The sequence below is a fragment of the Linepithema humile genome, chromosome 1, assembly GCF_040581485.1.
Source record: "Linepithema humile isolate Giens D197 chromosome 1, Lhum_UNIL_v1.0, whole genome shotgun sequence".
Lineage (NCBI taxonomy): Eukaryota > Metazoa > Arthropoda > Insecta > Hymenoptera > Formicidae > Linepithema > Linepithema humile.
The window spans coordinates 21,497,502-21,558,449 of NC_090128.1; the positions used below are offsets into that span (position 1 = coordinate 21,497,502).

General features: G+C 27.6%; 2 protein-coding genes across 27 annotated transcripts; both read right to left on the reverse strand.

The window, feature by feature from the left end:
- Window positions 1-2,108: 2,108 nt before the first annotated feature.
- LOC105670205 (uncharacterized) lies at window positions 2,109-37,140 on the reverse strand. 21 transcript variants are annotated; one of them, XR_010890467.1, is made up of 22 exons: window positions 37,037-37,118; window positions 36,163-36,244; window positions 35,548-35,737; window positions 34,804-34,957; window positions 24,642-27,315; window positions 24,281-24,462; window positions 23,781-23,862; window positions 23,170-23,356; window positions 22,460-22,643; window positions 21,504-21,626; window positions 20,609-20,690; window positions 20,028-20,199; window positions 19,409-19,529; window positions 15,601-15,817; window positions 14,636-14,717; window positions 14,015-14,215; window positions 12,755-12,845; window positions 9,006-9,256; window positions 7,208-7,289; window positions 5,789-5,945; window positions 5,184-5,274; window positions 2,109-4,063 (listed from the first exon to the last, which is right to left on the reverse strand). XR_010890467.1 is itself a non-coding variant. In XM_067356012.1 (5 exons), exons 1-5 carry the CDS (start codon window positions 37,112-37,114, stop codon window positions 33,482-33,484), a joined length of 543 nt encoding a protein of 180 aa, XP_067212113.1. In that variant the 5' UTR covers window positions 37,115-37,140; the 3' UTR covers window positions 31,871-33,481. The 21 variants fall into 21 exon arrangements, 1 of the variants encoding a protein (XP_067212113.1); XR_010890471.1 differs by having other exon boundaries at window positions 20,588-20,690; XR_010890461.1 differs by lacking the exons at window positions 21,504-21,626; window positions 34,804-34,957; window positions 35,548-35,737; window positions 36,163-36,244; window positions 37,037-37,118 and adding exons at window positions 28,602-28,818; window positions 29,343-29,535; window positions 29,962-30,076; window positions 30,494-30,557; window positions 30,855-31,670.
- Window positions 37,141-38,098: 958 nt separating this feature from the next.
- LOC105670204 (uncharacterized) lies at window positions 38,099-49,052 on the reverse strand. Of its 6 annotated transcripts, none has more exons than XM_012363598.2 (10): window positions 48,892-49,009; window positions 48,473-48,556; window positions 47,915-47,989; window positions 47,320-47,487; window positions 46,378-46,455; window positions 42,594-42,976; window positions 41,729-41,810; window positions 41,113-41,305; window positions 40,370-40,589; window positions 38,099-39,546 (listed from the first exon to the last, which is right to left on the reverse strand). In XM_012363598.2, exons 6-10 carry the CDS (start codon window positions 42,669-42,671, stop codon window positions 39,499-39,501), a joined length of 621 nt encoding a protein of 206 aa, XP_012219021.1. In that variant the 5' UTR covers window positions 42,672-42,976; window positions 46,378-46,455; window positions 47,320-47,487; window positions 47,915-47,989; window positions 48,473-48,556; window positions 48,892-49,009; the 3' UTR covers window positions 38,099-39,498. The 6 variants fall into 6 exon arrangements, with proteins under 6 accessions (XP_012219021.1, XP_012219019.1, XP_012219020.1 ...); XM_012363596.2 differs by having other exon boundaries at window positions 47,312-47,487; XM_012363597.2 differs by having other exon boundaries at window positions 47,304-47,487.
- Between the last annotated feature and the right edge of the window lie 11,896 nt (window positions 49,053-60,948).

Sequence of the window (60,948 nt, forward strand, 5' to 3'; positions counted from 1 at the left end):
AATGCTGCTGTCTTATGAGCCACACATTTTAATTACGCGTATATAATTTTATTTACAAGAGTTTACTTGAAAATAGAATAAAATTTTTTACGTTATTGATTTTAATTAAACAAGTTTTGTTTTCTATTGAATTCTAAGGTTTTTCGCTGCATATTGATTATTCTTTTTATGCGCGGGTTTTTGTCCGACTCTTTTTCGACTTTACGCAGCTCTTTCTATGTACGCGGGTGTTCCGTTTAACGATGACGTTGCGTCGAATGGTCGGATATAAAAGTGCAGCCCTTCTTGTACGTGACCGCCGGCCTTTTATGGCGCTCATAGTTATAGCGCACATACGTACATACACATACATTGCAGTGAAATCTTGTATAGCGAGTCTGTAGCACCGAGTTTTGTGGCCGGTCTTTACGTAGTTTTCCGACGTGGCACAGCAAATGCAAGGAAGCAACGTGCAGGAAGCCAGGAGTCCGTGGAGAGTAGTGAAAAAGGAGGAATCTGGGGATGTGCCGGAGATGATGCACTAACCGAGAGGCCATAACCGCGAGTGTGCGTCGGCCGATCTCTCGCTCGGTTTACGACGCGATTTAATACCGCGCTCCGCTGGTGCTCGTCGATCCCGATTAATCGCGATACGTCTGACGCTGTCAAAACGCTGCCGGCTGCTCGAGGAAGTAAAAGAGTATCACGTATCGTATCATATTTTACATTTCTCTATGTAAACGCACAAGCGTGTGCTCAATGTGAACATTCCTTGTGTGTTGGAACTAATGTGATAAGTTATGATATCATGTTAATATAATCTGGTTCTTATTCGAAGAGTGCTTTTTTAAATTAACAAAGAATCAAATCGCTAGAAAAACTTTTTAGTGATATTCTCAATTTTTCTCAACAATTTTGCAAATATTTTAAAGCAAAATGTTAGCTCCGTGATTACAATTGCATCTTATAATTAACTAAAAACTGCCTTGATAACATTCTAAGCATTGCGGACGTCAGCGTACGAGTATACGAACGTCTATAGTTTAATGACGTGTGCAATGGTGCACTGCGTTGAGAAGCTAATCTACATAGTGACGTATTGTGCATTCTCGACAAATGCTAATTAATGTAGAACATTAGAGGTACTCGGGCTGGTATTTTGAAAATCCATCATTTTTAGCCACAAGAGAAGACCATTGGTGTAACTTTATTATAAATATGATATTCTATTGTGTCAGAAAGCAGACGTGTTGTAAAAATTAATCATACAATATAATATATTTTTTCTGCTCTCTCGGCCGTGAATTTGGCACATCCCCAATGTATGTCCAAGACTAATAACCGAGCTGATTTTACACGATTACATAAAAATTACGTGATGAATTATTTTATACATTTTATTTGTGGAAATTTATTGTCGTTCTCTTGAAGAAGTTTACAGACGCTTTGCACTATTGCTGAATATTATCCAAAATTTGAAGCGCATAAAACTCTGTTTCGCTGGTTGCAATAAATCTGTATTATTTTACATCCGTGTAGGATCAACGTTATTACGTACATCAACGTTAGTATATTAATGATCCGTGATAGATGAATCATAGAAACAAGTAAATGGAGTCGGATGATTACATTGTACGATCATGCTTAACAATAACCATAATATGATGGAACAGAAAAAAACAAAAGTGTGGTACTACTTGCTTTCACATTATTGTTATATATATTGGTTTGCATCGAATGTAATAAAGTAACAAAGAATTAGAACAACACTCTAAACTATAAACAATAAACACTTTTGTATGTGTATTTATAATAGTGTTCTAATGAACGCATGTACTTCGTGCGTTTTTAAACCATTTTTTCAAAAGATGATTCTTTAATAAATATGTCATTACATATGTAGTCATACATTCTTAAATTAGTTGTTGACAATATTATTTAATCGTAATTGTTTTTAATTTTTATTTTTTTACTTTATAATTTTATAGAAAGAATATATTCAATATTATAATTTTAACTTTTACTTTATATTTATGAATATTTAACAGTGTAAAAAGAGATCGAAATGAAGTGCATTGCTATGATTTAGAATTAAATTCGTGAGATTTTTAAATAAAATAGTCTGTGGGTTTAAACTTAAATAAAAACATTTATTACACTATACGCTCCGCAAAAAATATATAATAGCTGAATACATGAATAGCTGCTGATATTAACGCCTACGTACATATATTTATATAATTTATATATATATAGTGTATATTGTATATATATTTATATGTATGTATATATGTATATATATGTATATATATGTGTGTATATATATTTATATGTATATATATACAATATATGCATTATCTGTTACACATATAATATGCTATAATATGCTATTATATGTCATACATAGTTATATTTCTTTATATTACACATTCTTATATGTTTTTCTATTTTTATTTTTTTTTAAATTTTATTATATACAAAATGTTTTGAAAATAATTCCAGTTTTTTTAATCTTATTAATAGGCACGTTCCATAATAGAAGCTTACAATTTTTATAACAACATGAATTTAATAATAAATATTTTTGATTGAAGTAAATTTCGAGTTCTAATTTAATAAATCTTTATTAAGTTTTACTTAACAAAATTCAAGATTTATTTGTATTAGAAGTATTTGAACTTAGTAATATAATAAAAATATTTATTACTAAATCTTTTGTTTCTATTTATATAGATGTTACTTACAATTTTAGTAATTATTAACAATTTTAGTACGCATTAATCTTGTTTTAGTCTAATCATAAGATCTTTTAAAGTGTTTCATATTTTTGTATAAAAATTATGAATATATTTACATTTTTATGAAACATGGCCATAAAATTAAAAAAAACCGTAAAGCAAACAAGTAAAAAAATAGAAATAAATATATGCTTGTTTTAAAAATTGGAGTCAGCGTTGTTTATAACAAAGATTAATTTTTAAATTAGTTACAAAATGATTACTGATTACAAAAATTAACTTATGTGTGAGAAAGCTACTTAACATCTTTCATTTAATATTACGAAATTTTTTTTCCACAATTAGTATTATTAATTACTAAGCATTATATTTTAAAAAGTATAGGAATATTGAAAAATAATGCCAAATTTAATATTTTGTCATGTTGTATTTTGTCATGTTTAATTAATTATGTTAGTGAGTTATTTTGTAAAATATATAATAATAGTAAAAATTAATAAAATATTGAAATTAATTTTAATTATTAAATTATTAAATTATTAATTTAATTTTTTAATACTTATTTAATTTTAATAATTAGTTAACAATTAAAACTGTAATACGTTAATAAAAAACATTAATTTTGACATTATTTTTTTCGAAATCTACAAAAGTTTTGGCCATTTTAATAATAGTTAAATTGTCACGCTAATATAATATAGTAATCTAGTATATTTAATAATACTAATAATAGAGAGATAAAAAGTTTTATCCTGATGTCAATATTAATAATGTTGAGTAATCGGTGTTAGATTCATACAATTTGTATTGTTTTACACATAATTTTGGGCGCAAATTATTACAACGAAGCCATTGTCTAGATTGATTTAGATTCTCAGTCAAATTAAATATAGCTTTCCGTTCATTTTCGGAGTGTCACAAACTCGCATGCAAAGCAACTATTCGATACACACACCTTTCTGTTTATAAATTCTAATAATTCAAATAAATGAAATTATGCATTTTAAAGGAACATTAAAAAAACGTCAGCAAATTAGAAAACAGTTTCTAAAATTCCTTTATTTGAATTTTCTTCTGCGTTTTCTGTATTTTTTTATTTGAATTTTCTTCTGCGTTTTCTGTATTTCTTCCATTTGAATTTTCTTCTGTGTTTTTGTATTTCTTGCATTTGAATTTTTTTCTGCGTTTTCTGTACTTTTTCCATTTGAATTTTCTTATGCGTTTCTTGTACTTCTTCCATTTAAATTTTCTTGTGCGTTTCTTGCACTTTTTTCATTTGAATTTTCTTCTGCGTTTTCTGCACTTCTTTCATTTGAATTTTCTTCTGCGTTTTTATTATTCTCATTCTGTAGAAAATAAATTGATTGTAATTTTGGAAACAGTATCTCTTTTTGTTTAGAAATTTAGATGATGTATTGATGATATAATAAATTCTTTATGCGCATATGTATGTACTAAAATGTACTAATGTATTTATTTATTCTATGACCAACTTGTTCTATAAAATATACCAGAGAAGTTTATAATTGTTGGCATCTTTAATATCTTGGACACCGTGAAAATTATAAAATAATTTTTTTAATCTTTTGTCTGTGGCTTCTTGAATCTATACGTATACATATAGTATATATTGCATATAATATAATTTACATTACATTTATATATGTATATACATATACATATATATATATATATATATACGTATACACACACACACGCACGCGCGCGCGCGCGCACGTGATTATCTCGATAACTATAATAATTTAGGTATACAAAAAAATGTTTGCAACAGAAGTTGTTTGGTCTAAGCGCGCCGCAGTCAAAAGATTAAGAAATGTATGACTGACTAATATTTTATCTTATAACGTAATCGATTTTTAAGCTTATGTAATTATTTCCGAGATTCGAGATTCAACTTTGATTTCTTAAAGTGCATGCTACATGTTTATATTTATTTTATCTGATAGCGACTTTTTAAACAAATATAATTATGTATTTGTATCTCATTTGGTGCACTAATTGCTAGCTCCTAGTGAACTTTGTTGCCATTTTTTATAAAGGAGTATCATATATCAAATTGTTCTTTAAAACACTGCGCGACTTCAAACGACTGCGCGACTTATCACAACTTATCTACTGCTAGTTTTTAATATGAAATATTTTTATTCTAATTATTTTTTAGTAACCGTAAATAATTTGTATAATAAATTATTATATTTAGTTTAAACACTATTAGAAAATATATGTAAATAATAGAACTTTATTGAAAAAATCGCGAATTTTAGCGTTATCTCAAATATGATTTTTAAATCTCAAAACTTTATCAATGAAAAAAAAAATAAACTGCATTATATAAAATAAAATATCTTTTACTGTATAATAGTTTATAAAATATTAAAGATGTTAATAGTTATTGCACTATTCTGTGTATTCCGTCAGGTATATTTCATTGCACATTTTACTTACATTGTCCCTTCTAAATGCGTCTAAATTCGAATTCCTAGGAAGGACATCATCTTCGTAAATACCTTCGACTATATCGTCCTCAAACATTATTCTAAATTCGTTTAAAATAATTTCTAATTACTTTCACTTTATAATGGAGTGTAAGAAATTTTTTATATTTACAAGTATACATGATTTGTCAACCTCAAAAATATGTGATGTGATAAAGTTTTTGAATAGGTAACACAATAAAGGACTATTAGTTTTGTCATTGGGGAAAAAAGCTAAAAGGTATTTACAATTCACTTCGAAAACGTTAATATAGGTTTGTGAACGTGTTAATAAGGAGTTAATTCTTAGAAATATTACTAAGCTTATCATGTTTCATCTTTAATTTAAAAATTATTTGTATTTATAGCAATAGTAATCATTATTTAGTTTTCTAATTTAAGAGAATTATTTAGCGGCAAATTTACACAAGAGGAAGTTAATATTACTTTTAATCTTTTTCTTTTCAAATAAAGTTTTAAATAATTTATGAACTGCTAATATAATTGTTACGGAAGTAAATTATACTGATATAATTATTTGTACACAGATATCAAGAAAAATCAGCTTACACGTACTGAAACAAACAATTAATAATTGTGATAACTATTAGGTACACTCCAACACATCTCCAAAACCTAATGTTTAACATTATGGTTATAATCTTCTCATTAAAATTTTCATCATCGTGTGTTTTATTTTGTTCACTGTTTAACATATTTAACTCCATATAAACTGAAAAAATAAATCTGATTGATAACAAATTATATCTATAATTAATAAATTACATTTGTCAAAAAATTCCTTCTGAATTAATGTTGGAAGTGATACAAGTTTACTGTTAAGAAGAAAGTTTTTTTGCTTGATATAAAAAGTCATATTATTTTAACGAAATGAACTAAATTGTAAAAATGTATTTTTCTTATGTTTCTTTTTAGTTAAATCTATTAATGTTTTAGTATTAGTGAATCAGTAGTAATGAATAACTTGTAAAGAAAAGTAAGCAATTAACAAGTTGATTTTTTGAATAAAAACGCAGAAAATAATTCAGCAAAGATGTAGACATTATAAGTTTAAAATATGTGACAGAAGAAAATAATTAATGTATAATTTGTTTATACAGAGTGATTCAAAACAATCTACTGTCCTTGCGGTGTCATATTCTTGAGCGAATTCTGAAACGATTTTTCCTTTTACAAAATTTTGTCCGAAGCTTAGTTTTCGAGTTATAATTGAAAATAGTTTGCTACTTACGAGTCTGATACAACGGGCAGGCAGGGACGTGCAATGCGTCATGCGACGATAGTAAACACTTGACAGTCTCATTATTATATTTACGTTGCGCGTCCCTGCCTGCCCGTTGTACCGGACTCGTAAGTTGCTACTTATTTTCAAGTATAACTCGAGAACTAAGCTTCGGACAAAATTTTGTAAAAGGAAAAATCGTTTTAGAATTTACTCAAGAATTTGACATTTTAAGAACAGTAGATTGTTTTGAATCACCCTGTATATGATGTAAACCAGCGCTCGGAATTAGTTGCACATTTCGGGCCGATTTCCGAGACAACGCCTCCTGTTCCCCCACTACCGCTCGGCCGCTGGCGGCCGAGCCGCCGATAGCTCTGGCTCAGGAGCGTTTTATATTAGAAATAGGCTGGATTGTTTAGGCATCTTTTGGGAAATTGTAACATTTTCTTCACTACATAAATAATGTTTATTTTTATTAATACATAATATATATATATTTAATTATTAATGAAAATAAACATTATTTATGTAGCAAAGAAAATATTACTATTTTCTGAGAGGTGCCTCAACAACCCAGCCTATTTCTTATATAAAACGCTCCTGCGCCAGAGCTATCGGCGGCTCGACCGCTAGCGGTCGAGCGGTAGTGGGGGAACAGGAGGCGTCGTCTCGGGAATCGGCCCGAAATGTGCAACTAATTCCGAGCGCTGATGTAAACACACACACAACACACACAATCATGTCATTACCATAAATTAAAAATATATAGATGATAGTCGACGCTATTTGCCGTATATTATTCATTGTGAGATTTTCTATGGTTTTTTCCTTCTAAAAAATAAAATTTTAGGTTACAATTTTGTTTCTTTTTTTATTTATACTTAAAGTTATCATTATCACAATATTTTTTTTATTTTGAAATCCATGATGTAAAAAGTTTGTGCAAAATAGTAAAAGAGATTGATTTTCGTTTCATTGCAAGTAAGAAATTAGAATAGCGCCGAATTGCGTTCAAAAGGAATGTAGTAAAATATTTATAATACATGTATACAGGGTGTCCGACAATTGTTGAATCACCTCTCGGGTGTAGGTAGAGCGGTTTAAACCGAATAGAAAAGTCCTCTATCATTTTGCGATTTTTGCAATAATTAATAGGGAATTAGTTAAAAAATATCGGCCAATTCGCGCAAGTTTAAGTGCGCAGCGAGAAGAGACCCGTGGCGGTACAGTCCACTGTTATTTGGTTACTAGGCACACGATGAAGCGTTGGGAGGAGCGCTCTACAATTGATAACGGCCACATACGAGCGGTGCTGAACGCTAGATCCTTGCGTCCTAGCGACCACGTAACAGTGGGCTGTCTCTTCTCGCTGCGCGCTTAGACTTGCGGAAATTGGCTGATCTTCTTTAATTAATTTCTCATTAATTATTGTCAAAATCGCAAAACGGTAGAGGACTTTTCTACTCGGTTTAACCCGCTCTATCTACACCCGAGAGGTGATTCAGCAATTGTCGGACACCCTGTATATGTATATTAGTAAAAAAATCGCCACTCGCAGATGTTAAATATTTTAATTAACAATTTTTAATTTTTTTATATTATAGTCAATGTATTAAAGTTAATAATTTAATGACATGATAAATATGGAGTATATTTATATACAGGGTGTTTCATAATGTCCGTGCCAACGCTCGTGTGCGAATAGAGTGCGGTAATCTGAATAGAAAAGTCCTTTACTGTTTTGCAATTTTCGCAATAGTAATTGAGATATTAATTAAAAGGGATTGACGAATAATCGCGCGTTGCGCGTAGCTAGATCGTGGGCTGTACACTCTAAACGTGACAACAACGAGGATCGCATGGCAACGAAAAATAACACGTAGCGAGAGCAGGAGTGATATGCGTTGTTATTTTTTGTTGCCATGCGATTCTCATTGCTGTCACGCCTAGAGCGTACAGCCTACGATCTAGCCGCGATCAACGCGCGATTATTCGTCAATCCCTTTTAATTAATATCTCAATTACTATTGCAAAAATTGCAAAACGGTAAAGGACTTTTCTATTCAGTTTACCGCACTCTATCCGTACACGAGCGTTGGCACGGACATTATAAAACACCCTGTATATGCTACACTTATGAGTCATATCTAATATTGTACACACAATTTAACAGTACATCTACTCTCTAACAAGAAATAACTAGTTTTATCACAGATTTTATTAATAATAATTTGTCAAATCTTATTGCGATATACAAAGTAACATGATATTAATATTACTTAATTTGAAATAATATATGATAATATTCATATAAATGATTATTGATGTCGATACCGCGATACAGAAGCACAAAATTCTAAAGTAATTCGACAAAATATTTTGTTTTGTTAACAATAATTTTAATATAAATTTATCAAATAGCAATAAAATGTACATATATGATAATAGATATGGTAAATTCTCAATGCTATACTTAATACCAAAATTTTATTTAACCGATCTAATATAAAAATGATTAATATTACAATATCACTTTGTTGAGCTTACCAATTTGAAACTTCCTAACGTCTGCGTTTTCAGAACGACACTATGACAATGAAGCAATCGGGTTATTAAATGTACATAAGTTCTCGACTTCGATGTGCTCATTCGCATGAATCTTATTGGCTTTGTCCACAAATATGTTTATCCTTACACGTCCGTGATTCTCATTGTGTGTATCATATCATTAACTCTTATATGCTGTCCTTGACAAGAATCTTGAAATAAATTTCGACGAATCTATTTCTTTCAGTTATCTGCAGATTTTTTGTAATAAAAGATTATAAAGTATAACACACAAAAGGATTTTCGTCCATCTGTAATTAGATTTTGCATATAACGTTGCTGCGTTTGCTATCGATATTTTTATACTGATTGTTATTGACTTACACAAAAGAAAATATTACTTTAATTTAAGATAAGCTTATAAAATATTTAGTTTATATCACCAATTTTTCAAATAGTAAAATTTTTTGGATTTGATAATAATAATAATTAGTGAATTATTAAAAAAGTTTTAGTTTTTTGTTTATCATAAGATTAGTTAAAAATTTCCCAAATTTATTTAGTACTATTAAAATATTTGTACTATGACAATCTATAAAAGTTTAGTCCACAATGTTGAACTTTTACATGATTTCTATATAGAAAAGTATTGTATTTCGAATATATTATGAAGTGATTAAAGCAATATGGTAATTTGAAACAGATAAATATTTATAAAATTAACTAAAAATATAAAAATTTAAAACTATTAACAATTAAGATTGTCACAGTAATTTATTGTTTTTAATAAATGCTACAATGCTATATACAATAATCTCTTACTGGAAAATTTTTTTTTTTTTTTTTTTTTTTTTTAATGTGTATCATCTTATAGTTTTTTTCTTATATTTATGAACTTAAATTTGTAAAAAGAGATCGAAATGAAGTGCATTACTGTGGTCTAGAACCTAAATCTATAACAAAATTCTTAATTAAAATGGTCAGTATGTTTGAACTTAAATAAAAGCTTTTATTGTACAGTGCGCCCCATACACACAAATTACTGAAATAACAAGCGATAATTTATAACGTAAATATAAGTAGCAATTAAAAATACATAATGCATGAATAACTGCTTAAGGCCTAAAGACTAAGTATAAGTATATACTTATAATACATTTATATATTTGTATAAATTTATATATATATGTAAGTATATATAAAATTTATATATATATATATCTTTCTATTTCTATTTTTTTATGTTTTATGTATAATATATGAAATTTTTTGCATAGAGTAATTCCAGCACTTATAATCTCATTAACAGGCACGTTCCATAATAAAATTTTACAATTTTTGTAAGCATGATATTAATAACTTTTAATAGTTACTTAATAAATTTTTTTATAGAAATAAATTTAAAATCCTAATTTAATAAATCTATTATTTTAATAAAATAAAATTCTAGATTTATTTGTATTAGAATTATTTGAATTTAGTTACATAATAAAAATATTTTTTGCTGAATTTTTTGTATTTATTTACATAGATGTTACTTACAATTTTAGTAGTTATTAATAATTTTAATATGCATTAATATTGTTTTAGTCTACTTACGAGAACTTTTAAATTGTTTTATAGTTTTATATAAAAATTATGGATTTATTCACATTTTTATGAAATATAGCCAAAAAACGGTAAAACAAAAAAAATAGAAATAAATATATGCTTATTTTAAAAATTGGAGTCAACATTGTTTTTAACGAAGATTAATGTTTAAATACGTTGCAAACTGATATCTGATTACAAAAGTTGACTTATGTGTGAGAAAGTTACTTAACATCTTTTATTTAATATTACGAAAATATTTTTTTTCCACAATTAGTATTATCGATTACTAGGTATTATATTTTTTAAAGTATAGCAATATCGAAAAATAATGCCAAATTTAATATTTTGTCATGTTGTATTTCGTCATGTTTCATTAATTATGTTAGTGAGTTATTTTGTAAAATATATAATAATAGTAAAAATTAATAAAATATTGAAATTAATTTTAATTATTAAATTATTAAATTATTAATTTAATTTTTTAATACTTATTTAATTTTAATAATTAGTTAACAATTAAAACTTTAATACGTTAATGAAAAACATAAATTTTGACACTATTTTTTTCGAAATCTACAAAAGTTGTGGATATTTTAGTAATAGTTAAATTGTCACACTAATATAATATAATAATCTAATATATTTAATAATACTAATGATAGAGAGATAAAAAGTTTTATTTTGATGTCGATATTGATGTTGAATAATCGATGTTAAATTCATGCAGTTTGTATTGTTTTACACACAATGGGGCGCAAAATATTACGAAGTCATTGTCCAGATTGATTTAGATTTTCAGTCAAATTAAATATAGCTTTCCGTTCATTTTTTCGGAGTGTTACAAATAAATGAAATTATGCATTTTGAAGTAACATTAAGAAAATGTCAACAAATTATACAGTAGTTTCTAAATGAGTTTTTATATTTGAATTTTCTTCTGCATTTTTTGTAGTTTTATTATTCTCATTCTGCAAAATTTTGTAAACATAAATTAATTGTAATTTTGGAAACAATATCTTTTTGTTTAGGAATTCACATGATATATTGATGATATAGTGAATTCTTTATGCGCATATGTACTAAAATAATGTATTTACTTATTCTTTGATCAAATTGTTCTATAAAATATAAATCTAGTATAATTTATATCTAGTATAAAATCTAGTATAACATATACTAGAGAAGTCAATAATTGTTGACATTTTTAATATCTTGGATATAATTAATAGTTCCACCTACTGCACACAACTTTCAGTTGAAACGCGCTGCAGTTAAAGGGTTAAGATGGCTTTAATGGCTGATTGAAACTTATTCTATAACGCAATCGATTTTTAAGTCCATGTGATTATTTGCGAGGTTCGATATTCAGTATTGCTTTCTCAGAGTACTCTACATGTTTATATTTATTATCTGATAACGACTTTTGAAACAAATATAATGATTATATTTGAAACAAATATAATGATGTACACCATTCGGTGCACAAATTGCAAGCTCTTAATAAATTAGTTGACGTTTTTTATAAAGATGTTTTTATATCACATTAACTTGCTATTTTCCAAAACACTACGAAGGATTGACTTATTTATTAATACTATAGTATAAATATATATACTATACTATAATAACATGATAAAATTATAATTTTATCATGTTTTTCTTTCAACATATCTTAAACTAATTCAATTTTTTTATGTTTAACTTTGTATAAATTTTTTATATATGTATATGTATAATGAAAGGTATTTTGACAAAGTATTTTTAATAGGCATTAGTGTCTTTCCAAATAAATTTTGATTTTATAAAGATTGCTATTGTTTTATGTTTGTTTTTATTATAAACTATTTTTATTTTATTTTTATACGAACTATTTTTTAATTTTTGTAACTTTAAACAATTTTGTATTATAAGCTATTATATTTAGTTTCAAAGCCGCTAAACAATATACATAAATGATAGCATCTTATTAAAAAAAAAACAAAAATAAATTTTAAGTTTTGGAAATGATTTAATTGACTAAAAATTAAATTGCATTATATAATGGACCATTTTTTATTTTATAATAGTGTTTTAGAAGTCAAAGATGTTAATAGTTATTGGATTATCTTATATAAATCTTATATATCCGCGTATATTCTACTGCATATTTTACTTACATTACGTCTAAATACGATGATGGAATGCAGCACGTTTTCATGGTGTCGTCTGTGCTGAGTAGAGGTGATTATCGCTATACTATCTTTGCACCTAAAATAACATCTACGATTAAAATTATTGCTAATTATTCTTATTTTAATCAAGCGTGAAAAATCGTTTATACAGGGTATTCGTAAAGATTGTGGCCAATTTTATAAATATAATGTGTAAAATAGAGTTTGGTAGGTGAATAAAGTTTCTATGAATCTATGTCCGAAATTGCATTGTTAAAAAATTATAAAGATTTACGTTGAATTTACGATTACGAGTAGAATTGTTTGGTAATTATTCAGATTAGGTTATACCGATTAAGTTAACTGTGATTCTTCTGTCTGTGAGACATGCTGTGGGGTAGGATTTTTAGCATGTAAATTCCCATAAGAACCACATATAGGGAACGGCACTGGTTGTAGAGATGTAATAAATTAAATTTACGCATGTATTGTATAGGTACTTAATTACCGAAGGAAAATTTAATTTGTTCTGTATCTACAACCAAATATTGTTCCCCACAAGGTCCGTGCGGGGATTTACTCAGAAAAACTTCTACACTATATCTCAATAGCAGAAAAATTGGTGAAGTGTAACCTAATTTGAATAATTTCCAAACAATTTTGCTCGTGAGTCTTCGAAAGCTTATAACTTTTTATTAAATCATTTTTGGATATAAGTTATATAAACTTTATATAATATAAACTTTTTTCATTTATTCTCCCTTTCCCATGAACGCATGTATGTTTGTCCCAACTTTTATGAACACCCTATATATGTATTAATCTCGAAAATACTGTGATGTGACAATTTTTTGAATAAATAGCACAGAAAAGGATTGTATATTAGCTTTGTTATTGAGAGAAAAAGCCAATAGGCATTTACAATTTGCTATGAATTTGCGCATTTTAGAAACGTTAATATAATTTTGTGAACATGTAAAAAAGGAGTTAATTTTTAGAAATGCTAAATTTACTGTTTATAATTTATAATTATAAAGTTATTTTTTTTATATCAATAATTGTTACTTAGTACTTTAATTTAATAAAATTGATTAGAAGCAATATTACATAATAAGTTAATATTGCTTTGCCAAAATTTTTATTTATTTATTTATTTTTTTTTTGATGAAGTTTTAAGTTATATATGTATTGCTTATATAATTGCTAAAGAAGGAAAATATAATGTAATATTATTTGCATAATAGATATTAAGAAAAATCAACTTACCCCATCGCACATACTGGACATATTATTGAAAAACAAAACGGGCTATAAATATGAAAAGAAAAATTTCAAGCATGATTTTGAGAGTTATTTTAGTTTCTAGAGGAAAATCTTCATGTTTTTGTATAGATTTTGATATAGGATACACATTATTTTCATCTTCTGTTTTATCTTCACTGTTTGATGTATATTGCATTATAATACCTGCAAAATAAATCTAATTAATAATCAGTTATTATAACTAATACATTGAGTTTGTTAATAATACATATTTGTTTTGAATTAAAGTTGAAAGTGATAAAAGTGATATTTACTATTAGGGAGAACCTTTTCTTTGCTAGATATAAAAAGTCATATTATTTTAACGAAATAAGCTTTTAAATTGTTGGAATATATATTTTATGTTTTTTTTTAGTTAAGTTCATTATTGTTTAAAGTCGGTATTAGTGAATAACTTAGAAAAAAAGTAATTAACAAATTTATTTTTTGAATAAAATCGCAGAAAATAACTCAGCAAAGATGTAGACATTATAAGTTCTCAATATGTGACGTAAGACAATAATTAATGAATAATTTGTTTATGTGATGTAAATACACACACAACACACACAATTATATTATTACCAGAAATTAAGCACATAATGATGACAGTCCATAATATTTGCTTTATAGCACGCATTGTGAGATGCTATATGACTCTTTACTTCTAAAAATTATAAAGTCAATGTTATAATTTTTTAAAATTTATTTTTCCTTATTTATATTTAAGGATATCACTATTACGATGTTTTTTTGATTGTTTGAAATTAGTAATGTCAGTATTTTAAATTTTTGCAAAATAATGAAAGAGGTTGAATTTCGTTTTATCGCAAGTAAGAAATTAGAATAGTACCGAATTAAGTGCAAAAGGAAAAATAAAGTACTTATAATATATGTATTAGTGGCCATATAAAATCGTGTGGCCACTTACAGATGTTATATATTCTAATTAGTAATTTTTATTTTATCTACCACATTAAATTTTGCGCATTGAAATTAATTATTCAATGACATGATAAATATGGAGTACTTTATATATTTATTTTATATATTCATATATTTGCTACACTTATTGCTTGTGTGCTTATGAATTACACATATGAACATATTTATATATTTATACTTTTATATATTTATATATTTGCAACACTTATGAGCCATAATTAATATTGTGCACACAATTTAACAGTACATCTATTCTCTAAGAAAAAGTAATTAGTTCTATCACTGATCTTATTAATAATAGTTTGTCAAATCTTATTGCGATACACAAAGTAACATAACATTAATATTACTTAATTTGAAGTAATATATGGTAATTGTCGCGTAAATGATTATTGATGTCGACACCGCGATAGAGAAGCACAAAATTCTAAAGTATTTCGACAGAATATTTTGTTATATTGGCAATAATTGCAATATAAATTTATCAAATAGCATTAAAATATATACAGCTATGGTAATTTCTCAACGTTCATTAATTCCAAAACTTTATATAACCGATTTAATATAAAATAATTAACATTACGATATCACTTTGTTAGTCTTACCAATTCGAAACTTTCGAGCGTCTGCGTTTTCTGAACGACACGGTAACATTGAGAAGCAATCGGCTTATTAAATACACACAAGTAGTCCTCGACTTTGATGTGTCTATGCGCATGAATCGTATTGGTTTCGTCCATGAATATGTTTATCTTTAGACGTTCGTGATTCTCATTGTGTGATTTTCATTGTATCTCATCATTAAGATATATGCTCTCTTTCCTGAAAAGAAGGAAATTTTGAAATAAATTTCGACGAATCTGCCCTGGTAGAAATTCACTCTGGGCCTTATTATGGCCCCGACTAGCTCGTCAGTCAGCAATTCGGGCGTGATACTGGCGAATTAGTCGGAGCCACACACGAAATCCTCATAAATGGTTGTGCCAGCGCCACAGATTCACCACAATACTGGGGCGACTGGGGCTGTGAATTGACACTATCTAGGCTGCCACTTAGACCGTGTTTGTTCTAAATGGACCCTTATTAAATTTATCGTGTCCCTAGGTAGGTTTATGAAAGATAAAGCCATGGTAATTTATGTATTTTATGTATTATAGTCTCTTTTTCGTCTTTGGTTCTAAAACTTTCTTCGTGGTATTCATTATACTCGGTCGAACTGTCTTTTTCACTATAGCATTCACCTTCACCAATATTATTTTGATTATTCCCCGCATTAGATGAAGATTGTGTATTAAAATTATTTTTTGCACTTAACCTATTCATAGCTTTTAATTTCCGTTTGAATTGAATAATTTTCCGATATTTTTGTGCGATTAATCTACCCGCTAACAATTTTATGCTTCTATCCATATTTGGAAGAGAAACTGCATAAATTTTTATAAAACGTGGCGGCAATAAATATAGTTATATAAAAGACTCTATAACAGTATCTCTTTCAGAAATAGTTTGAGAGGAAAGATTAGCTAACACTATGTGGACATATAAAACATAGCGCCAGACAAAACTCTGGACCATACCTAAACCCTTCTAATTTTCTTAGATAGGCTATGATTTGGCAAACAAGTAAGGCCCATACTTTTGTCTTGGCATTAAACTGGCAATTTCTACCAGGGTGTTTCTTCTAGTTATTTACAGATTTTTATTTAATTATGATTATAAAGTAATGATTATAAAGTATAACAAACAAAAGGATTTTTGTCTATTTATAATTAGATTTAGCATATAACGCTGCGTTTTCTATCGATATTTTTACTGTTTGTTAAACTGGCTTATTTAAAATAAAATATTACTTTAATTTAAAATAAGCTTGGTAAATATCTACTTTATATCATCAACTTTTTACATAATAAAATTTTTGCATTTATTAATAATAATAAATAAATTATTCTTATAAAAATTTTAGTTTTTGATTATTATAAGATTAGTCTAAAATTTTTTTAATTTATGTAGCCTTATTAATATATTTGTGCTTTGACATTTTATAAGATCTTTTAAGTTGTTCCATACTTTACTATAAAAATTGTGGATATACTGACATTTTGGAACATGGCCGTAAAACTAAAAGAATCATAAAGAAAACAAGTAAAAAATAGAAATAAATATATGCCTGTTTTAAAAATTGGAGTCAACAGTATTGTTTTTAACAAGGATTTATTTTAAATTAGTTACAAAATGATTATTGATTACAAAAATTAACTTATGTGTGAGAAAACTACTTAACATCTTTCATTTAATATTACAAAAATATTTTTTTTCTACAATTAGTATTATTAATTACTAGGTATTAAATTTTGAAAAGTATAGCAATACCAAAAATAATTTTTAATTTAATATTTTGTCATGTTTCATTAATTATGTTAGGCAGTCATTTTGTAAAATATATAATAATAATAAAGATTAATAAAATTTTGAAATTAATTTTAATTATTTAATTTTAATAATTAATTAATAGTTAAAACTTTAATACATTAATAAAAAAACATTAATTTGGCACTATATCTTTCGAAATCTACAAAAGTTTTGATCATATTGGAACTTATATTGTCATGCTAATCTTATATAGTAATCCAGTATATATACATATACATATATATAATTTAATAATACTAATACGAGAGAGAGAGATACTAATAGAGAGATCAAAAAATTTGATTTTGATGTCAATATTAACAATAGTGATCAATTGATCTTAGATTTATGCAGTTTTTCTAATCTGTATTACGTTGCAGATTTGTCAAAATATACTATTTTACACATAATTTGGAGCAAAATATATTGCAACAAATACACTGTTTAGATTGATTGAAGTTTTTAGTCAAATTGAATGTAGCTTTATTTTCGGAGTGCCATAAATAAATGAAATTATGCATTTTTAAATTTTATTAATAAAACGTCAGCAAATTAATCATTATTTTCTGCGTTTTCGTCATTTTCGACCTGTGAAAAATATATTAATCGTAATTTTTGAAAACAATATCTTGTTTAAAAATTTAGATGATGTATTAATGATATAATGAATTCTTTATGCGCAAATGTACTAAAATAATGTACTTATTTACTCTATGATCAAATTGTTCTATAAAATATACTAGAGAAGTCAATAATTGTTGGCATCTTTAATATCTTGGTTACAATGAATAGCCCCACATACTGCGCACGACTTTCAGTTAAAGCGCGCCGCAGTTAAAGGGTTAAGAAATGTAAGACTGACTGAAACTTATTCTATAACGTAATCGATTTTTAAGTATATGTGATTATTTCCGAGATTCGAAATTTAATATTGTTTTCTTAAAGTACATGCTACATGTTTATATTTATTATCTGATAACGACTTTTTAAACAAATATAATGATGTATTTTTATCTCGTTTGGTGCAAAAATTGCTAGCTCCTAGTAAACTTTGTTGGCACTTTTTATAAAGGAGCATCACATATCAAATTGTTGTTTTCCAAAATACTGCAAACTGACTTATCTATCAATACTAATTTTATCATGTTTTTTTCTCTTAAATTTCGTCTTTTTATGTATAACGTTGTGCAAATTTTTTATATACAATATAATAGATGTCTCTTTATTCATTGTTTTTAACAGTGACTGTTCTGTTAAATAAATCTCAATTTTATGAAAATTGTCACTACTCATTGCTAATTTTTAATATGAAATATTTTTATTCTAATTATTTTTTAGTATCTTAAAATAACTTGTATTATAAATTGTTATATTTGGTTTCAATACTATTAGAAGATACATATAAGGAATAGAATCCTATTGAAAAAAGGAAAACAAAAATGACTGAGGTTGCGCTAAAATTCGCGACAATTAATCGCATTTTGTAGTTTATTGCTTCACGCGAAATACCATGCTGCCACTTATTCATTATCAACCGTGTGCTATGCATTTTAATACATAGCACGCGCTTGATAGCAAATAAGCGGCTGGGTGATATTTCGCATGCAATGATAAACGGCAAAATACGATTAATTGTTGCGAATTTTAGCGTTATTTCTAACAAACTTTTAAATCAAACTGACTTTTGATCTCGGAAATGACTTTATTGACGAAAATAATAAATTGCATTATAAAACGGATTATCTTTTATTGTATAATAATTTGTAAAATATTAAAGATATACAAGTTATCGCACTACTCTATGGCCGGTATTCATAGTCCGTTCTTATATTCAAGATCGTCTTAAGCACGAACTTATATTCGCTCTCTTCGTCAGACACAATCTATGTGTGACGAAGAGAGCGAATATAAGTCCGTGCTTAAAACGATTTTGAATATAAGAACGGACTATAAATACCGCCCTATGTATTCCATCAGGCATATTTCATTGCATATTTTACTTACATTGCTCGGTCTGTCATGTTGAAGTCGATTGCCATGTGGCATGTCGAATTCGATTGAATCTGTGGCCACCCAAGAAATGGTCAAATTTTCCGGCTCACGATCCGTGAGTACAAGAAATAATCTACAAGCAAAATAATTCCTATTTTTATTTTAATAGAGTGTAAGAAATCTTTTATATGTATTTACATATATACATAATTTGTCAACTTCGAAAATATCGTAATGTGATAAAGTTTTTGAATAGGTGGCACAATAAAAGACTATCAGTTTTGTTAATGGGAAGAAAAACTAAAAGATATTTACAATTTACTTCAGAAACGTTAGTTTTGTGAACATTTTAATAAAGAGTTAATTTCTAGAAATATTACTGAACCTACTATATTTTATTTTTAATTATACAATTATTTGTTTTCATGGCAATAGTAATCATTAACTAATTCTCTAATTTAACAAAATTAATTAGTAGCAAATTTACACACAAAGAAGTTAACATTACTTTTTATCTTTTTCTTTTAATGAAGTTTTAAACAATTTATGAACTGCTTATATGATTGCTACGGAAGTAAACTATATACTTATATAATTATTTGTTTACAGATATTAAGAAAAATCAGCTTACTTGTAGCACCGAAATATAACAGCAATAATTATGAAAAACGGTATATACACTATTACACGGAATAAATCCCTAAATTTTTCTGATTTTCTGATTTTATTATTTGATGCAGTATTCTGAATATTATCGCTTGTTTCATTTTCTTTATTGTATAATGTATTTAGTATCATAATACCTGAAAAATAAATCTAATTAATAATCAGTTATATTTATAATTGATAGATTAAATTTGTTAATAATATAAATTTTCTTTGAATTAATACTGGAAGTGATAAAATTTTAATAAAAACAATTTTTTGCTTGATATAAAAAGGTCATATTATTATTTTAACGAAATGAGCTACAAAATTGTTAAAATGTATGTTTCTTTTATAAGTCCATTAACATTCAAAGTCTATATTAGTTAATAACTTGGAGAGAAAAGTAAGTAATTCATAAATTGATTTTTTGAATAAAAGCACAGAAAATAATTCGGCAAAGATGTAGATATTATATTTTACGTTCAAAATATATGACAGAAGAAAATAATTAATATATAATTTGTTTATGTGATGTAAACTCACACACAACACACATGTCATTACCAAAAAATAAAAACATAAAAATGATAATCCATAATATTTGCTTTATAACATGCATTGTGAGAACCTACAAGTTCCTTGTCTCCTAAAAAATAAAAAAATTAAATTTACAATTTTTCTTTATTTTTTTTATTTATACTTAAGGTTACTATTGCTACAATGCTTTCTTGATTGTGTGAAACCAATGATGTAAATATGTTAAATTTATGCAAAATAATGAGAGAGATTATTTTTTGTTTCGTCGCAAATAAAAAAGCAATATAGCATCGAATTATGTGCAAACAGAAAAATAAAATATTAATAACAATACAAATATTAATAACATATATATTAGTTGACAAAATCATGTGGTTACTAACAGACGTTAAATGTTTCAATTAGTAATTTGTATTTGTAACATTTCACATTAAATTTTACACATTAAATTTAATTATTTAATCAGAGGATAAATGTGAAATAGTTTTATATATATTTGATACACATATGATCCATAATTAATACTGTGCACAAAATAGAATAGTACAGTTACTCTCTAGTAGAGAATAAACTGGTTGCAGTATTAATCTTATTAATAATAAATGTTTGTTAAATCTTATTCTGATACACAAAGTGACAGGATTTTGCTTAACATCAAATAATTTGAAACGATATGTAATATTTGTTGTATAATTGATTCTTGATGTCGACGAGAGAATCGAAAGAAAAGCATAAGTACTTCTAAAGAGATTCGACAGAAATATATTGTCATGTTGGCAATGATTACAATATAAATTTATCAATTAACATTAAAATATTCAAACATTAAACGTTCCTCATAAATTAATATTATAGTAAAACCTTATTTGACCAATTTAATATAACAAATGTTAGCATTATAATATCACTATGTTAATCTTACCACAATTTCAAACTTTCTAACGTCTGCGTTTTTTGAACGGCACCGTGATAATGAGAAGTAATCGGTTTACGGTACACATTTAACTTTTGACTTTGATTTGTCCATTCACAACAATCTTATTGACTTTGGCCACAAATATGTTTACTTAAATACTTTATACTTAAATACGTTCATGATTCTCATTGTATCATATTATTGCCTCGCATATACACGGAGAAAATTTTATATAAAAAATTACTATGTACGGTGGTAGCCGCGGATCATGAAGGAATTATAAAAATTTTTACTATGTTTTTCACATGTGAAACATAGTAAAAATTTTCGGTCCGCGGTTAATTCCGTACATAGTGATTTTTGATATAAAATTTTCTTTGTGTATCTTTCTTGAGAAGAATTTTGGAATAAGTTTTTACAAATTCAATCCATTTCAATTTCTTTCAGTTATCAGATTCAGTTTGCAAACTTTTTTGCAATCCATTATAAAAAATAGACTGTTATATAATTCAATCTATTTGTTAAATAGAGTCATTTCCGAGATTTAAAAATATGGTTGTTAGATACTGTGTGATTACTGTTTCTATAACATTCTTTCATGTTATAAAGATCAACTAATTATAATAATGATTTGCACGAGATAGAATGAAAGCCTAATTCGATGCTCTTTTTTTGGATGCCGATGCATTTTATGCATTGTACGCAGTTAAGGGCAAATAAAAGGCAGCGTGGTATTTCGCTTGGAGCTATAAATGACAAAACGCGATGTCCTAGATTTTAGCGCCATCCCAAACATGATTTTTAAATGTCGGAAATGACTTTATTGAACAATGAAATAAATTGTATTATATAATAGTTTATTTTTTATAATACAATAGATTGAAAAATATCAAGAATGTTAATAGTTATTGGATCACTCTATGTATTCTATCATGTATTTTTTTACTCCATATTTTACTTACATTGCCCGGTCGCAACATTGCACAGAGGGCAGGCAGCAATTCGCGCTGCTGGTTTTCGTCCTGCTGATTTTCTTGCAGCTGATTTTCTTGCTGCTGGTTTTCGTGCTGTTGGTTTTCGCGCAGTCTGTTTACAGTTATTAGATGAAGCAGGGCTGCCTCTGGAAGTCTCATTTCACGACAATATCTACATTTATAATTATTACAAATTATTGTCAATCTAATGAAGCTTAATTAATCATTTATATGCATTTACATATGTGTATAATCTGTTAAATCCAAGATACTGTGATGTGGCAATGGTTTAAATAATTAGCACAGGAAAGAACTATCTGTTAACTTTGCTATCTAGAGAAAATGTCAATAGACATTTGCAAATTAATATTAATTCGTGCATTTTAAAAAAGTTAATATAAGTTTGTGAATATAACGAGATAATTTCTACAAATTTTACTAATTGTAAGATTATTATGTTGTATTTTTATTTATAAAATTATTTGTTTTTATAACAATGATAAGTATTATTTAATTTTTTAATGTAATAAAATTAATTACCATCAAAATTACATAATAAGATGTTAATACTATTTTGCCAAAATTAACTTTTTTTCTTTTTTTGATGAAATTTCAAATTATTTGTGATTTTTTTATGTAATTGTCATGGAAGTAAATGATACTTCTAAAATCTATATATATAGAAAAAGCGAACTTACTTATAACAGTGAGTTATAAAAATTAGAATAATATATAAAAGTATTATAAAGAGTGGGACACAAGATATTATATGGATGATTTTTACTTCTGATAATTTTCTCGAAGTTTTGGTGCTTGTAGTATTTTGAACATTTTTATTGTATATTTCATTTTTTGTACTGTTTGACGTATTATGCATTACAGTGCCTGAAAAAATAAATTGAATTAAGTAATCAATTATATTTATAACTATTAAAGGAAGTTTGTTAATAACACAAATTTATTTTGAATTAATATTGAAAGTGGTACAATTTGATTATTAGGGAGAACCTTTTATGCTTGATAGAAAAAAATCACATTATTGTTTTAAAAAAATAAGCTGCTTAATTGTTAAAATGTATTTTTATTAAGTTTTTTCCAACTAAGTCTATTAATGTTTAAAGCTATTAGTAAATTATTCAAAAAGAAATATAAGTAATAAACAACGTTTTTAATTGAAACACAGAAAATAATTGAACAAAGATGTTATTTTTCACATTCATAATATGTGACATGAAACAAATAGTCAACGGATGATTTGCTTATATATATAATGTAAACACACATACAACACACACAATCATCTCATTACCAGAAATTAAAAGCATACAGATAATAGTCCATATTATTTGTCGTATAACATTCATTGTGAGATTTTCTATGGTTTTTTCCTTCTAAAAAATAAAAATTTAGGTTACAATTAAAAAAAATTTTTTTTTTCTTATACTTCAGGTTATCATTATTGCAATGCTTTCTTGATTGTTTGAAATCAATGATATAGATTAAATTTAATATGAAAAATAATAAAAGAGATTAATTTTTGTTGCATCGCAAGAAAGAAATCAATATAGCGACGAATTGCATGCAAAAGAAAAAATAAAGTATTATATATATTTTTTGAGAAAATTAAGTGGCCACTAACAGATGTTAAAAGTTTCAATTAGTAATCTGTATTAGTAATATTTTTCACGTTAAGCTTTACACGCTAAATTTAATTATTTAATAATAGGGTAAATGTGAAATAGTTTCATTTATATTTGTTACATATATGATGCATAATTAATATTGTGCACAAAATAAAAGTACATTTACCTAGCAAAGGATAATTGGCTCCAGTACTAATCTTATTAACAATATACGTTTGTCAAATTTTATTCTTATACACAAAGTGATATGATATTTCTTAACATCAGTTAATTTGAAATGATATGTGATAGTTGTCGTAAAAATGTGTTGATGTCGACGAGAGAGGACCGAAAGAAAAGAACAAGAATCTAAAGTGATTCGATAGTATATGTTGTCATGTTGGCAATAATTGTAATATAAATTTATCAATTAATATTAAAATATTGAAATATTAAAAACTCTTCACATAAATTATTAGCAAAACTTTACTTAACCAATTTAATATAATAGGTACTAGCATTTTGATATTACTTTTTGTTCATCTTACCAATTCCAAACCTTCGAACGTCTGTACTTTCTGAATGACACCGTAACAATGAGAAGCACGGCTGACGTATATACATTCAACTTTTGACTTTGATTAGTCTATTCACGTCAATCTTATTGGCTTTGGTTACAAATATGTTTATACGTTTCTGATTGTCATCGTGTCAATTGCTTAACTCGCATATGTCTTTCTTGAGAAAATTCTCGAAATAAGTTTTTACGAATCAGTTTCTTTTAATTATCAGATTCAATTTGCAAATTTTTTTAATAAAGATTATAAAATATAATATGTAAAAACGTTTTTGTTTATCTGTAATTAGATTTAGGATATAACTGTGTTTTTCTATCGATGTCTTTATACTGATAGTTTAATTGATCTACGTCAAAAAAGATTATTAAAACAAATTTAAAATTTTACATAGTAAAAATTTTTTATTAAATAATAATAATAATTAGTGGATTATTTAAAAAATTTTAATTCTTGGTTATCATTAGATTAGTAAAAAATTTTTGAGATTTATATTATTTTATTAATTTATTTGTGCTTTGATTATTTTATAGAATTTTATAAAAGTTTAATTAATAATGCTAGAAATTTTATATGATATTTGTTTAGGAAAGTATTATATTGTGTGAACAATGTGATTAAATCAATAAGAGAATTAAAACAGATTTATGAAATTGTGTAAGAAAAAACGAATTAGTCTTAAAAGAGATTAAAATCCTAATTGAACTACAAAATAATATCACGGGAGATTGTGAATTCTTCCCTTTTTTATTATGAACTTAAAATTATTGACAACTAAAATTGTTCGAGTTATTTGTACTTTTACTAATGCTAATACATACAATAAAACTTTTCTGTACAACGTTTTTTTATTGAATGTATCAAATACTATAGTTTTAGCTTTTACTTTATATTTATGAATTTAATTGTGGAAAGAGATTAAAATAAATTGCATCGATGTATTCACGAGGTTTTTAAACAAAAAAGTCAATGCATTTGAACTTTAATAGAAACTTTTATTATACAATAAGCGTCACACTCATATAAAAGTTACTAAAATAAGCGACAATACAAATATAAGCAATAAAAAATACGTAATACATGAATGGTCGCTGACATTAAAATTTAAATATTTTAATATATACTTATAATAATACAAACACGTATGTATAATAATACATACATGTATGTACTATTATATGTCATACATAGTTCTATTTTTTTATGCATTACATTTTTTTATATATTTATAATTTGTAATTTTTTTTACGTTTTATTTGAAATTTTTTGCACAATAGTTACTCAAATTTTTTAATCTCACTATCTTCCATGACAGCTGCACCAATTTTTTATAAAAAGTTGGTTTTAATAATAAATATTTTTTATTGAAGCAAATTCTAAATTCTAATTTAATAAATCTTTTTAATACAAAATAAAATTATATATTTATTTGTATCAGAAGTATTTGACTTTATTTACTTAATAAAAATAGTTATTACTTATTACTTTTTTTATTTGCTTAGATGTTATTTTCAATTTTAATAATGTATGTGTTAATTTCGTTTTAATTTAATTATAAGACTTTTTAAGTTTTTCAAATTTTTATATATTCTTATGTAAAAGTTATGAATAGATTAAATATTATGAATATATACACAACTTTAGAAAAAATATAGCTATAAAAATTTGAAAACCTTAAAAAGTTTTTAAATTAACACTTAAAATTAACACTTTGTTATATAACTGTTATATAATTGTTATATAATTTTTATATAATATTATATAATATTATATAAAGTTATATAACTGTTTCACATTAAAAAAGTTTAATTAAGTAAAAAGCTGCAACATTTGTATATTAAGTTTGCAAATTGGAGTTTATATAATGTTTTTGAAGAGAATAAATTTTGAAATTAGAAATTATTTAAAAATTAAATTAGATAGATCTGGGAGTTCTTTTCAATATTTTCTATTCCTTGCTGTAAGAAAATTTTTCTGTGACTATAGTATTATCAATTACTAGATACAACATTTTGCAAACTTAGCAATCAGAAAATAATGTTAAAATTAACATTTTGTCATGTTAAAATTGTTTCAAAGCTTTAAAAAGCGTTAAAAAACTTTAGTCATTTTTGTAATTTATATGATATCGTTCGGAATTAATAAAATAATTAAATTAATTACAATTATTTAAATTATAATTAAAATAAAAATTTAAACTTCTATATGTTAATAAAAAAATATTAATTTTAACATTATATTTCTCAGAATTTATAGAAGTTGTAGTAGCAGCTTAAATTGTCCACTGGACAAGTAATATCTAGTATTTAATAATGCTAACAATACAGAGATATAAAAATTGTATCCTGTTGCTATATTGATGACATTTAGTAATTGATGTTAGTTTCATACTGCTTTTCTTACCTGCATGACGCAAATTTGTCGAAATATATTGTTTTACACATAATTTGGAGCAAAATATATTACCACAAATGCACCGTCGATGTGTATGTTTCCCGTCAAATTGAATATATCTTTCCATTTATTTTAGGAGTGTCACAAATAAATTAAATTATTTATTCTAAAGTAGCAATAATAGAAAGTCACAGAATTATCCATGATGACATATTTACTCAGCTACGGCTGCGTTGTCATCATGATTTTCAACCTGTAAAAGTAAATGAATCATAATTTTTGAAAACAATATATTTTTGTTTACAAATTTAGATGATGTTTTGATGATATAATAAATTTTTTATGCGCACATGTGTGTACTAAAATAGTGTGCTTATTTATTCTATGATTAACTTGTTCTATAAAATATACGATAAGTCAATAATTATTAACATCTTCAATAAGGGCACTGTCTAGGACACTATAAAAGTTAAAAAAAAATTTGTTTAAGAAATGTAATATGGACGACTAAAACTTATCATTTAACGTTTAACACAATCGCTTTTTAAATCCGCGTAATTATTTCGGAGAGAACTTTATTTCATTTACATTTAAAACATTTAAAATAAAAGAGTACCGTATCAAGTTGTTTTGTTTTCCAAAACACTGCAAACAATTGACTTATTTATTAGTATTAATTTTGTTTGTTTTTTTCTCATAAACTAATTCAATTTTCTTATGTATAACTGCATGCAAACTTTTTATATGTAAGAGATGTATTTTTATAGATTATTTCTAATAAACAACAGAAGTGCCTTTCGAAATAAATCTGGATTTTACAAAAATTGCCGTTACTTTATGTCGGTTTTTAATATAAAATATATTTGTTTTAATTATTTTTGAGTAACTTTAAATGATTTTGTATGAAATTTTTAAATTTGGTTTTTTCGCTGCTAGAAAACACATACAGTGTGTTAAAAAAAAAGTCACATATTTTGAGAGCAGGTAATACCTATACCGTTTTCTGGAATACATAGTAATTTAATAACTATTAACGTTCTCGATATTTATGCATCTATTGTATTATAAAAAATAAACTATTATGTATTGCAATCCATTTGTTCAAGAGAGTCATTTCCGAGATTTAAAAGTACTGTTGTTAGATACTGTGTGAGTACTGTTTCTATAATGTTCTTTTATGTTATAGAGATCAACTAATTATAATAATGATTTGCACGAGATAGAATGAAAGCCTAATTCGATGCTCTTTTTTGGATACTGATGCATTTTATGCATTGTACGCAGTTAAGGGCAAATAAAAGGCAGCGTGGTATTTCGCTTGGAGCTATAAATGACAAAACGCGATGTCCTAGATTTTAGCGCCATCCCAAACATGATTTTTAAATGTCGGAAATGACTTTATTAAACAATGAAATGAATTGTATTATATAATAGTTTATTTTTTATTATACAATAGATTGAAAAATATCAAGAATGTTAATAGTTATTGGATTACTCTATGTATTCCATCACGTATATTTGACTCCATATTTCACTTACATTGCCCGGTGGTAATATTGCAAAGAGGTCAGGCAGGAATTCGTGCTGCTGGTTTTCGTTCTGCTGGTTTTCGTCTTGCTGGTTTTCGTCTTGCTGGTTTTCGTCCTGCTGATTTTCTTGCTGCTAGTTTTCGTGCTGTTGGTTTTCGCGCTGTCAGTTTATAGTTATTAGATCAAGCATGGCTGCTATTTGATTTCTCCTCTCAGTTCGACAAATTCTACATTTATAATTATTACAAATTATTGTTATTTCAATGGAGCTTAATTAATCATTTATATGCATTTACATATGTGTATAATTTGTTAAATCAAAGATACTGTGATGTGGCAATGGTTTATATAATTAGCACAGGAAAGAACTATCTGTTAACTTTGCTATCTAGAGAAAATGTCAGTAGACATTTGTAATTTAATATTTATTCGTTATTTTAAACAAGTTAATATAAGTTTGTGAATTTGACGAGATAATTTCTACAAATTTTACTAATTGTAAGATTATCATGTTGTATTTTTATTTATAAATTTATTTGTTTTTACAACAATGATAAGTATTATTTAATTTTTTAATGTAATAAAATTAATTACCATCAAAATTACATAATAAAATGTTAATATTATTCTGCCAAAATTAAATTTTTTTTTTTTTTTGATGAAATTTTAAATTATTTGTGATTTGTTTATGTAATTGTCATGGAAGTAAATGATACTTCTTAAATTATATGTATAGAAAAAGCAAACTTACTGATAACAAGTATAAATACCATATAAATTTATTAAAAGGAGTGGAACACAACATATTATAATGATGATTTTTACTTCTGATAATTTTCTCGAAGTTTCGGTGCTTGTAGTATTTTGAATAGTAGATATATTTTGAACATTTTCATTGTATGTTTCATTTTTTGTATTGTTTGACGTATTATGCATTACAGTACCTGAAAAAATAAATTAAATTATGTAATCAATTATATTTATAACTATCAGAGGAAATTTGTTTATAACATAAATTTATTCTGAATTAATATCGGAAGTGGTAGAATTTGATTATTAGGGAGAACCTTTTATGCTTTATAGAAAAAAATTTCATTATTGTTTTAAAAAAATAGGCTGCTTAACTGTTAAAATGTATTTTTATTAAGTTTTTTCCAACTAAGTCTATTAATGTTTAAAGCTATTAGTAAATTATTCAAAAAGAGATATAAGTAATTAACAACGTTCTTAATTGAAACACAGAAAATTATTGAACAAAGATGTTATTTTTCACATTCATAATATGTGACATGAAACAAATAGTCAACGGATGATTTGCATATATATATAATGTAAACACACATACACAACACACACAATCATCTCATTACCAGAAATTAGAAGCATACAGATGATGGTTCGTAATATTTGTCGTGTAACATTCATTGTGAGATTTTCTATGGTTTTTCTATGGTTTTTTTATGGATTTTCTATGGTTTTTTTTTTCTAAAAAATAGAAATTTAGGTTACAATTAAAAAAAAATTTTTTTTTCTTATACTTCAGGTTATCATTATTGCAATGCTTTCTTGATTGTTTGAAATCAATGATGTAGATTAAATTTAATATGCAAAATAATAGAAGAGATTAATTTTTGTTGCATCGCAAGAAAGAAATCAATATAGCGACGAATATCATGCAAAGGAAAAATAAAGTATTATATATATTTCTTGAGAAAATTATGTGGCCACTAACAGATGTTAAATGTTTCAATTAGTAATCTGTATTAGTAATGTTTTTCACGTTAACTTTTACACGTTAAATTTAATTATTTAATAATAGGGTAAATGTGAAATAGTTTCATTTATATTCGTTACATATATGATCCATAATTAATATTGTGCACAAAATAAAAGTACATTTACCTAGCAAAGGATAACTGGCTCCAGTACTAATTTTATTAACAATATACGTTTGTCAAATTTCATTCTTATACACAAAGTGATATGATATTTTTTAACATCAGTTAATTTGAAATGATATGTGATAATTGTCGCAAAAATGTGTTGATGTCGACGAGAGAGAACCAAAAGAAAAGAACAAGATTCTAAAGTGATTCGATAGTATATGCTGTCATGTTGGCAATGATTGTAATATAAATTTATCATATAATATTAAAATATTGATATATTATAAACTATTCACATAAATTATTAGCAAAACTTTACTTAACTAATTTAATATAATAGGTACTAGCATTTTGATATTACTTTTTGTTCATCTTACCAATTCCAAACCTTCGAACGTCTGTACTTTCTGAATGACACCGTGACAATGAGAAGCATTCGGCTGACGTATATACATTCAACTTTTGACTTTGATTAGTCTATTCACGTCAATCTTTGGCTTTGGTTACAAATATGTTTATACGTTCCTGATTGTCATCGTGTCAATTGCTTAACTAACATTGCTTAACTCGCATATGTCTTTCTTGAGAAAATTCTCGAAATAAGTTTTTACGAATCAGTTTCTTTCAATTATCAGATTCAATTTGCAAATTTTTTAAATAAAGATCATAAAATATAATATGTAAAAATGTTTTTGTTTATCCGTAATTAGATTTAGGATTTAACTGTGTTTGCTATCGATGTCTTTATACTGAGTTGAACTGATCTACGCAAAAAAAGACTATTAAACCAAATTTTAAATTTTACATAGTAAAAATTTTTTATTTAATAATAATAATAATTAGTGGATTATTTTAAAAATTTTAGTTTTTTGTTATCATTGGATTAGTAAAAAAATTTTTGAGATTTATATTACTTTATTAATTTATTTGTGCTTTGACTATTTTATAGAATTTTATAAAAGTTTAATTAATAATGCTAGAAATTTTATATGATTTTTGTTTAGGAAAGTATTATATTGTGTGAACAATGTGATTAAATCAATAACAGAATATAAAACAGATTTATGAAATTGTGTAAGAAAAAACGAATTAGTCTTAAAAGAGATTAAAATTCTAATTGAACTACAAAATAATATCACGGGAGATTGTGAATTCTTCCCTTTTTTATTATGAACTTAAAATTATTGACGACTAAAATTGTTCGAGTTATTTGTACTAATGCTAATACATACAATAAAACTTTTCTGTACAATGTTTTTTTATTGAATGTATCAAATACTATAGTTTTAGCTTTTACTTTATATTTATGAATTTAATTGTGGAAAGAGATTAAAATAAATTGCATCGATGTATTCACGAGGTTTTTAAACAAAAAAGTCAATGCATTTGAACTTTAATAGAAACTTTTATTATACAATAAGCGTCACACTCATATAAAAGTTACTAAAATAAGCGACAATACAAATATAAGCAATAAAAAATACGTAATACATGAATGGTCGCTGACATTAAAATTTAAATATTTTAATATATACTTATAATAATACAAACACGTATGTATAATAATACATACATGTATGTACTATTATATGTCATACATAGTTCTATTTTTTTATGCATTACATTTTTTTATATATTTATAATTTGTAATTTTTTTTACGTTTTATTTGAAATTTTTTGCACAATAATTACTCCAATTTTTTAATCTCACTATCATCCATGACAGCTGCACCAATTTTTTATAAAAAGTTGGTTTTAATAATAAATATTTTGTATTAAAGCAAATTTTAAATTCTAATTTAATAAATCTTCTTAATACAAAATAAAATTATATATTTATTTGTATCAGAAATATTTGACTTTATTTACTTAATAAAAATAGTTATTATTAATTGCTTTTTTTATTTGCTTAGATGTTATTTTCAATTTTAATAATGTATGTGTTAATCTTGTTTTAATTTAATTATAAGACTTTTTAAATTTTTCAAATTTTTATATATTTTTATGTAAAAGTTATGAATAGATTAAATATTATGAATATATACACAACTTTAGAAAAAATATAGCTATAAAAATTTGAAAATCTTAAAAAGTTTTTAAATTAACATTTAAAATTAATACTTTGTTATATAATTGTTGTATAATTGTTATATAATTATTATATTATATTATATAATATTATATAAAGTTATATAACTGTTTCACATTAAAAAAGTTTAATTAAGTAAAAAGCTGTAACATTTGTATATTAAGTTTGCAAATTGGAGTTTATATAATGTTTTTAAAGGGAATTAATTTTTAAATTAGAAATTATTTAAAAATTGAATTAGATAGATCTGGGAGTTCTTTTCAATATTTTCTATTCCTTGCTGTGAGAAAATTTTTCTATGACTATACTATTATTAATTACTAGATACAATATTTTGCAAACTTAGCAATCAGAAGTTAATGTTAAAATTGACATTTTGTCATGTTAAAATTGTTTCACGTTAAAAAGCTTTAGTCATTCCTGTAATTTATATGATATCGTTCGGAATTAATAAAATAATTAAATTAATTACAATTATTTAAATTATAATAAAAATAAAAATTTAAACTTTTATATGTTAATAAAAAAATATTAATTTTAACATTATATTTCTCAGAATTTATAGAAGTTGTAGTAGCAGTTTAAATTGTCCACTGGACAAGTAATATCTAGTATTTAATAATGCTAACAATACAGAGATATAAAAATTGTATCTTGTTGTTATATTGACGACATTTAGTAATTGATGTTAGTTTCATACTGCTTTTCTTAATTGCATGACGCAAATTTGTCGAAATATATTGTTTTACACATAATTTGGGGCAAAATATATTACCATAAATACACCGTCGATGTATGTTTCCAGTCAAATTGAATATATTTTTCCATTAATTTTAGGAGTGTCACAACTAAATTAAATTATTTATTCTAAAGTAGCAATAATAGAAAGTCACAGAATTATCCATGATGACATATTTACCCAGCTACGGCTGCGTTGTCATCATGATTTTCAACCTGTAAAAGTAAATGAATCATAATTTTTGAAAACAATATATTTTTGTTTACAAATTTAGATGATGTATTGATGATATGATAAATTTTTTATGCGCACGTGTGTACTAAAATAGTGTGCTTATTTATTTTATGATTAACTTGTTCTATAAAATATACGATAAGTCAATAATTATTAACATCTTTAATAAGGGCACTGTCTAGGACACTATGAAAGTTAAAAAATAATTTGTTTAAAAAATGTAATATGGACGACTAAAACTTATCATTTAACGTTTAACGCAATCAATTTTTAAGTCCGCGTAATTATTTCGGAGAGAACTTTATTTCATTTACATTTAAAATATTTAAAATAAAAGAGTAGCGTATCAAGTTGTTTTGTTTTCCAAAACACTGCAAACAATTGACTTATTTATTAGTATTAATTTTGGTTGTTTTTTTCTCATAAACTAATTCAATTTTCTTATGTATAACTGCATGCAAACTTTTTATATGTAAGAGATGTATTTTTATAGATTATTTCTAATAGACAACAGAAGTGCCTTTCGAAATAAATCTGGATTTTACAAAAATTGCCGTTAGTTTATGTCGGTTTTTAATATAAAATATATTTGTTTGAATTATTTTTGAGTAACTTTAAATGATTTTGTATGAAATTTTTAAATTTGGTTTTCTCGCTGCTAGAAAACACATACAGTGTGTTAAAAAAAAGTCACATATTTTGAGAGCAGGTAATACCTATACCGTTTTCTGGAATACATAGTAATTTAATAACTATTAACGTTCTCGATATTTATGCATCTATTGTATTATAAAAAATAAACTATTATGTATTGCAATCCATTTGTTCAAGAGAGTCATTTCCGAGATTTAAAAGTACTGTTGTTAGATACTGTGTGAGTACTGTTTCTATAATGTTCTTTTATGTTATAGAGATCAACTAATTATAATAATGATTTGCACGAGATAGAATGAAAGCCTAATTCGATGCTCTTTTTTGGATACTGATGCATTTTATGCATTGTACGCAGTTAAGGGCAAATAAAAGGCAGCGTGGTATTTCGCTTGGAGCTATAAATGACAAAACGCGATGTCCTAGATTTTAGCGCCATCCCAAACATGATTTTTAAATGTCGGAAATAACTTTATTAAACAATGAAATAAATTGTATTTAATAATAGTTCATTTTTTATAATACAATAGATTGAAAAATATCAAGAATGTTAATAGTTATTGGATTACTCTATGTATTCCATCACGTATATTTGACTCCATATTTTACTTACATTGCCCAGTGGTAACATTGCAAAGAGGTCAGGCAGGAATTCGTCCTGCTGGTTTTCGTCTTGCTGGTTTTGGTCTTGCTGGTTTTCGTCTTGCTGGTTTTCGTCCTGCTGATTTTCTTGCTGCTGGTTTTCGTGCTGTTGGTCTTCGCATTCTCTGTTTATAGTTATTAGATCAAACATGACTGCCATTTGATTTCTCCTCTCAGTTCGACAAACTTTACATTTATAATTATTACAAATTATTGTCATTTCAATGAAGCTTAATTAATCATTTATATGCATTTACATATGTGTATAATCTGTTAAATCAAAGATATTGTGATGTGGCAATGGTTTAAATAATTAGCACAGGAAGAAACTATCTGTTAACTTTGCTATCTAGAGAAAATGTCAATAGATATTTGTAATTTAATACTAATTTGTTTATTTTAAACAAGTTAATATAAGTTTGCGAATTTGACGAGATAATTTTTACAAATTTTACTAATTATAAGATTAACATGTTTTATTTTTATTTTTAAATTTATTTATTCTTATAACAATGATAAGTATTATTTAATTTTTTAATGCAATAAAATTATATACCATCAAAATTACATAATAAGATGTTAATATTATTTTGCCAAAATTTAACCTTTTTTTTTTTTATTGATGAAATTTCAAATTATTTGTGATTTGTTTATGTAATTGTCATGGAAGTAAATAATACTTCTAAAATTATATGTATAGAAAAAGCAAACTTACTTAATACAAATAGAAATAGCATATAAAGGTATTAAAACGAGTGGACCACATATTATAAGGACGATTTCTACGTTTGAGAATTTTTTCGAAGTTTCGGTGCTTGTAGTATTTTGAATAGTAGATATATTTTGAACATTTTCATTGTATGTTTCATTTTTTGTATTGTTTGACGTATTATGCATTACAGTACCTGAAAAAATAAATTAAATTATGTAATTAATTATATTTATAACTATCAGAGGAAATTTGTTTATAACATAAATTTATTCTGAATTAATATTGGAAGTGGTAGAATTTGATTATTAGAGAGAACTTTTTATGCTTGATATAAAAAAATCACATTATTGTTTTAACTAAATAAGCTGCTAAATTGTTGAAATGAATTTTTTTTAAGTTTTTTCCAACTAAGTCTATTAATGTTTAAAACTATTAGTGAATTATTCAAAAAGAGATTTAAGTAATTAACAACGTTTTTAATGGAAATTTCAGAAAATAATTGAACAAAGATGTTATTTTTCACATTCATAATATGTGACATGAAACAAATAGTCAACGGATGATTTGCTTATATATATAATATAAACACACATACAACACACACAATCATCTCATTACCAGAAATTAAAAGCATACAGATGATAGTCCATACTAATTGTTGTATAACATTCATTGTGAGATTTTCTATGGTTTTTTCTTTCTAAAAAATAAAAATTCAGGTTACAATTAAAAAAAAATTTTTTTTTTTTATACTTCAGGTTATTATTATTGCAATGCTTTCTTGATTGTTTGAAATCAATGATGTAGATTAAATTTAATATGCAAAATAATAGAAGAGATTAATTTTTGTTGCATCGCAAGAAAGAAATCAATATAGCGACGAATATCATGCAAAAGGAAAAATAAAGTATTATATATATTTCTTGAGAAAATCATGTGGCCACTAACAGATGTTAAATGTTTCAATTAATAATCTGTATTAATAATATTTTTCACGTTAACGTTTACACGCTAAATTTAATTATTTAATAATAGGGTAAATGTGAAATAGTTTCATTTATATTCGTTACATATATAATCCATAATTAATATTGTGCATAAAATAAAAGTACATTTACTTAGCAAAGGATAACTGGCTCCAGTATTAATCTTATTAATAATATACGTTTGTCAAATTTTATTCTTATACACAAAGTTATATAATATTTCTTAACATCAGTTAATTTGAAATGATATGTGATAGTTGTCGTAAAAATGTGCTGATGTCGACGAGATTGGACCGAAAGAAAGGAACAAGATTCTAAAGTGATTCGATAGTATATGTTGTTATGTTGGCAATGATTGTAATATAAATTTATCAATTAACATTGAAATATTAAAATATTAAAAACTCTTTACATAAATTAATAGCAAAATCTTACTTAATCAATTTAATATAATAGGTATTAGCATTTTGATACTTTTATTTTTGATTATTTTTCGTTCATCTTACCAATTCCAAACTTTCGAACGTCTGTACTTTCTGAATGACACCGTGACAATGAGAAGCAATCGACTTACGTACATACATTTAACTTTTGACTTTGATTTGTCTATTCATGTTATTGGGTTTGGTCACAAATATTTATACTTAAACGTTCCTGATTCTCATCGTATCATATGCTTAACTCGCATATGTTTTTCTTGAGAAAAATTTCGAAATAAGTTTTTACAAATCAGTTTCTTTCAGCTATCAGATTCAGTTTGCAAATTTTTTTTAATAAAGGTTATAAAATGTAATATGTAAAACGTTTTTGTTTATCTGTAATTAGATTTAGGATATAACTGTGTTTGTTATCGATGTCTTTATACTGAGTTGAACTGATCTACGCAAAAAAAGACTATTAAAACAAATTTAAAATTTTACATAGTAAAAATTTTTTATTTAATAATAATAATAATTGGTGGATTATTTTAAAAAATTTAGTTTTTTGTTATCATTGGATTAGTAAAAAATTTTTGAGATTTATATTACTTTATTAATTTATTTGTGCTTTGACTATTTTATAGAATTTTATAAAAGTTTAATTAATAATGTTAGAAGTTTTATATGATTTTTGTTTAGGAAAGTATTATATTGTGTGAACAATGCGATAAAATCAATAAGAGAATATAAAACAGATATATGAAATTGTATAAGAAAAAACGAATTAGTCTTAAAAGAGATTAAAATCCTAATTGAACTATAAAATAATATCACGGCAGATTGTGAATTCTTCCCTTTTTTATTATGAACTTAAAATTATTGACAACTAAAATTGTCCAAGTCATTTGTACTTTTACTAATGCTAATACATAGAATAAAACTTTTTTGTACAATGTTTTTTTATTGAATGTATCAAATACTATAGTTTTAGCTTTTATTTTATATTTATGAATTTAATTGTGAAAAGAGATTGAAATAAAGTGCATCGATGTGTTCACGAGGTTTTTAAACAAAAAAGTCAATGCATTTAAATTTTAATAGAAAGTTTTATTATACAGTAAGCGTCACACTCATATAAAAGTTACTGAAATAAGCGACAATACAAATATAAGCACTAAAAAATACAAATACATGAGTAGCTGCTGACATTAAAATTTAAATATCTTAATATATACTTATATTAATACATACATGTATGTATAATAATAAATACATGTATGTATTATTATATGTCATACATAGTTCTATTTCTTTATGTATTACACTTTTTTATATATTTATAAATTTTTATTTTTTCAAAGTCTTATTTGAAATTTTTTGCACAATAATTACTCCAATTTTTTAATTGCATTATTTTTTATAATAGCTGCACTAAATTTTTATAAAAATTAGGTTTTAATAATAAATAATTTTTATTGAAGCAAATTCTAAATTCTAATTAAATAAATCTGTTTAGTACAAGATAAAATTATAGATTTATTTGTATCAGAAGTATTTGAGTTTATTTACTTAATAAAAATATTTATTATTAGTTGCTTTTTTTTATTTACTTAGATGTCATTTACAATTTTAATAGTTATATGTATGCGTTAATCTCGTTTTAATTTAATTATAAGATTTTTCAAATTGTTTCAAATTTTTGCGTAGTAATTGTGCATATATTCACATTTTTATAAAATATAGTTATAAAAATTAAAATACTATATATTGTCAAATAAAAATGTGGTAACATTTATGTTTTTATTTTGTATATTGGAATGAACGTTGTTTTTAATGAGAATAAATTTTGAAATTAGTTACAAATTATTTAAAAATTAGATTATTAGGAAGTTACTCGACATTTTCTATTCAATACTAAAGAAATTTTTTTTTACATTTAGAGTATTATTAATTACTAGGTACAATATTTGGCAAACTTTAGCAATGAGAAAATAATGTTAAAATTAACATTTTGCCCTCTTAAAACTGTTTCAAATTAAAAAAAGTTTTATAAGTTAGTCATTCTGCAATATGTATGATAATAATCGGAATTTTAATAAATAAAATAAGTTAATAAATTTTAATTATTAAAATTTCAATATATTAATAAAAAATGTAAATTTTAACTTTACATTTCTCCGAATCTACGAAAGCTGTAGCCATATTAGCAACTAAAGTTGTCACACAGAACAAGTTATCTAATATTTAATAATAATAATAATAGAGAGAGGTATAAAAACTTTTATCCTGATGTCATACTGACGACATTCAGTAATCATTGTTAGATTCGTGCTGTTTTTCATGTGCATCACGATGCAAATTTGTCAAAATATATTGTTTTACACATAATTCGGGATAAAATATATTACAACAAATGCACTGTCGATGTAAGTTTCCAGTCAAATTGAATATAACTTTCCATTCATTTTAGGAGTGTCACATATAAATAAAATTATTTTATTCTAAAGTAGCAATAATAGAAAGTCACAGAATTATCCATGATGACATATTTACCCATCTATGGCTGCGTTGTTAAAGATGTCATCATAATTTTCAATCTGTAAGAGTAAATAAATCATAATTTTTGAAAACAATATATTATTGTTTACAAATTTAGATGATGTCTTGATGATATAATAAATTCTTTATGCGCACATGTATGTACTAAAATAGTGTGCTTATTTATTTTATGATTAACTTGTTCTGTAAAATATACGATAAGTCAATAATTATTAACATCTTCAATAAGGGCACTATCTAGGACACTATAAAAGTTAGAAAATAATTTTTTTAAGAAATGTAATGTGGACGACAAAAACTTATCACTTAACGTTTAACGTAATCGATTTTTAAGTCCGTGTAATTATTTCGGAGAGAACATTGTTGGCGTTTAAAATAGAAAAGTACCGTATCAAGTTGTTTTGTTTTTCAAACATTGCAAACAATTGACTTATTTATTAATATTAATTTTAGTTGTTTTTCTTTCATAAACTAATTCAATTTTTTTATGTATAACTGCATGCAAACTTTTTATATGTAAGAGATGTATTTTTATAGATTATTTCTAATAGACAACATAAGTGCCTTTTGAAATAAATCTGGATTTTACAAAAATTGCCACTACTTTATGTTGATTTTTAATATAAAATATATTTGTTTCAATTATTTTTGAGTAACTTTAAATGATTTTGTATGAAATTTTTATATTTGGTCTTATCGCTGCTAGAAAGCACATACAGATTATTGAACAATGAAATTAATTGTATTATATAATAGTTTATTTTTTATAATACAATAGATTGAAAAATATCAAGAATGTTAATAGTTATTGGATTACTCTATGTATTCCATTACGTATATTTGACTCCATATTTTACTTACATTGCCTGGTGGTAACATTGCAAAGTGGTCAGGCAGGAATTCGTGCTGCTGGTTTTCGTTCTGCTGGTTTTCGTCCTGCTGATTTTCGTCCTGCTGGTTTTCGTCCTGCTGGTTTTCGTCCTGCTGATTTTCTTGCTGCTGGTATTCGTTTGCTTGCTGCCTGTTTTTAGTTATCAGATGAAGCATGGCTGCCTCTCGAAATCTCATACCACGACAATATCTACATTTATAATTATTACAAATTATTATCATTCTAATGAAGCTTAATAAATTATTTATATGCATTTACATATGTGTATAATCTGTTAAATCGAAGATGTGATGTGGTAATGGTTTAAAAAATTAGCACAAGAAAGGACTATCTGTTAACTTTGCTATCTAGAGAAAATGTCAATAGACATTTGCAATTTAATATTAATTCGTGCATTTTAAACAAGTTAATATAAGTTTGTGAATATAATGAGATAATTTCTACAAATTTTACTAATTGTAAGATTATCATGTTGTATTTTTATTTATAAAATTATTTGTTTTTATAACAATGACAAGTATTATTTAATTTTTTAATGTAATAAAATTAATTACCATCAACATTACACAATAAGATGTTAATATTATTTTGCCAAAATTTAATTTTTTTTCTTTTTTTGATGAAATTTCAAATTTTTTGTGACTTGTTTATATAACTGTTATGGAAGTAAATGATACTTCTAAAATTATATATATAGAAAAAGCGAACTTACCTATAACAAGTATGAATAGCATATAAAAGTATTAAAAAGAGTGGAACACTAAGTATTTGAAGGGAGATTCCTCTTTCTGATAATTTTTTTGAGGTTTTGGTGCTTGTAGTAGTTCGAATAATAGATGTATTTTGAACTTTTTTTTTGTATGTTTTATTTTTTTTCTTGTTTGACATTTTATGCATTACAGTACCTGAAAAATTAAATTGAATTAAGTAATCAATTATATTTATAACTATCAGAGGAAGTTTGTTAATAACACAAATTTATTCTGAATTAATATTGGAAGTGGTACAATTTGATTGTTAGAGAGAATTTTTTATGCTTGATAGAAAAAATCACATTATTGTTTTAACAAAATAAGCTGCTAAATTATTAAAATGTATTTTTATTAAGTTTTTTTTAACTATGTCTATTATTGTTTAAAGTTATTAGTGAATTATTCAAAAAGAGATATAAGTAATTAACAACGTTTTTAATTGAAACACAGAAAATAATTGAACAAAGATGTTATTTTTCACATTCATAATATGTGACATGAAACAAATAGTCAACGGATGATTTGCTTATATATATAATGTAAACACACATACAACACACACAATCATCTCATTACCAGAAATTAAAAGCATACAGATGATGGTTCGTAATATTTGCCTTATAACATTCATTGTGAGATTTTCTATGGTTTTTTCCTTCTAAAAAATAAAAATTTAGGTTACAATTTTCTTTATTTTTTAAATTTATATTTAAGGTTATCATTATTGCAATGTTTTCTTGGTTGTTTGAAATCAATGATGTAGGTATGTTAAATTTATGCAAAATAATGGAAGAGATTAATTTTTGTTGCATCGCAAGAAAGAAATCAATATAGCGTCGAATTGCATGCAAAAGGAAAAATATAGCATTATATATATATTTCTTGAAAAAATTATGTGGACACTAACAGATGTTGAATATTTCAATTAGTAATCTGTATTAGTAATATTTTTCACGTTAAGTTTTACACGCTAAATTTAATTATTTAATAATAGGATAACTGTGAAATAGTTTCATATTCGTTACATATGTATATGATCCATGATTAATATCGTGCACAAAATAAAAGTACATTTACCTAGCAAAGGATAACTGGCTCCAGTACTAATCTTAATAATATACGTTTGTCAAATTTTATTCTTATACACAAAGTGACATGATATTTTTTAACATTACTTCATTTGAAATGATATGTGATGGTTGTCGTAAAAATGTGTTGAGGTTGACAGGAGAGGACCGAAAGAAAAGAATCAGATTCTAAAGTGATTCGATAGTATATATTGTCATGTATATGTTGGTAATGATTGTAATATAAATTTATCAATTAACATTAAAATATTGAAATATTAAAAACTTTTCACATAAATTAATAGCAAAACCTTACTTTATCAATTTAATATAATAGGTATTAGCATTTTGATATTACTTTTTATTCATCTTACCAATTCCAAACTTTCGAACGTCTGTACTTTCTGAATGACACCGTGACAATGAGAAGCAATCGACTTACGTACATACATTTAACTTTTGACTTTGATTTGTCTATTCACGTCAATTTTATTGGCTTTGGTTACAAATATGTTTATACTTAAACGTTCTTGATTGTCATCGTGTCATATGCTTAATTCGCATATGTCTTTCTTGAGAAAATTTTTGACATAAGTTTTTACGAATCAGTTTCTTTCAGTTATGAGGTTCAATTTGCAAATTTTTTAAATAAAGGGTATAAAATATAATATGTAAAAATGTTTTTGTTTATCCGTAATTAGATTTAGGATATAACTGTGTTTGCTATCGATGTCTTCATACTGATAGTTGAATTGATCTACGCAAAAAAAAGATTATTAAAACAAATTTAAAATGTTACATAGTAAAAATTTTTTTATCCAATAATAATAATTAGTGGATTATTTTAAAAATTTTAGTTTTTGGTTATCATTGGATTAGTAAAAAATTTTTGAAACTTATATTACTTTATTAATTTATTTGTGCTTTGACTATTTTATAAAATTTTATAAAAGTTTAATTTGTAATGATGGAAGTTTTATATGATTTTTGTTTAGGAAAGTATTATATTGTATGAACAATGTGATATAACCAATAAGAGAATTAAAACAGATTTATGAAATTGTGTAAGAAAAAACGAATTAGTCTTAAAAGAGATTAATATTCTAATTGAACTACAAAATAATATCACGGGATATTGTGAATTTTTCCTTTTTTTATTATGAACTTAAAATTATTGGCAACTAAAATTGTCAGAGTCATTTGTACGTTTACTAATGCTAATACATACAATAAAACTTTTCTGTAGACTGTTCTTTTATTGAATGTATCAAATACCATAGTTATAGTTTTTACTTCATATTTATGAATTTAATTGTGAAAAGAGATCGAAATAAATTGCATCGATGTGTTCATGAGGTTTTTAACCAAAAATGTCAATGTATATAACTTTAATAGAAACTTTTATTATACAGTAAGCCTCACACTCATATAAAAGTTACTAAAATAACAAGCGACAATACAAATATAAGCAATAAAAAATACGTAATACATGAATGGCTGCTGACATTAAAATCTAAATGGTTAAATATATACTTATAATAATACATATATGTATGTATTATTATATGTCATACATAGTTCTATTTTTTTATGCATTACACTTTTTTATATATTTATAAATTTTTATTTTTTTAAAGTCTTATTTGAAATTTTTTGCACAATAATTACTCCAATTTTTTAATCTCACTATTTTTTATAATAGCTGCAAATTTTTATAAAAAATAGGTTTTAATAATAAATATTTTTTATTGAAGCAAATTTCAAATTCTAATTTAATGAATCTATTTAATACAAAATAAAATTATAGATTTATTTGTATCAGAATATTTGAGTTTATTTACTTAATAAAAATATTTATTACTAATTGCTTTTTATTATTTACATAGATGTTACTTACAATTTTAATAGTTATATATATGCATTAATTTTGTTTTAATCTAATTATAAGACTTTTTGAATTGTTTCAAATTTTTGTGTAGAAATTATGAATATATTCACATTTTTATAAAATATAGTTATAAAAATTAAAATACCATATATTGTCAAATAAAAATGTAGTAACATTTATGTATTTATTTTGTAAATTAGAGTTATCATTGTTTTTAATGAGAATAAGTTTTGAAATTAGTTACAAATTATTTAAAATTTAGATTATCAGGAAGTTACTCGACATTTTCTATTCATTACTAAAGGAATTTTTTCTACAATTAGAGTATTATTAATTACTAGGTACAATATTTCGCAAATTTTAGCAATGAGAAAATAATGATAAAATTAACATTTTGTCATGTTAAAACTGTTTCAATTTAAAAAATGTTTAATATGTTAGTTATTCTGCAATACGTGTGATAATAATCAGAATTTAAATAAATAAAGTAAATTAATAAATTTTGATCATTAAAATTACAATTAAAATAAAATTAAAATATAAATTAAAATTTCGATATATTAAAAAATGTAAATTTTAACTTTATATTTCTCCGAATTTACGAAAGTTGTAGGCATATTAGCAGCTAAAATTATTACACAGAACAAATAATCTAATATTTAATAATAATAATAATAGAAAGAGATATAAAAATTTTTATCCTGATGTCATACTGACGACATTCAGTAATCAATGTTAGATTCATGCTGTTTCTCATGTGCATCATGATGGAAACTTGTCAAAATATATTGTTTTACACATAATTTGGTGCAAATTATATTACAACAAATGCACTGTCTAGATTGATATAAATTCTCAGTCAAATTGAATATAGCTTTCCATGTATTTTAAGAATGTCACAAATAAATAAAATTATTATGCACTTTAAAATGACAGTAATAAAAAGTTATCATATTATTTATCATCTTCTTCGATTACCTCATTCTTAACCTGTGAAAAGTAAATCAATCGTAATTTTTGAAATATCTTTTTACAATATTTTTTTGTTTAGAAATTTAGATGACGCTTTGATGTTATAATCAAGTTTTTATGTGCATATGTATGTATTATAATAATGTGCTTATTTTCTTTTTGATCAACTTGTTCTACAAAATAGACGATAAGTCAATAATTATTAGCATTTTCATTATTTTGGACACTATGAAAGTTCGAAAATAATTTCTTTAAAAATGTAGTAATTTTATGCAAACTTTTTATATGTATAATAGACGTATTTTTACAGATTGGTTTTAATAGACAACATAAGTGTCTTTACAAATAAGTCTGGATTTTATGAGAATTGTCATTGTTTCATGTTGGTTTTCATTATAAGATATGTATGTTTTAATTATTTTTGATAATCTTAAACGATTTTGTATTATAAATTTTTAAATTTGGTTTTTACGCCGTTAGAAAATACATATTAACAATAGCACTTTATTAAAAAAAAAAAGAGGAGTAAAACTGACAGTTTTTGCTCAAATCTGCTACAATTAATCGTACTTTGTCGTTTATTGCTCTACGCTCTACGCGAAATACCATGTTGGTGCTTACTCGCCGCGTGCTACGCATTAAAATACATCGAGGTCTGAAGAAAGGCTTTGAATTAGCTCTTCATTTAAGTCATAAATAATTTTAGTGGTCTTTTTAACATGGGAGTATATTCCAGAAACAGATAATCATAAATTTCGTACACGTCGTTACCGCGCCGCGATCAAGATTATTTTGTACGGGAGCAGTTGGTTTTTTATTATATTTCGCCGTTTTGATAAACAGCTGATATTTTTATGTTTGCGACAATTGTAAGCCGTTTTCTAGATACTGTTGTTAGATACTGACTATTGTTTTTATAATATTCTCTTATGTTATAAAGATCATGAAAATTGCTTATAATAACGATTTGCATGAAATAGCTTGAATGAAAGACTAATTCGATACTCTTTTTTTAGACACCGATGCGTTTTATGCATAGCACACAGTTAACAGCATATGAGCGGCAACGGGGTATTTCACGTGGAGCTATAAACGATAAAATGCAATTAAGTGTCCCAGATTTTAGCGCCATCCCGAATATGATTTCTAAATCTTGAAAATGACTCAATTGAACAATGAAATGGATTGTATTATATAATAGTTTTTTTTTATTATACAATAGATTGAAAAATATCGAAATTGTTATTGGATTACTCTACGTATTCCATTATGTATGTTTTATCACATATTTTACTTACATTGCGCGTTTCACATACGATGTCGGGAAGCTGCCTGTTTTCGTGCCTGATTGGAAGAAGCAGGGCTGCATCTTCATTCTGAAGCAATAAATTCTATGTTTATAATTATTGCAAGTTATTCTCATTTCAATAAAACGTAATAAATCACTTACATACATTTACATATGTGCATAGTCTGTTAATTCGAAAATATTGTGGTATGACAAGGGTTTAAATAATTAGTAGAAAGCAGAAAGGAACTGTTAGCTTTGCTATCAAGGGAGAAAGCCAACAGGCATTCGCGGTTTAATACTAATTCGTGCACTTTTAAAAGGTAATATAGGTTTGTGAATATAATGAGATAATTTCTACAATTTGTTTTTATAACAATAATAAGCATTATTTAGTTTTATAGTATAATAAAATTAATTAGCAGTAGAATTATACAATAAGTTAATATTATTTCAAAATTCAAATTTTTGTTAAAAAAGATTTTAAAGTTTCAATTTTTTAATTTATATAATTGCTATGAAAATAAATAATACTTGTAAAATTGGTTGTGTGTGTGTGTGTGTGTGTGTGTGTGTGTATACACTACTGAAACTGAAATCTTTTTTAACAAAAATTTGAATTTTGAAATATATATATATACACACAACCAATTTTACAAGTATTATTTATTTTCACAGTAATTATATAAATTAAAAAATTAAAACTTTGAAATTTTTTTTAACAAAAATTTGAATTTTGAAATAATATTAACTTCTTATTGTATAATTCTGCTGCTAATTAATTTTATTATACTATAAAACTAAATAATGCTTATTATTGTTATAAAAACAAATTGTAGAAATTATCTCATTATGTATCTTACAAACCTATATTACCTTTATATTTATATATATATATATATATATATATATATAAAGAAAAACTTATTTACTTACATACTTACTGACTTACGCAAAGATATAATTATATATAAAATTATGATGGAAGTAAATATAAGGAATGGTATTATACTGATTATTGGTGATGTTTTCCTGGTGTTAATTCTCTTTATATCATTCTGAATATTTTCATAGTATGTTTTGTTTTCTGTACCATTTAACGTATGTTGCATTATAATACCTGAAAAAATAAGTTTAGTTAATAATCAATTAAATTTACAACTAATAGGTTAAGTTTGTTAATAATGCAAATTTTTTCTGATTGTAAGTTAACGTTGAAAGTGATAAAATTTTACTATTAGGGAGAACTTTTTTTGCTAGATATAAAAAGTCACATTATTATTTTAACAAATTAAGCTGCTAAATTGTTAAAATGCATTTTTAATGAGTTTTTTTTTTATTAAGTCTATTAATGTTTAAAGTCAGTATTAGTGATTCATTTAGAAAGAAATAAAAGTAAATAACTGATTGATTAGATTGATGTTTTGAATGATGAATGTATTCTATTGATTATACTGATTAAGTTGATGTTTTATAATGCAGAAAATAGTTCAACGGAAATCTAGGTATTATGTTTCAGATTCAAAATATGACATAAAGAAAATTACTTGATGTAATATTCTGAGTTCTTCCATCGTATGTTGCATTTTTTGTACTATTTGATGTATGTTGCATTATAATACCTGAAAAAATAAATTGAATTAATAATCATTTCTATTTATAACTAATAGATGAAGTTTGTTAATAATACAAATTTTTTCTGAATTAATATTGGAAGTGATAAAATTTTACTATTAGGAAGAATTTTTTTGGCTTGATAGAAAAAATCACATTATTGTTTTAACAAAATAAGCTACTAAATTATTAAAATGTATTTTTATTAGATTTTTTCCCAATTGAGTCTATTAATATATAAAGTCAGTATTCTATTCTATTAATGTTTCTATTAATGTTTAAAGTTAGTATTAGTGAATCATTTAGAGATACAGGTAAAAAGAAATATAAATAATTAATGTATGTTTTGAATGAAAACACAGAAAATAATTCAACAAAGATGCAGATATTATGTTTTGCATTAAAAATATGTGACAAAAAGAAAATAATGAATGGATAACTGTTTATGTATGATGTAAATACACATATAACACACACAATCATGTCATTACCAGAAATTAAAAGCATAAAAATGATAGTCCATAATATTTGCTTTATATCACGCATTGTGAGATCCTATATATCGTCTTTTTCTACTAAAAATAAAGAAAATCATAGTTACAATTTTTTTATGTATTCGAATGTTATGACTTTTACAATGTTTTCTTGATTATTTAAAATCAATAATGAAAATATTACAAATTAATTACAACATAATTGTTGATGTCGACAAGAACTGAAAGAAGAGTAAGATTCTAAAGAATTTCGATAGAATATTTTGCTCCGTTGGTAATAATTTGCAATATAAATTTTTCAAATAACATTAAAATATACACAGATGTGATAAATTCTGAACGTTAATACCAAAACTTTATTTAACCGATTGAATATAAAAATAATTAACATTACAATATCAGTTTGTTCATCTTACCAGTACAAAACTTCTTAACGTCTATGTTTTCTGAACGACACCGTGACAATGAGAAGCAATTGGTTTACTAGATACACAAACAGTTCTCGACTTTGATATTGATGTATAAGTATCCATTTACATGAATCTTATTGGTTTTGTCCACGAATATGCTTATTGTTAGACATCTGTAATTTTTATTCTATCTTATTAATTCGCACACGCTGTCTTTCTTGATAAGAATCTCGAAGTAAATTTTTATAATTTGATTTGTTTTTGATATGTTCTTTTTATAAAGTCATAAAGTAATGAATAAAAATCGTAGGAGAAACACATGGTTAACTTTTATTCTTTTTTTGTTCTTTAATTGTGTAATTGGCTAATTTAATTATGTATAACTATTGACGTATCTATTAAACTGTTACCTTTTTGAAAAGAATTGCACGCGTTTATTGGAACACATACAAAATAGTGTTATATTTTGATGAATTTTTTATTACTTCAAGATATTTGATACAAATCAATACATATAACAATGGGCGCATTCAGCCGACACGACAGTTAAGCAATCAGTAATTATTATCTATGATTGGAGTATACCATTAGATATATGAAAGATCTCGTAGAATACTCGAGTGGTAATGAGCGTTTAGTGAGCGCCACACAATTGTTGTGTTGGCTGAATGCGCCCAATAATGTGAAAGCAAGTAGTATCGCATTTTTCTTTTCTCCGTTTTATCGTACTATAATTTTTTAATTGTTGAGTATAATCGCACATGATTTAATTGTTCAATTTCACTCACTTGCGCTACATTTTTATGATTCGAGTCATTTATCACAGATATAATTAACATATGTATTAACACCGATACTTTTACCTCTGCGTTGATATGAAATTATTTGGTTTTATTGCAGCCAAGAACAGAGAGTTCTTTGCGCTTCAAATTTTCGATAGTGTCAGCTTATACTAACCATAAAATTCATGATTAAATAATAAATGAGGTATACTTTGTAAATATGACGTAGTTGAGAGAATTATAATGTGTCAGTTATATGTAATGGATAATTTCTATTTTTGCATAATTTATAATTATATATTTTTGCACAGTTTGCATTTTGCTGATTATATGTTTGAATTTCTTACGGTTTGTATTTATGCAGTTCACATGAAGCATTTTTTTTCCAATTAGCATCTTCAAATATTTTATATTCTTTGAAAAGTTGCCGTCACTTACATGTAATAATTACTGGTGAATAGACTTTTACTGTTACAACGCCGTATTTCTTCAGCGTTGTCAGTCGTTAGCAGTTAATTTTTCGACATATATTCTTTCTCCTCTTCGTGAATACATCAAACATCTGTATAACGCTTTGTACCCACGCGCGGTGTTATGTAGGTTGGAATGTGAGTGTTTATTAGTATGTCTGTTGCCATCTTAGCACCGCAAAAGATAAAACGAAGTAGAAACACGGAAACAAAGAAGTAGAATACTTGCGTCCGCTACATGTCACGGAGCAAGAATTAAAATACTTCTTTATGGGAAAGAATTAAATGACGTAAGTGTCGCGAAAAAGGCAGAATTTCCTTGGAATTTGGGAGACACAAAACGTTGATGTACAACAAATTTTGTATTTTAATTACATTTAAATCTCAAATAAAAAGTTTGTAAAAATATTCAATATATAATCACGTTACAAAATTGAGTATAAATTACTATTCTTATTGTTACGGTCAGCGACTCACGAGCCGTATTATAATTTTTCATTATTATGAGCAAATAAATTTCTATTATATTGCAAACCAGCATGATTTTTGTCTTCGGGCAATTTAACGCTTATCTAATTACCGGGCTTAAAGATGTTTTCTCGCGCCATTAAGATAATGACAGTGAATTTCAACCTTTGCTCTAGACGAAATTGTAAAGCGCCGGTGTTCTTTGAAACTTGAAACACACTCTGAACTCAAGCTACATGACCCGTAATGGACCTGTAGCCGCGGGATGTCAGGACTCTACAAGATATTTTCGACGTTTCCGCATAGCTCATGTCTTAACTTCGACAGGATAATGCGTCTTCCTCATCCTGTGTAAATTCTATAGAGAGAGTCCATTATTTGTTCATTATATGTACTTCGCATCACGAAATGTTTCAGTAATTTACTCGTTTAACTTGTTAATGTACGTCATGTCACAAAAATCTTGTAGAAGCTAAATTTCAATACTAATACTAATTTTCAAGTTGTCGATACTAATTGCATGTGATGGTGACTCAAAGATATTTAAAATTCTTTAAGATCACAAGAATTATAAAACAGCTGTGGGTACAATTAGAAAGTTGTATGCATTCTGTCAGTATTTGATGTGGTGCGAGATATTTTTGGACGTTTGAAAATACAGCGTTAAGGTTTATTCGCGGAGCCATGTTGATCCTGGCTTTCAAAATCTTCTCGCTTAGGTCGTTTTATTTCAACTTTGCCATTGTTTCTAAAAAGAGGGCATTGCCGAATAGCGGGAAAATTCCTTGTAGGAGGCTCCGAGAGAATTCGAATTCTGCACGGTTGTTACGTCCATTGCGAGAAAAAAAGAAGTGAAAGATATGATGTAAAGGAAGTCACGGAACCGTTGTGGCGCACAGCTGCTTCGGCTGTCAGAACATTTTACGAGATTTGAGAAATCTCGAGACCGCCTAGAACGCATCGTGCGCGACTGTGTTCCGGGCTGAAATAACTGTAATACGCGCCTCCAAAACTCGGTGGATATAGGCCGGTCGTTACGAGCCGAGGAATGCGATTTTGCGGTACAATTTCCGGGTCCCCGCGCCCACGTTAATTTCCGCTTTTATTCACGCTAAGACCGGTTGACTTAACCGGTATTTTAAGTGTTCTCTCCTCTGTCTCTTTCTAGATCGTAGCGCCGGTTGTAAAATAAACGACGAAAATTTAATTAACCGTGATTAAGTACTCACGCGCGATGTTGCGGCTCAGTGCTTTACATATCCACAAATTGCATTGCATCTGCTAATTTGTTTTTTTTTTTTTGCGAAGAATTTATTCATTACTTGTCATATTAGCTATAAAGTTCCGTATTGTGTACATAATCAGAAATTAGAAAATTTAACAACAATTCAAATCATAGTGTGCTATTTGCAGATTTAGATGAGTATCTAAAATACGCGCAGAGATATAATTGCAATAATCAAGTTAGAATGGGTTCCACTTTCGTTGACCGTCATCTTCGATTAGATGCACGAGGAAAGCTGACGATCAAATACGGTGAGCGACTTCAGTAATGACTGTCGGTGAACATCGGAAATCGGCAGCACGTAGAATACGAGTCAGTGGCATCGACTGCTATGTTGTTTGCTGTCAGTATGCTAACTTTATTAAATCGATCAATAATTAATTGACTTATAGCGCATCTCTAACTCGAGTAGGCCGCAACATCGTCATCAAGCCAGTAAGATCGGTTCGATTATCGGATTCTTAAGCGTCGATCTCATCGACTACAACTTTGTGCCACCTATAATGATACATCATAAAATGAGCAGATGATTGATCGATATTTTTTGTTTTGCCTGAGGCCTCGTTTAAAATCGACTACTTATAAAATAATTTACACGTCATGCACCATGATTTATGTACGCTGACACTTAGGGGATTGCCATTTTAACAAATTTTCTGCCAGTCACTTAAAATATCCTATATACTATACTACTTACTATGTTTACTTATTACGGTTAATAAAAATACAGTTAAAGCTTTAATTTATTGTTAAAGCTAAACTACTAAACTAAATTGCGTATTTTAATATCGCAGAGTTTATTATCATTCGTATTAATAATTTACTTTATCTCTTATTGTTTCGCACTTCAATATTACGATATCCACTAACCACTGTTATCACGTAAATTATATTGCGTAATAATGATCTCATTTCAATATTATCAATACAAATTATATCCGCTAAATCTTACGCCGTACGAAAGCTTTATTCTTAGGAAGGATCGCGATTACGGGGCGGTTGAGAGCTCGTTACTTCTCGACGACGGTTATTTGCATCAAAGCGAGTCATAATTACCGTTACGGGATAAACACAAAGTGGACGGGCACCGTGCTACTAAAATCGTCGCCACGCTAATGTGGCGGCGGAAAGTAATCATCGCCATAATCCGAGCCGGTCCGCAAACATTATAACATTTTCAATACGCGCCGGAATGTCTCGTAAAATAAAACCGTAAGTTGTAGCTAGTTTACGATCCGCCGCACTTTAACGGAGCACAATCTTTGAGATAAGGTATCATAAGTCACTCATGTACAATTACTTTCGAATTGCCTATATCTCTCTCGTGCGAATAAAATACTGTCAAGAGTCAAAGTAACAATTACTTCTAAATATAAATTTTATGCAATTTTATTGCACGAGCATATATCAGTTGTAATTTAGAGTCGAGATTTTACAATATTTCAGATTCCTTAAAATATCAAGTCAGATAGAAGTAATTCGTGAAAAATGCAGCGCTCCCTCCTCGTACATAAATTGAGACTTGCTATTGAAAAATTATGTACATTTATTATATACGTAAATATATAAAAGATCACTTATGTTATGTGACGTATGACCGATCGTCTTTACAATCGCTTGCGCATAGAGTCACGTTACAAAATACCGTCGACGCTAATAAGGTATGTGCATACATGACCCAAGACTCTATACGTTTGTGATGCCTTATGAAGCGCAGCGAATCGTCTAAACGAACAACTATACGGTGCTCGCAAGTACGTTAAACGTCATAATTAGTTTCAAGTAGGCAGGCACGATAAGGAAGAAATGTGCCTGCGTATATTACGTCAACGCAGCAATGGCTAACGGTAATAATCTGGAAGGTTGCAACGGCGCGGCCGTGGGCTCCAGTCAAGTTCAAGATCCCAAGGTTTCTCTCGTCAAAGAATGGGAAGTGTCAGCATGACGATGATCGTGCCTCGAGCGTAGGCAGCCGAGTGACCGAAATAAACCGGTCGGTGTCGAAACGATGACATATGCGTTATATAACTGCACAGTTATTTCAAGCCACATATTTGCTGACCGGGTTATTGGTCGGAGATTTCACAAAATCCACCGACATATTATTACGAAAAGAAATATGAAACTAGTTTTAAAAAAACATATTGTATTTAATTTATTTCAGTCAAAGCAATTTGTATGCAAAGTGTACGCGTGCGGTTTTCTAAAGATCAACGACCGAGCAAGAAATAGTCGCATGTTTTATCTTCAAGCACACGTAATAATGACATAAGCGTATTTGCATGCAAGTCGAGTAGCAGGTTCACGTAGATGTCACCAAACACTATTACATAGAATAACGTGAATCATGCATTCCATCTTATATATGTTCTGTCGTCATAAAACATTCAAATATTCAGATTACCTACATTTTAAATAAAGCGCTTCTAATTATTTATGTATAACATTTTTAACATTTATTTTGTCTAAAATTAAAAAAAATTTCTCTTCTTTGCTTTATTATATTTGTAGTAGTAGTACATATAAAATATATAGCGTAATAGAAGTGACTGTTTAAAGCATTAAAACTGTAATTTAGTCACAAAGACCCGAGAGATACAGTTCTCTTTCCTCATTTGTGCAAAGGATGGCAGCCAGAAGTGTGAAACAAAAAGTCACGCACTATCGGTTTTGAAGTATCGAAAGATTAGGGCGACGTAACTGTTGCGCCAGTAACATTCTAGCTAACCATGGTGTTTGAGGTACACAGCTGGATAATGACAGGGCTTGCCCGGACGATAACTGAAAGAAAGAAGGAATTATAGGCTATGGGCATCTCGTAAATATAAGCCGTAAAACCGAAGCTACACTTTGACGTCGTCGCTACGTTTCTTCATGGGAACTTTGTGATTTTCGCTTGCGCGCGTATTTGTAAAGTAAGATAAATCGATCAACGAGAGATTCAACCTTTAAAAACTGGCACACTGTGTGGATCCGTTTTTGCATTTGACATATATTCCTTTACAAGACGATCAAGGAAGCGCTCTAACTTTGCTAGTCTGAATTATAATCTCATTGAAAAGTCAAATTTCAAAAAATTATCAGTAGATCAAAAAGTAGGAGCTTTTCGTATTGGTAAAAGAATGATAAACAAACATTTTTATTTGATAGCAATGATTTTAGTTTGATTAATGCAATCTTGGAAAGAAAACATGAAATATTTTTTCTCTATTTATGATCTAATTGCGATTTATTTTCTACAAATAAATAGTGAGTTGAAAAATATTAAGAATATGCTTCTTATTATTAATTTTAATAGCGGAAGGATTAAAAGCATTATTGCAGCACACTTCTTATAAACCTGCAATGTTCTATATGTAATGTAGCGTAACCTGTAAGGCGATTCTTCAGTTCACTAAGGATGTAATTTTACGGTTGACTATCATCGCGTCCTTTGTAGCGGAAGGACTAAACGCGATATTCGAGTATAATATGATAGTATACCCGACCTTGCTTGAACATCAATTCTGGATTAAATTTCTTCCTGCATGAAATCGGCTACGTTTACAAGTGCAATCTTTGTATCATCTTATAAAACGATTGAGAGCATGTGGTGTGCTTTTATTAGTTTGGATACAATATCGTAAAGTTCAAGAAATAAGGGAAGAAAAAAACGGGAATGAAATTTTCGATTTTGATCGTCGGATGTCGGATTGAAAGTGCGCGCCGATAAAGTTGAACGACGAATTGGAAAATATGAAATTGGGGACACACGATGTCAGTGACAGATCTACAGTTACTTTATCTTCCGAGGCCTCCAGCCGTTTCGCGCGGCCGTTGTACTACTATCGCCCATCTCGAAAAGAATCCTAACAATCACCCGCAAGAGCGACTACGCCACGGGTGAGATTCCACCGAGTACCATACGCTTTATCAAGATTCCAACACGTTTCCAAGCAGCGGGATTACCTTTCAGCGAATCGCCTAAGGAGCCGGCGGCGGGGCCCCAATCGTGGGTGGATATGATATATCGCGGGGATGAATAAAATAAATTTACTGTCGGCGCGCCGTGGGTAATACAATTTTCGACGCGGGTGAGCTACAAACTCGAGTAAATATTGCCGCGACACGAAAATAAAAACGAAGAAACTTGCCAGTTTCGCATACACGCCACCGTCGTCAGCCCGCACACATATATCTCGCGCGAAAATTACAAGATTGCCGCGGAGAAAGGTGGCTTCTTTTTACTACCGTAATTGTCTCTTCTTTGTGCTAACAAATGCGGAGCCTGGACAAGTTAATCAATGAGTTATTATATTTCGCACTCGCGCCAAACATCTGCACACTCTCCACTTCATACGCATTCACGCTTTCCAATTGAAAAGATTACAGTATAGCACCACAATCGCGCGTCGTAATGATTGAAATCATTAAAACCCCGATCACGCGCGTTCGTTTTACCGGCGGTTAATTCGACGGCATGCCGCGATAAATTGTACAAATCGTTACAACGGGAACGGTTAAATAAAAACTTATCGTCGTGATGATCGTTTGTATCCGAAAGCAACATTTAGCCGTTGAGCGAGTCTAACGTTAATTTCTCGTGATTTTCTCTCTCTCTCTCTCTCTCTCTCTTTATCTGTTTCTTCCTCTCTATCTATCTCTTTCTCTTTCGGACTGCGCTTAATTGCGTTTGAGTTTCCTCGGGTCCTTGACCACATTCAACGGTACATCACAAGGTCACACGACATGAATTTATCCGGCCATCCGCAGCTGATTAACTAGACACGTGTGCGTTTTTTTTTGTAAACCAACATATGAAACGGATTATCGAGAAATATGTCACGTTAATGCGTCGCATATTTTAACGTAATTTTTTTAATACAAATGTATGTAATATTCCGTTTTCGAATTATTTTTTACAAGTGGTGAAACATTAATCAACGATGCAAAGATTTTGTGGAATACACGCAATGAAGTGTGTGTAAATGAGTTGAACATCTCGATCATGCTGTCGCCGTTTCAGCGGCGGTGCCGCACGGAAAGTAGGTCCTTTGAAAACGGAATCTCGCGCGGGTGCCGAAGACGCGCGCGTCTGCCTATCAAAGTCCGCGGATGCTGCTGAGGATGCGCACGCGAGAAAGCGGCGGTGGACCACTACAGTCGTGGCGTGTACCAGATGACTCTATAACACGCGAAGGCAATGTACCATTTAATAGCGCATACACGAATGTGTTTATTCCTCTCGCGTGCCGCTCGCGCCTCTTCGCCGCCGCCGCCGCTGACCGGCGCCGTTGATTGCTCTATCGATCGGCTAATATCGATTTTGCCGCAGCGGCTTCTTGCATCGCGCCGGAAAATATGCGATCCCTCTGCAAATGAGCCGCGTCGCTCAGAGCTCGGCTGATTGTTGAAGCGTTTCTGATTTAGGTGCGGCGTCTCAATATGAGGGTTCCGGTTTAATGGCGCACTTTGTGTTCATATCTCCCTCGCGTGCCTCTTTTCCATTCTGCATTTTTCTCACCTTTTTCGAGCGGTTCTTAGAGCCCCCGAGATATGAGTTTGCCGGAAAATGCCGATCGAGGTATGCGGCCTGCAGTAATACGGTGCAAACGTGTAGATGTAGAAGATAGGGAAGTTCTGTTGTGCTTCATTAAATAAGCGATTATGCTCGTTTTTTCATCGACCGGTTATATAATTTGCAAAAGTTGCAAAAATATAGTTCTTCCCGCCTTTCACGGGAGAACTCACTTTATTATGCGCAACGACTCTATAAAATTCTGAAAAAAAAACCACGCTCCTTTTTTATTCTTGCGGGCGCGCTGCCGAGGTGCAGCACCGCTATTTCTGCAACGTGTGTGTGTGTGCGTGTGTGTGTGTGTGTGTGTGTGTGTGTGTGTGTGTGTGTGTGTGTGTGTGTGTGTGTGTGTGTGTAGCAGATGGCGCAAATCCCGCGGTGGCATGCAACGCCAGCATGTAAACAATTCGCGTTTACAATGTCACGTATTCGCTTTGATGTCTTGAACGGTGCATTTCAGGGCGGCGGCTTTTCGCGCTATCGTGAATTCTATTGACAATAAACGCTACGCGGTTACACGATACGCGCTCACATAACTGTAAAGCAATAGTGTAACGGACAATTGCGCTATACGTACGTAAAATATTCACAATTTGCGATTGCGCTCGCCTTTCCCGCGGCTGAAGCGCGACGCGTAAATCACCCGAATTCATTTTTCGTGACGTTTGCGTGAGAATGCGCTCCCGATATTTTTACCGTCTTACGAAAACGGTAATAATAACGACTTCTAGTTATCGTACAAATCTTATCCCGCGCTCATTGTGCGATCGTTAACAAGAATTCCTTAGTAATTTAAATACAGTGAACGACTAATTGCGGAAGGCGCTATTATTACCGTCTCGTCTATGTAAATTTTAGTTAATAATTTTCAAATATGTAAATCGAGAAGTAGTCATTATTACGATTAAGCTGAAAGTTATATCAAGTTATCGGGTTATCAAGTTATACGAAAAGATCTCAACATTGTAAAATGCGTATCGTAAGGTCGTAAAAAATCCTAAAATTGTTCTCTTATCTTTCATCTCAGAATGTTACTACTTTTTTTATAGCCAGTTATAATAGCACAGATTAAAAATGACACGTTCATTAAATAGTAGTGAAACATAATGATGCGACCTACGTGAGCATTACGTTGCTGATTTACGCGCCAGAAATTAGTTCGAATGCGCAAGGCAATGCAAAAAGAGACGCGCACTCTTCAAGTCAATGGCGTAACAAGACAATGGCAGCGGTGTCGTATCTCTGTGTGTAAATTTAATCGTGTGGAAGATTGGCGAACAAAACGTTCCGACATTTCCTCTTTTCCTGGAGATTGTTTCACTATCATGTAGTTTCTATCGCATTCTATGATCATTCCATTCTACACGCTCTTTCCCAATTTGGTTTACCGAATGACGTTTTGATGGGAACATGGCGCGATTTTAGGATACATTATCCCTTATTTACTAATTCGAACCCTTATTCGCAAATGTTATTTAGCTGACCGCAGAATATTTGCAGTGGCGCGCGTATTTGCGTGTTCAGAGTTAATACGCACCGCTGGCGCATTTTTTCAGGTGCGTACGAGCCGCGTCACATCCTGTCCTAACGTTATCCGTGATTGAATGAGGTATGAGCGACACGCAACCGCAGGAGTGTGTACGCACACGCGTCTCGCTCGTCCTCTTCCCGTTTCATTCCCCTTGGCGGTGTACATTCATCTACCTTAATAGCTGTTCGCGTACCGGACGGTCGGCGGATAATACCCCATAAATTGCCGAAGATTAATCCGACTTATACGGCTGCCCTCTCGTCCGGCATCCGCGTCGATTTAGACTTCCCGGACCAAGTGCCAGGTGCAATAAATACTCTCTTCTCCGGATAATCCCGAGATATTTCGATCACGCGGTGATCACACATGTGCAATGTTTCTAATTCCTTCCAAGATTTTGCAGAAATGCTTGAATATTTTGCTCTCGCATAAGAGTCAATAAAATGATAATAAAACAACAAGCGTACTTGATGATACTTTAAAAAACCGACTATTTTATTATCATAAACTTATTACATTAAATCGGTTCTGTTTTCTCGCGTCGAATGGATATACATAAAGAATTATACATAATAAAAGATACGACTGTAACGGTATATCATGGTTGTAAGTTGGATTATATTATTACATAGATCTTTGGTAATTTGGGGAAAGGAAGTGTTCTTGTGATTCTGAAAAGATTTTTCTTCATTGACGGGAATGGGCATAGTGAATTACGCTAGCTGACGTAGTTTTAACGGTATACAACTCGTTTCCAGCGAATATCATTTGATTTGGCATCAGAGACCTAGTGTATGCAAAAGCAATTTTATCCGTATTCATCGTGGTGAACTATAATAAAGTTTCATATGAATTGAGTATATAACGTAATTTCATTTTACGACGGTGACTTTATTTTTCGTCCATAACTGTACTTTGCTTAACCATCTAACGACTTGAGCTGAATAAATAAAAATTGCCTTGCCGAGTATTGCTTGATGATTATCGTAAGATAAGAAATAACATTTCATATGTACTTCTTTTCTTCTTATTACGGAAAAACTGCTTCTTATTACGGAAAAACTGCTTAAGTCTATCGAGAAATTCACAGTTTTCCTGAGCGATGATGTTTGAATGATAAGAATTCTAACTGTGAAGAGAATGCATGGAAATTCCTGTCTAAAGAACCATATCAATGCAGAAAAAAGATGTAAAAAACGTAGGATAGTAATTATCATTCTTGTAATTATTCGAGCTAATGTACGTTGCGTACAACAGTAGCACGCATACGGCGTATTTTTGAGGGTTAAAATAGTATGCACTTTTTAAACTCAAGTTCGCAAAATTATATAATCTAGAATTCTTTTATTTACAACACAAATAATATATATAATCTTTTATTTATATATTTGTTGTCAAAAAGATTTTTTTCATTTTCTATCACGTTTTAACTATGGCTCAATGTTTCCGTTTATCGGAATATATTTCTAGATTCATATCTAGAAATAGCGGTGCAAATGTTCTGCAATCGTGCAAAAACTGCAGAACGCACAAATACGAAGTGACGGCAATTATTGATCCAGCGGAAACGTCAGTCGTGAGGAAACTTCTGAAAGCGCGGCCGCTTCTTGGAACAATTGACCCCTGGCCTCGGAATTTTTGATTTGCGGCTAGACAGACGCGTGGCATGTCGCGGGGTTCAAACGAAGGGAATAATTACAGCACAATTTCTAATAGAGACGCCAGCGTGAAGATACTTCGTCGTAAATTAAATGAATGAAATTATAGTAATCGTTGTTGTATCTTGTCGGGATAGAAGATGATTAATTTTAATTGAACAATCGCCCTTCGTGCAAGTAAATATGAAAGATGCAATCTTCGTCAAATAGAAATTGATCATAATTGATTAATATTATAACTGCGAAATTGAACTATTGAAGAGACGTGGAGTAAAAATAATATTTTATAACATCAGATTTATAGGAATATTT

Coding starts and splice junctions, on each gene's coding strand:
- LOC105670204 (XM_012363598.2), bottom strand. CDS start 42,671: ATGTATGTACGTAAGTCGATTGCTTCTCATTGTCACGGTGTCATTCAG. Junction 41,811..42,593: donor CGTTCGAAAGTTTGGAATTG/GTAAGATGAATA, acceptor TTTATTTTTTAG/AAGGAAAAAACCATAGAAAA. Junction 39,547..40,369: donor CAATGTTACCACCAGGCAAT/GTAAGTAAAATA, acceptor TTACTCTTACAG/ATTGAAAATTATGATGACAT.
- LOC105670205 (XM_067356012.1), bottom strand. CDS start 37,114: ATGTATGTACGTAAGTCGATTGCTTCTCATTGTCACGGTGTCATTCAG. Junction 34,958..35,547: donor GCTATTTCTATTTGTATTAA/GTAAGTTTGCTT, acceptor AACTATAAACAG/AGAATGCGAAGACCAACAGC. Junction 33,521..34,803: donor CAATGTTACCACTGGGCAAT/GTAAGTAAAATA, acceptor TTACTTTTACAG/GTTGAAAATCATGATGACAA.